The sequence below is a fragment of the Chionomys nivalis genome, chromosome 1, assembly GCF_950005125.1.
Source record: "Chionomys nivalis chromosome 1, mChiNiv1.1, whole genome shotgun sequence".
In the NCBI taxonomy this organism is placed as follows: Eukaryota; Metazoa; Chordata; class Mammalia; order Rodentia; family Cricetidae; genus Chionomys; species Chionomys nivalis.
Window position 1 is genome coordinate 21186468 of NC_080086.1, and position 72089 is coordinate 21258556.

General features: G+C 39.5%; 1 protein-coding gene and 1 pseudogene across 1 annotated transcript; both read right to left on the reverse strand.

Moving 5' to 3' along the window:
- Positions 1–12696: 12696 nt before the first annotated feature.
- LOC130885790 (nuclear factor erythroid 2-related factor 2-like) lies at positions 12697–18157 on the reverse strand (annotated as a pseudogene).
- Positions 18158–18262: 105 nt separating this feature from the next.
- LOC130885812 (killer cell lectin-like receptor subfamily B member 1F) lies at positions 18263–35590 on the reverse strand. Its single transcript, XM_057787601.1, has 6 exons — positions 35506–35590; positions 31799–31897; positions 28736–28810; positions 21644–21798; positions 21190–21305; positions 18263–18407 (listed from the first exon to the last, which is right to left on the reverse strand). Exons 1-6 carry the CDS (start codon positions 35588–35590, stop codon positions 18263–18265), a joined length of 675 nt encoding a protein of 224 aa, XP_057643584.1.
- Positions 35591–72089: the final 36499 nt, after the last annotated feature.

Consider the following 72089-nt stretch of genomic DNA (forward strand, 5'->3'; position numbering starts at 1 on the left):
AAAGCAAAACAACTCATCCTACTACAGGGTTCCCTGTTTTACCTTTATAAAATGTCATTTGCCTATGAGCCATGTCTGTCTCCTCTCTATCCAGAAGCAATGTTTTATCCCTCTGGGACAAATAAATCTTCCTTGTGCTGAGAACTTGGTCTTTGGGTGTCTTGTGCTGATACCAGTCCTTTCTGGCCAATCAGAAGGTGTCTTGGCAGAGACATATCTTCACAAGTGTACAAAAAGATTATTCTACAACAACACTGTATAACTGTGTATAAGATATGGAATATTTCTGATGAGGACTGGGCCTTTTTATGCAATAGATAGAGGCTACAGCCACATACTAATAGAAGAGGGTTCCCACCTTTATTTCTGAGTACTAAAAATCTAAGGATGGGTCAGTTCTTTGACCCTATTAGTAACCCCAATGAAAAACTCATTGGTTCACCAAAGTGGAATTGGTATAATCATCATGTTGCTCTAATAAAGGTTCTCTTTCTGAGGTCAGTAGAAATTGTGTGTGTGTGTGTCTGTCTGTCTGTCTGTTGTGATGGTTAACATCACATTTAATGTTTAGACTTACTATGCTTAAGAAACCAAAAGGTAAAAGTGCTTCTTACTCGTAAGCCCTAGCTTCTACAGGCTGTACCCTACTATAATATATTGTGTATGTAACTTGGATTCAACTCTTATTTTTTTAAAAAAAAATGAATATTTTTATTAACAGCCATATGACTTTACCACCATCATAAGACAAGCACATGCTATAAACAAACTAAAGGGACAAAAAGATGTGTCCAAAATATTTTGGATAAAAATAAATTTTTATATGACAATTCTTGTACTAAAAATAAAAATAACAGATAAATACAAAATCATGAAAATGATGTTTATAAGCGTTAAGATTTTAAAAACACCACATGTCTAATGAGTAAGATATTAAAGCCATACCCACATATATTTGTTATGCAAAAATTAAAAGGCTTTATAGACAGGAAAACATAGGCAATTCTCTTTTACCTTTATGATGTTCTTTGATAGAATGCCTAAGCAAGCAAAACAAATTTGGAAAACAACACTAAAGGGCTAAAATAATTAAAAGCACAAATAAAAGACTTTAATAAATTTTATTCCTCAATTAAGGTAATATAAATGAGGTTTTGCCTATTATAATCAGAAATTTGTTACTCTGTTGAAAAAAGAACAAATTGTATAACAGGTCATCTGGATATCAACTATATTTCAAATGTTATAGATCAAACAAAATTTTATCTTTAAATGTCCCCAAATTTATTGAGTCTGCATTTAAGAAACAAGACATGTTATCATTCTATATATACAAAAATACTTCTAATAATTTTGCTAATTCTAGTTTTCACTTCAAATAGAGTACTAGTCTTGCAATTTTTAATTTAAGTTAAAAAGAAAAATCAACCCCGGCCTGGTGTAGGAGGTCCTTCTGTATTTGTGTTGCTTTCATTGGCTAATAAAGAAACTGCCTTGACTTTTTGATAGGGCAAAACTTAAATAGGTGTGGAAAAGAGAACAGGATGCTAGGTAGAAGGACAATGTGGAGGACACCATGTTTCTCCTGCCTGAGACGGATACAGGTTAGCCACAGTCACATGGTGATACACAGATTTAATAGATATGAGTTAATCAAGATGTGGGAGTTAGCCAATAAGGGGCTAGATATAATGGGCCAGGCAGTAATTTTTTGTGTGGTTATTTCGGGGGTTAAGATAGCCAGACACTGGGACGCTGCTCGCTCCCTCCTTCTACTACACAGGTCACCCCTTGGCTTAAGAATTCTTGCCTCCATTCATATTTTGACGCCAACCTGACAGTCACTAGCAGACACCAGCATCCCTAGTTGGATCTTATGATTTAGAATGAAACGTAAGCCAGGTGATAGTGTCACACACCTTTAATCCCATCACTCAGGAGGCAGAGAAAGGAGGATCTCTGTGAGTCTGAGGCCAGTCTAATCTACAAGGGAGAGTTCCAGGACAGGTTCCAAAGCTACAGAGAACCCTGTCTTTAAAAAAAATGTAACTTAAAAAAAAAAACAATAGATGTTTAAAGAGAGAATCTGACCAGGGTTTTAGACAAACTAAGATAACAAATATCTATATTGTTCTAGATAAAAATAGTATTAATAAAGGCTCAAAAAATAGATGAATGACATAGGACAAAAATTAAACATTTATATTTACACACATACACACACACACACACACACTATATATATATACATATATATATAAAGAGAGAGGGGGAAGGAGGAAGTATATTGGGGCAGTCTTTTTTTTTTTTCTTTTTTGGATTTTTCGAGACAGGGTTTCTCCGTAGCTTTTGGTTCCTGTCCTGGAACTAGCTCTTGTAGACCAGGCTGGCCTCGAACTCACAGAGATCGGCCTGCCTCTGCCTCCCAAGTGCTGGGATTAAAGGCGTGCGCCACCACCGCTCAGCTTGGGGCAGTCTTTAAGGTCTCTCTCTCAAACTTCCCTCAGTGGGACAGTGAGTCCATTTTCTGTTGCCTTCTAATGAGTATAGGTAGCACCATGTCTGCCATGCTCCTTACCATAATGATAATGGATTGAACCTCTGAACTATAAGCTATCCATCATAATTTAATGTTTTCTTTGTCAGAGTTTCCCTGGCATGATGTCTCTTCACAGCAATAGAAACCTAAGACACCTGGTATAGGCTTTTAAAACCTCAAGGTCTACCCCCTAGTGACACATTTCCTTCAACAACACCATACTTCATCAAGGCCACACCTCCTAATCCTTCTATTTCTTTTAATAGTGCCACTCACTGGTAACTAAGCATTCAAATACAAGAACCTATGGGGTCCATTCTTATTCAGACCACCATAATCATTAAAGGCAATCAGGGCAGGAACTCAAACAGGGAAGGAACCCTGAGGTGGGAACAAATGTGGAAGCCATAGAAGAGTGCAGTTTACTGACTTGCTTGCTGTGGCTTCATACCTTCAAAACCAATATCACCTGGGTGGCTATTACACATTACCAGATTCTGCTGCCAGTACAAGTTACAGTGTAGATCCCCTCTGTACTATAGATTCTGTGTGCTGACCCTGAGGAAGAATGTTCCGGAATATTTTATTTAAATTATGCTGGTCCCTTTTTACAGTCCCAACTGACCAATACTGATTATTACCGCAAAACAAAGGTTTTATTTTAATAGATTTGGTCTCTTGTTAATCACAAGTGATTCTTAAGTGACAGAAGATCAGAACCACAGATTATGTATTCAAATATTTAACAGCCCCAACTTGTAATGGTGTGTGTTATGATTTCAGCCACAATATGGCTGATACTTCCAGGCTCTAGGGCCCATACATGTGTGAACAAGCCCTCAGGCAGAAGTGCCTAATGGCCCCAGGGATGTTAAAGAGCCCTGCTTGACCCATGTGTGGCATGGATTGCATCCTCTATGTATGACTCAGATAAGCCCTTGTGCCCATGCCTGAACTCCATCATCCACATATGACACAGCCATGTCATCCACCTGTGCACATGAGCTAGGCAGCTTTTAAAAGCTGAATGAGCCCCCCCCCCTGTCTCTCTCTCTCTGCACACTGATTTCTCAGGCCTCTACATACCCCCTCTAATAAACACCTAAGTGTGTTTGTTGTGTGTTCCATGTTTCCTTCTCACTTGTGCCAGGTAATTTCATTCTCAAGGTGACATTCTAGGTCTGGTCATGGATGAGTGAGGTTGCCCAGGATCCTTTGACCCAAACACAACCACCATCTGTAACAGGGAGCCACAGGTAAACATTACGATATTATGACGGCCCATCTCCTTTCTCTTGAACACCGGATCCACATACTTGGTACTGAGGAAATTCTGGGGGCCTACCTCTCCTTCTAGTTTCCCTATTGACAGGGTAGGGGGACAGTCTTATCTACCTCAGCAGACCCCACCACTTAATTGTGTTTTTAGGGTTATTTATCTCACTTATTCATTTTTAGTCATACCAACCTTCCCAGTACCTCATATGGGAAGAGATATTTTAGCAAAAGTAGGAGCTTCCATTTTATTTGCTCCTTCCATTCGCCTTACCCCAGACTCACCAACAGCTCCCCTTCTCCTTGTCCTATCCTCACAACCTCCCAGCTCCAATGTGTCTTTTCCTCTAGCAGCCTTCCAGGTGGACCCCAAATCTGGGACACTCCAAACACTTCCACTGCTAAACACCATTCTCCCAATTACAAAACACTACTAAGTACATTACCTAAGGTCAGTAGCCCCTTTCTCTCTAGAACCTTAGGGGACTTAAGCTTATTATCTCTGATGTTCTAAGAATAAAGCTACTGTGCCCTACCTCTTCTCCCTTTAACACGCCTATACTTGCTTTAAAAAACATAACAGAACCTGTCACCTAATTCAAGACCTCCAGCTCATTAACTCTGCAGTGGTCCCTCTTCATCCTGTAGTGCATAACCCTTACACACTTCTTTCCACTCTCCCTCCAGGAACCTCCCACTTCTCAGTTCTAGACCTCAAGGATGATTTTTTTCTCTATTTCTCTCAGCTCTCAATCTCAAAATATTTCTGCCTTCACCTGGACTGACCCTGACACTCTCCACACAGCTCGCATAGACTGTCCTTCCCTAGGGATTCTGGGACAGCCCAAACCTACTTGGTCAGGCTTTAGCTTATAATCTATTCTCACTGTCTCTCCCTAAGTCTAAACACATACAGTATGTAGATGACATTTTAGTTTACAGTCCATCACTGGAGATCAGCAAAACTGATACCTCGACTTTTTTAAATTTCCTGTCCAAACAGGGTTGTAGAGTCTCACCTGCTTAGGCCCAACTGTCTACCTCTCAGGTCATTTATTTGGTATTAACTATTACCCCACCCAAAAAGCTATTACCCTAGACAGAAAAATGCTAATTCAGTCCCTTGCAGTTCCTCCTACAAAAGAAGAGGTTTGATTGTTCCTAGGAATAGCTGTTTTCCTTCATTCCTTGATCCCCTGTTTTTCTCTCCTTGCCCACCCCATATATGAGGCAGCTCTTGGCTCTCTGTGTGAGCTCCTTCTCCATTCCATTACTAAACCCTTCCAGAGACTCCAACAAGACCTTATCCAGGCCCCAGCTCCTCATCTCCCAAATGTAACTCATCCTTTCTCCCTCTATGTAGCAGAGAAGGAGGGATATGGCCTTGCGGTCCTAGGACATCAGCTGGGACCTTCCTTTGTGCCTGTAGCATACCTGTCAAAGAAGCTGGACCTCATCACTCAGGGCTGGGCACCCTGCATATGCACATTAGTGGCTGCTGAGCTTCTGATCCATGAGTCAAAAAAACTAACCTTTGTGTCACCCACCACTGTCTTCTCCCACCACAATCTGTTCTATCTCTTAACTTACAAAGGCTTACATACCTTACCCCCTTCCTGAGTTCTTTCCCTCCAGGTAGCACTAGTAGAAGATGCCACACTCACTTTCCAATGCTGCCCACCCCTTAGTATCTCAAATCTCTACCTCAATCTAACATTAATTATTCCCCATCTCAATCTTGCATAGAAACCTTAGAGGATTTACTGCCCCACCCCTCACATATACAGGAGGGCAAACTGTCCCAGGCAACTTATACCTGGCACACAGATGGCAGCTCCTTTTTATGTGAGGGGACTCATAGAGCAGGTTATGGCATAGTGTCAGATACTGGGGTTGTAGAGGCACAGGCAGTCCCTGCCCTTACCACTAATCAGCAGGTTGAGTTAATAGCCCTTATCCATGCCTTCCAGTTAGCAAAGGGAATGTTTTTTAAATGTTTATACAGACGCCAAATAAATGCCTTTCATATCCTTCTGTCCCACGCAGCTATCTAGAAAGAGTGTGGGCTTCTTACAATGAAAGGAGGATCCTTAACTAACTCAGGTTACATTATGGACTTGTTAAAAGCCTCCCATCTCCCCAAGGCTATAGGAATTATTCACTGTCAGGCTCATCAGACTGACAACTCCATTATTTTCAAAGGAAATAACCAGACTGACCAAGCAGCTAGAACAGCAGCATTCCAGAGACCAAACCTACCTCAATCACCTCAAGGGGTTTACACAGTACAGCCTGCATGCTCGCAGACACCCCCTGACACACATCAAATTCTGTCCTACCTACATCAGCTCTTTTATTCTAATAGCAAAGCTCTGTTACATTTTTTGTCAAGGCTCACCTCCAACCCACCCCGGAGGACTTAGAGTTCTTCAAATCTATCACTGCTTCTTGTAAAATCTGTCAAAAATCAGATCCCAAGACCAAATATCATAGCTTCCCTTTTCCCACCCACCAGGCCAGGGGGTCCCTTCCAGGAACTGACTGGCAGCATGATTTTACTCATATGCCCACAGTCAGATGAGTTAAATATTTCCTGGTTTTGGTGGATACCGTGTGTGGGTGGAGTAAAGCATTTACCACAACTAACAAGAGAGCCCAGACAGTTTACGATGTTCTCTGAGAAATTATCCCCCGGTTTGGAATCCCAACCTCTCTTCAGTCAGATAATGGCCCAGAGTTTACTTCCCAGGTCTCTCAAACTTTGTGTAATGCTCTTAACATCCCCTGGCATTTTCATATTCTATACCACCCTCAGTCTTCAGGGAAGATAGAATGAACTAACCATTCCTTTAAAAATGTTCTTTTTTTTATTATTTATTTATTAAAGATTTCTGCCTCCTCCCCTCCACCACCTCCCATTTTCCTCCCCCTCCCCCAATCAAGTCCCTCTCCCTCATCAGCCCAAAGAGCAGTCAGGGTTCCCTGCCCTGTGCGAAGTCCAAGGACCTCCCGCCTCCTTCCAGGTCTAGTAAGGTGAGCATCCAAACAGCCTAGGCTCCCACAAAGCCAGTACGTGCAGTAGGATCAAAACCCAGTGCCATTGTTCTTGACTTCTCAGCAGTCTTCATTGTCCACTATGTTCAGCGAGTCTGGTTTTATCCCATGCTTTTTCAGACCCAGTCCAGCTGACCTTGGTGAGTTCCCAATAGAACATCCCCATTGGCTCAGTGTGTGGGTGCACCCCTCGCGGTCCTGAGTTCCTTGCTCATGCTCTCTCTCCTTCTGCTCCTGATTTGGACCTTGGGATTTCAGTCCGATGCTCCAGTGTGGGTCTCTGTCCAGAACCTGGAAACAACCTAGATACCCTTCAATGGAAGAACAGATGAAGAAGAAAGTATGGAGTATATACATATTAGAGTACTACTCAGCAGTAAAAAACAATGACTTCTTGAATTTTGCATGCAAATGGATGGAAATAGAAAACACTATCCTGAGTGAGGTAAGCCAGACCCAAAAAGAGGAACATGGAATGTACTCACTCATAATTGGTTTCTAGCCATAAATAAATGACATTGAGCCTATAATTTGTGATCCTAGAGAAGCTAAATAAGAAGGTGAACCCAAAGAAGAAAATATAGTTATCCTCCTGGATATTAACCTTCATCAGGCGATGAAAGGAGACAAAAAAATGTTCTTTTTAAAATGTCACAGGAGCTTCCCCTTGACTGGGAAAAACCTTTGTCTCTGGCCCTTCTTAGGCTTAGGGCTATCTCCAAAAGCCCCCTTTCCATCTCACCCTTTGAACTCATGTATGGGTAGCTGGTTTTATCCCCCGGCCTCTCACCTAAAACCTCTCCTTTTCCTGATCACCTGCTTACTCCTCTGTTATCCAATCTTCACCCCCTATTATGGGATTTTACCGACTACTCATTACCTCAACCATGTGCCAATTCATGCCCACCACCAATTAAAATAGATCAGGTACTATTCTCTCCCCAGACCAACACACATCACACCTTTCCCCTAAATGGCAGGGTGCCATTAAAGTAATTCTTGTAACTCCCACAGCTGCCAAGCTCGAGGGACTTTCTCATGGGATCCACCTGTACCATCTTAAACATTTTACTCTTCCAGCTCAAGATACTCCCTCATATAGGGTAACTCAAACAAGGCCCTGCTCCCTTAAGTTCCAGCGGACACTGAGATCAGACACTCTTCCTCCAATTCCAGAAAAATAAAAGTCTCATCACCATATTCAACTCTTCTGTGCCAAAACTCCATTTACTCTCCCTCTTCCTCTTTCTCTTGTCATATCTGCTTTGCCAACTCCTCTGTATCTCCAATGTCATACTTAAATTTCCAGATTAACCACTCAGCCGTTATTACAGGGACCATCATTAAACATAGAGCCAGAAGTACAAGAACTGTCAAAAGCCCAGATGGTAAGAAACAATAACAAGTTTGAAGACATTCACAGCCCCAAACTCCAAAAACTCACAAAACAGACTTTAACATTGTAGGCCCACATTTCTGTATGGCACAAGAGCCATTAACCCGGTCTGAACTGATCATGTAACTCTGCAGACAAGCTGTCTCTGTTTAACAATAGCTAGAATGTGCTGCTCCTAGTTTCTTTTGTTATAAATGTAGATTACCTGAGAAGAGATGTTGGCTGAAGCTGATGACTTAAGAGTTAAGAGGTTCAGTGCTTCCTCCCTTTGTAATTTGGAGGATGTCTTATAGAGATGCTAATTCATGGCCTACCTGACTGCTAGCATACAAGTAGATGTAGTCGCGACTTGAGCCCATGCACCTGGTTGCCTAGGAGACAGCCTAATGTGTTTTCCCGCTCAATTGATGTGATGATATATAAGATGTTTGGAGAATAAACAAGGAGATCTTTGGAGAGAGATCCAAAATGACCATGTAAGCTGTGTTGGTTTTATTCCTTGCGACTCCGTTCCAGTCCAGTTGGGGAATCTGTGTTGAACCCACACGGCACCCAACATAACATAACAGGTTTATCACTGACTGCAGCAATGTCTCCTGGATGTTAAGGTAATACCATGATGCTAAACAGAACAAATGCCTTAAGATTTGCTTTAAGTAAAACATTAAGGGGTCTAATAATTCTCCTTTCTAATAGCATCCCCTTCTTTTCCTCTCTCCTCCCCACTCTCTCCTCCCCACTATCTTCTTTTCCAACACTATACCATTGTAATTATAGGCTTTTAATATGTCTAAAAATTATTTCTTTTCAAACATTTTTTGCATAAGCTTCAGGGAGCCAATTAGACCTATCTAAAGGACCAAACTCACCCAGAATAAATATCATTTAATTCTTCCCTTATCATTCTTAGTCTCGGGAGCCACTGAGAAATTCCCTCCTTCATCCCTTTCCCCCCCCAAAAAAAACCTTTATCTTCCATTTTGGGATTCTCCTCCCTTAATCACTAGGATCTAAAAGTTTTTTCCAGACATAATTTTCTGCTTTTCCAACACTTTTCGATGTCTAAGCTGCCAGCCAGCCAGTTCCACAGAGCCTGGGGAAAAAAACACAAAAGTAATCAGCCACCCCAGGACGTGGTCAAGCATCTCAACTCTCTGATGCCCACAAAATCAGCAGGAAGCAGTCACAAGATACCTTATGATGCCCCATTCCCACCCATTAAAGACCCCCAAACTCCCCAAATTTTATTTTAATAAACAAAAGGGTAGAATGTTATGATTTCAGCTGCAATATGGCTGATACTTCAGGTTCTAGGGGCAATGCATGTGTGAACAAGCCCTCAGGTAGAAGTGCCTAATGACCCCAGGGATGTTAAAGGGCCCTGCTTGACTCATGTGTGGCATGGATTGCATCTTCCACAAATGACTCAGCTAAGCCCTGAGTGCATGCGTGGTTACATCACCCATGTATGACTCAGGTAAGTCCTTATGGGTATGTGTGAGCTTCATCATCCATGTATGACACAGACATGTCATCCCCCTGTGTGCCTGTGCTAGGTAGTTTTTAGAGATGGACACATCCTCTGTCTGTCTATCTATGTATCTATGTATCTATGTATCTATGTATCTATCTATCTATCTATCTATCTATCTATCTATCTATCTATCTATCTCTGCACACTGACTTCCCAGGCCTGTACACACACCCTCTAATAAACTTCTAGCAAGTTTTTTGTATGTTCTGTGTTTCCTTCTCACTCGTACAAGGTAATTTTCAGTCTGTCCTGTCCCTTTAAGAGACAAATCCCACCCACTCCCTCTCCCTGACTGCAGAGGCACCTTCCCTGAAATAATGAATCATGTACATCATTTCATGCATTTAACATTGAAATTTAGTTTTCTCAAAGTCTCTCTCTCTCTCTCTCTCTCTCTCTCTCTCTCTCTCTCTTTCACACACACACACACAGACACCATTCGGAGAAAAGAAAGGATGGATCATTCTCTGACTGCCAAATGTGAAATTTAAATCTACACTCTGACTGGACTCTGGGCTGGAGAGGATGGTTCCAAAAATCTCTAACAAAAAAAATTACTAAATCTCAGAAAATGCAGACATAAAATTTATCTTGAGCTATATGAAGTTATTTTTCTTAATTTCTTAGGCTTGATTTACTTTCAAAATATCCAAATTTGGAAAAATTGCTATAATATAGCATCTGCACTACTGACAGTCACAAGCCAGGAAAGGGACAAGAGATTTAAACACATACACACACAGACAGAGACACAGGTCATCCTTGATACAAGAATGCCAACTTTATTGTGCCCCAGGGATGTTTATATATGGAAGCTTAACTGATAGACATGCCCCAGCTATTGGGATTTTCAGCTGTAAAACCCACCAGGAACCACTCCCCTGAAATCAGGAACTCATGAGGGTCTCATGCTCAGAGCAGCTGCAGGCACCGAAAAACAAGCTGTTTACTCCATCCACCCCAGCAGGCAAATCTGAGGCAGGCAAAGAAAGTCAAGGGTCTGCAATCCCCAACACTATACGTTACTATAGGGTCAAAGCTAGAAAGACTACTGTTGACTCAACTATTCTTGAGATTTTGCATAAATGTGGAATTTCTCTTCAAAGTACTGTAGTTTCAAAAGCATAGCTATTCATTATGATCACATAGGGCAATAAATCTGGTTTTGAATTCAAGTGAAAATGAAGCTGTAGCTTAGCATTCAAAAACTTTTAAAGCATCTGAATCTTTCCTCTTTGGTCATGAACAGTCTGAAAAATGTTTTCAATTTCTTTTCTTAATCGCTTTCTTCTAGGAAAAATAGTTTCAAAATAGGTGACAAATATTTCAATGACTGAAGTTGCCATGTGTGTGTGTGTGTGTGCAGGTGCACACATCTGGAAAAGCAGAGCAGGAGTGCATAAGATGTTCATTTGTATCACCTCTCTGTTTTATTCCCTTGAGACAGGTCCTCACTGATCCCATAATTAGGCTTGCAGTCACCCCAGTTACCCTCCTGCCTATAGACATCCCCCCACGCCCGAGACACACAGTGCCACCATACACATAGCTGGAGTTATAGTCACGTGTACAATAACAGCCAATATTTTGTACGTAGGTGTTAGAACAGTTTATTGAGAAAGGGCCTCATGTAGCTCAGGCTGGCCTCAAACTCATTATGTACGTGAAGATGACATAAAACTTCTGTTCCTCAAGCCTTTACCTCTGAGGTACTGGGATTATAGTTATAGATGAACACTCCTGGCAGGAAAATCCTTCTGAGGCCATCTAGTCCTAATAGACTTTCCCTTACAAACTCTCTGGAGTCTGGTAGAAAAATAAATAATATTAAAAGTATATATGCTGGAAGTTAAATAAAAGCCTTAGTTTCTTATTTTTCCTTATATTCTGGCCATTTGTAAATGTGACTTTGAAACTCTTTCCATAAAGGCAAGATGTCAATTCACCACCCTTGAAATGGAGGTGAATTCGGCTTATCCAACAGAATGTGAGAGAGAGCACACATCACTGCATGGATGTCCTTCTCCCTGTGTTTTCCAGCTATGTCCAGTGACCACATATACAAGCTGATGGAACACTGGAAGCCAGTGGTGTGTCAGTCAGGCCTTAACTGACCTCTCAAGAGTCCATGGATGTGAAAGTGAGCCAGGGCAAAAGTCTTCTGAGACTTGACCTCTGGAAATATCTACTCCAATCACATGACAAAGCTGAAGCGCTCTGTCTTAAGCTACAGAATGTTGAGAAGTTAGTCATATTAAATAGGTCACAAATGACCATCATATTTATATTATTTATCCTATTGGTGTTCTAGTTTATTAATATATAGCTTCATTAGTTAAATCTGAAATGCATATGAATCACTTGCTACTGATTTTGCTTGTTCTGGTTGAAATGATTAGAGTTTTTAGCATTTTTCTAGTTGTTCCTGTTGCACTATTGTTTGTTTGTTTTTTAAGTCATGATATTCCTTTATTAGTGCTAGGTCCTTTAATTTTTGTCAGAGCTAAACAATATACAAATGTCATTCTTTTTGTTCATACAGTATTCAAAAATGTATAGTGGTTTGGTTTAGTTTTTCAATAATTTGTTTTTAGCCAGATGTCATATAAATCTATGACTGTAACAGATAGGAACAGTATAAATAAGTTTTGTAGTTTTTACACTTACACAAAAACTAGCCCAAATGAGCCCCAAAAAATTAACTCCAGAGTTAAAATGAAACTGATTCAACATTGAGACTTTAATACTTCATAAAATTTTCTATTATTTCTACACTAGCCATGGCTAAAATTCTGCATAGTTACTTATAAAGTGTTTCTGCATTTCACATCACAGTAGAAAGTTCTATCAGTGCAAAACAAACACTAGCTCAGAAAAAAAGGCCCCATCTTCCCAAACCTAGTTTTTCTTAGTGTCTGGCTTCTTGCTTTTGGGAACCAGGAACACATTGCCGTCTCTGGTCTGCTGCAGGGAGTATTCACTAGGAGAGTAAGGGTTTCCAGCCTCATCAGGTAACATGATGAAGACTTCAAGATACAAGGTGCTAAGCTGCCTCTTCGGAGATGGAGGTTTCTGTCGTTTTCTCCCTTTTCTCTGAGTAGCTTTTCTCGCTCATCTTTTAGGTGGCCTAAGTCTTGCTCCAGTTGTACTATATTCTCCAGTTTCATTTTTCTACAGTTCTGAGCGGCGACTTTATTCTTACCTCACCGCGTACATCTCGGATTAATGCAAGCTGAGCTTCATTGAATTTCTCCTTGGACATCAACTTGAAAAAGAGAGACAGGAGCAACTCCTGTCATCAGAAGTCATCAACAGGGAGGTTAATGATTTTTTTCAACAGGGAATGGGATATGGAGAGCTTTTGCCCTAAGCTCATCTCTCGTGAGATGAGCCTCCAAGCGGCTTGAATGTTTGTCTTTTGTGAACGGGACTTTTTGAAGACCAGTACTCACAGGCCTTTCTTTTGCTGTTGTATTTTCACAATGCGAATCATGCACAGGAACACTGTGCCCTTGAGCTGGTGACAGAGGCTGTACCGGATCCCCAGAAGAATGACTGAGGGCAGCAGAGGAAGGCATGCTGCTACTGCCACTGGGCTCTGCTACAAAAGCAGAATAAAATTCATCACCAAAATCTGTGTTTAATGTGGGATTTGAATCCAAGGAGTTGAACTGACTGGCATCTTCTGTGGAGAGGATCTTCAAAACCGTGAAGGAAATGTGGACTGCAGCTGCCCACTTCTTTATCCAGCACGGGGATGGAGGAGTAGAAACGGTAATTGCTGTCAATTTCTGTCAGGTTGGCTTCTGGGCTGGGAACAGTGGAAGTCTCAACCAACAGCTTGTTTTCAGTATTAAGACACTGTAACTGGGGAATGGAAAGTAGCTCCTGCCACATTTGCTCCATGTCCTGCTGCATGCTATCTAGATCAGTCATGGTTGTCTCCAGAGAGCTGTTGAGTGACTGAGCCTGATCCAGACTGCTGAAGACTGGGTTTTCCACGTGGCTGTGGATCTCCAGGGCAAGTGACTCATGGTTACCTACAAATGGGAATCTCTGCCAAAAGCTGCATGCAGTCTTCAAAGTACAGGGCATCTGGTTTGGAAATGTGGGAATAGCTGGCGGATCCACTACTGTTTGTTGGTATGTGTTGGGCTGGCTGAATTGGAAGGAATTCTCCTGTCTATTCACGCAGTTGTAGCTGAGTGAAAAAGGTCTTCTATTCCTTTTGGAGTTGCTCCTGTCTCTCTTTTTCAAGTTTTTTCTGTTTTTCCAGCTCACAGTCCTTTTGTCACTGACTGAGTCAAACACTTCTCAGCTTACCCGGAGATCTATGTCTTGCCTCCAAAGGATGTCAATCAAATCCACATCCTGCTGGGACTGTAGTCCTGGTGGTGGCAACTCCAAGTCATCATGCTTAGAGCAGACGCTGCACTGGAGATCCCCAACAGTGAAGCTACGAAGCTAGGCTGGCTGCTGAGGTGCGGCGGTGGCAACGGCAACTCAACAGAGCTGCATTCTTGTTATTAACCTGGGTTATTTTTGTCTGCTAACCACCACGTATTCTAATTAGAAAATTATATAGCTCAACCAAGCAAATTGACTATGTGCTAAGTAAGTGTTAAGTAGTGTGAAATGTTTAAATAATGCAACATTTGACCCTAAAGAACCACATTTCACTTAGCGTAATAAGAAAATAGAAATAAAACAAGATTCAGAATATACTTAATGCTAAGTATGTATCCAAATTTGGACATTCAGTGAGACTACACTGAAAACAGAATTTCCTCCAGTCTGAAATAATCATAGACAGTTCCATAGAGGACAAAATTAGATTTAATTTTTCTTAAAGATTTACATTTGTTTACATGTAGACCACATGCATTAGGATCTCAAGGAAGCCAAAAGAAGGTGTCAAGTCCTGTGGAGTTACAAGTGTTTGGGTTGCCATGGTGGGTTCTGGGAATGTAACATGTGATAGTTATTCTTCATTGTCAACTTGAGTACATCTGAAATAAACTACAAACCAGAAATGGAGGGCACACCTATGAGAGATTTTTGTTTGGTTTGAAATAGGCAAATCCACTTCTAAACAGGACTGTTGAATCAAGAAGACACGTGCCTTTAATTTGGATGTTAATCTGGGCTACACCTTCTGCAGGAAGACCATAGGCAGAAGCTGTGTGATTGTTCCCAGCCACCCAGACCCAAAATAATTACATAAAAACTGTATTATTACAACAGTGCTTGGCCTATTAGCTCATGCTTCTTACTTGCTAGCTCTTATATCTTAATGTAACCCATTTCTATTAATCTGTGTATTGCCACATGGTTGTGGCCTGTGAGTAAAGTTCCATCTGGTGTCTGGCTTCCAGCGTCAGGTATCTGTTTCCGGTGTCCAGCCTTTGTCTCCTGTAGCTACATGGCTTCTCTTTGACTTCACCTACTCCTTCCATCTCTATTTCTTGGAATTTCTGGCTATTCTTTGCTACAATGGGCCCAAAGCAGCTTCTTTATTAACTAATGGTATTCACAACATACAGAGAGGAATCCCACATGAGAAGCCTATACAAGGATATGAAAGAAGGAAGCTTTTGCTCTTAGCCTGCTTGCTCTAGCCTTGTTAGTGGTTCCATTTATTCACTGGCATTAAAGTCTACTTCTTCACTATTCCAGTGTCCACCAAATACCAGCTGAGACATCCAGCCTTGTGAACTGCCAACTTTGGATTTTTGGACTTTTCATTCATAGCCAGACATTGTTGGATTTGTTGAACCATAGCCTGTAAGTCATTCTAATACATCCCCTTTCTTCATATATAGAAGAGAAAATCATACTATAAATTCTGCTGTTCTAGAGAACTCTGACTAATGCAGAGCTGATGTCTTCCTCTACAGTGACAAGTGCTCTGAACCACTGAGCCATGGCTTTATCACCTAAAGTTGGGTTTCCAAATAATTATTAAAATATCCAATGGGTGAAGGAAAAAAGAAGGCTATCAGAAAAAATTCAACATGAACTGTCAAAATTCTGTAAGATGTCTCCAAAAAAAATTACCCACATGAGTCTTATTCTTCTTCACACCCTCATCTATTCATATTTGCTAACACCACATACTAATTCCCGCTACCCCATGGTTAGGAAACATTGGTGAAACTAGACAAGTAATGTGGGAGTGATTTCTTTCTAATCTGTTGCTTTCATTGGTTAATTAATAAAGAAACTGCCTAGGCCCATTTGATAGGCTAACCCTTAGGTGGGTGGAGTAAACAGAACAGAATGCTGGGAGAAAGAAGCTGAGTCAGTGAGTCGCCATGATTCTCTCACTCCAGACAGACGCAGGTTAAGATCTTTCCTGGTAAGCCAGCTCGTGGTGCTACACAGAATATTAGAAATGGGTTAGATCAATATGTAAGAGCTAACCAAGAAGAGGCTAAAACTAATGGGCCAGGCAGTGATTAAAAGAATATAGTTTCCATGTAATTATTTCGGGACATAAGCTAGACATGAGGGCGGACGGGTGCCAGGAACTTAGCCCGCCATTCCTATTACAACAGACAAGGAAAGCTGTTACTGGGGTGTTTACACTATGGATATGAATGTACTTCCTGAACGCTCTTTTTTAACAAAAACAAGCATCCTGTTTAATTAATGTTATTCAAAACATTCCTTAAGCCTCAAATAGCTAAGTATTAATGCATTACTACTGAATATGTTTCTGATGAATATAAGTAAAATGAAAAAAAAATCTTAAGAAATTCTTGACAACCAACAAAGCTCCACAGAAGATATATAACAGAATTCTTTAGCCTGAAGATGAAGATAAACACACCCATGAGGTCACTGATTGAAAATGGTTAAGAAATGAATGGGGAGAAAACAATATTGCTAAATGAAAGTAACTAATACACAACTTTTAATAATAGCATGAAAGTCAATGCTTTTCATTCCTTAATCAAAGAAAACAGACTGGCAGATTAGATTAAAAGATAAGACCTATCTATTGATGCAAGAAACATACCTCAAGATCAAAGACAGACACTACTTTAGAGTGAAAGTTTGGAAAATTGCAAACCTCCCCGATCCTTCAACTTTAAAAATTAATTTTTATAACATTTCAGAATTTTTAAGCAGTATATATGGAGAGTGAGATTATTCAGTGTTGCAATGGATTCATTTTAATTTTTGAGGAGAGGAATTCCATGCTGTTTTCCATAAGAACCATGTTAGTTTTTATTCCCACCAAGGTGGACGTTTTCCTTTAGTTCATATCCTCAACATATTCATCTCTTCTCATGTTTGGTAACTGGCAGAGGGCCAGGCTTGAATACCAGACTATTACATTGGAAAATATGACAATACTTTTTTTTAGAATAGTAGATATCTGAGTCAGAGAGTAGTGGCACATGCCTTTAATCCCAGCACTCGAGAGGCAGAAACAGGTGGATTTCTGTGAGTCTGAGGCCAGCTTGGTCTCTAAAGTGAGTTCCATGACAGCCAGAGCTATTCCACAGAGAAACCCTGTCTCAAAAAACCAAAACCAATGAAAGTAAGAAATAAAAGCAGACATCCAGAATATTTATCAGAATAAATATGTATTTTAATTTCTCTAAAAGAAGATTGAAAAGATGTCATTTATTTTATACTAAAATAACCAAATATTTAGCTGCATATTTTCTACAGTATATGTCATAAGCTATAAAGGGGTACAGAAGAAAGAAGTGATGAGAAAATTAGAATGGAAAGGCCTTTGGAATGGTGGGAAGAGACAAATCCCTGTATTAGTCCATTTTTTGTTGCCATAACAAGAAATTGGAGGGGAAGAGACCTCTTGTCTCACAACTCTGGAGACTGGCAAGCCCAGGGTCAATGCCCAGCATCTACCCAGAGTCTACTGGTACAATAACACCGTAGTGTGGGAGACATCACATGGACAGAGTTCATTTTACCTAGAGTCACTCTCAATATCATACATTAGTTAATTATTGACTTGATTAATTTGGAAGTGTCAATCAAATCAAACTCTTCCCTTCCCTAGATCCTTAACTACGGGCCTCTGGTGTCAAGGTCAAACATTTAATCAAGGTTGTAAGATAGCTTGGAGTACAGTGTAGAGTAGGGATTTTGCAAACAGTTTTCTGCAGCTGTCTGCAAGATGACCTCGTGGACAGAGATCAGCAAAGGCTACACAAGGCCTCCAGCGCCCTCTGCTGTCCTGGACTTCCTTCTACAGAACACCTCTCTCAGAATGGCACATCTGCACCCGTGCACATTTACATTTATAAAATAAAAACATTGGTTACAGAATAAAGTCATGGGAGTGAGCATCTGTAGGAGTCACAGTGGTTTTGGAGTCCATGCTTTGTGTCACTGACTGCATTGGGAGGGCCAAGGAATGACAGCCTTGACAATTCAGTGCAGTGATCTCATGTGGAAGGCAAAGGAATAGAGATGTCATTCACAATCAGGATTCAGGACAAGGACTGCAGTCATGGTTCAGTTTCTTTTGGCAGATCCAGCGGTTGTCTGAAGAACAGAAGTCAGAAAACACTTCTGTCTGTGAGATGACTGCACAGCTGTTTTCTTCTTCAGTGCCCATGATTCTTAATCTAAAGAGCAAAGAATAGCTGCTACTAGTGTTTAGGGTTTTCTTACAATTATCCACATCAGCCATTAATTTTCTCTGGACTTTTAAGGATGCTGTAGATTACATAGTGTTTAAGCATAGTAAACACAGTAACAAACATTAGAAACACATGTAAACATTAAATATACAGCTGATAGAAATAATATAATTTTCAGTTTTGCCCTCACAGAAAAGAACTCTAACAGCAAGAACCTTCGTAATAATGTAGAAAAAGGATGTTTGGGAATTGGGAGGGGGTGAAAACTCCTCATTCTATTACTAACATGCATGTGACCATGTGGGAAGAATCTTCATTTTACTGAGTTACAGATTTCTTAAATGTTTAGTGTATTACCGGTTGCTGTTTGGAGAAGTCACTTAGATATGCATGGATGCATGACAACATTTACACAGAATAGGTGCTCTGTAAATGTATTCAACACACAGAGTGAACACAGTAGGTCTACCAAATTGGATGCAGAGAAGAACCTCAACTCATGTGGAAATGGAGTTCCAACCTGTCTCAACCCAGAGCTGGTGGGTCTTTGCATTATCATAACACTAGTCCCACACTCAGGGTTCCTAGGATCACTGGAGGTGGTAATGACCAGAAGTCATGCACAGACACAGGCATCTTCTGGGGTGATTAAAGGAAGGGGTGAGCTCAAGAGTAGCCTGTCTTGAACAGAGAATGTCACCTATCAGGAAGTAGGCAGGGTTTTCTCACAGCTGACCTTTGCCTCTCATCATTTCTTCTTGGAGTCTCTTGTCCCTAAGCAGCAAATTTGATGTTACCCTTGCGGCCAGCATGCTAATCAAACTATGAGCTTTCGTCAGCTGGGCTTCTGCAAATGTCCCTATTTTTTTTCATCCATTAGCTTCTTTCTTCAGTCCTCAAGATCCTTTTATTAAGGCCAATCTGTTCAAATCAATGACTTATTTTCATTGATGGATTGCCAGGGATTCACCAGCCAGACATCTGGTGAGGGAACTAACATAATCTCACTTAATTCCCAAAATAATCCTGTTTGAAAAATTTTTACTTTTCCTCTGTTTCCCCAAGTTTCCTTATGGGAAGACCAGGGCTCTGGGAGTTAAAATAAATATTTACTTTGTGTATGTGAGAGAAAGAGTGGGTAAAGGGAGGGACTGAGGAAGGGTCAGAGCTTGTGTAAAAGTCAGAGGAAAATTTTGGGAGGAGCCTCCCTTTCTATCTTGTTTCTGCCACTGTGATGTGTGATGTGGGATTCCCCTCTGTATGCTGTGAATACCACTGGTTGATAAAGAACTGCTTTGGACCTATAGCAGAGCAGAACAGAGGTCGGTGGGGTAAACAAAACTGAATGCTGGGAGAAAGAAAACAGAGTTGGGGAGAAGCCATGGAGCTGCCACCAGAGACAGACATACCAAAATTTTGCTGGTAAACTACAGCCACCTGGTAATACACAGATTAATAGAAACTGGTTAAATTAAGATGTAAGAGTTAGCCAATTAGTGATAAGAAGCTATCACTAATGGAGCAAGCTGTGATTTAATTAATACAATTTCTGTGTGGTTGTTTCGAGGGGTCTGGGAAGCCAGGATATGAACAAGCAGCCTTCACACAACAGCTGTGTACTCCAGGCTCACTGGTCCAGGAGCATCTGAATGATTCTTCTGTCTCCACCTCCCATTTCTCTGCAGGAGTGCAGGGATACAGATGTGCATCTCTTAATCTGGCTTTTTATGTGGGTTCTGTGGACTGAACTGGGAAGTTTACAAAGCTAGAGCTTTTACCCAGAGCCATTTTTCAGTACGGTTAAAACAAAAGCCGGTTTGACGGACACTTTCCATTGTAGCATGATGGCTTCCAAATGTACCTGGTCACTGCTGTCTAATCAGAGTATCCTTTTAACCAAAGAGTAAAATCACACAGTAACTGAGCCAAATCCTTTGCTTTACATAGATATCTCCACTTATAATCATATATTTACTATGAATCAAAATTAAGTAAGCATTTTGTATCATATCACAACAAAGAAATACACAGAGGGAGACACACAAAAATGAACCCCTACTATGTATGAAAATGTTTTTAAACAGCAGTTTTTTTCTGATTCTGCCTAGAGAAAGAAAGTTCACGATATGCTATGCTGCAACTTTGTTCTAAAGTCTTGCTTTAGAATTACTGTGTAAGGGCCTAGAGAGATGACTTAGGAGTCAACAGTATTTAATGCTCTTACAGAGGATCCAGGTTCAAATTCTAGCACCCATATGGCTGCTCACAGCCATCTGTAACTCCAGTTCCAGGGAATCTGACTTCTGTAGGCTTCTGCATGCACATAGTACACATACATACACTCAGACACACACATATAAAATAAAACAAATAAAAGAAAAAATTTAAATTATATGTAAATGTAGGAAGTAGAAAAGTGGGAAAAGAAAGAAAAACCTATGTAATCCAGATAGAAGTTTTTAAATATTTTATCTCTTTTATCTCCAACCCTAGAAAGTTAATCTATTCCTTGTCCTTTAAAATTCCATTGAAAATAAATACACACTCTCTCTCTCTCTCTCTCTCTCTCTCTCTCTCTCACACACACACACACTTATAAATGGTTGATGTCTACTTGAACATGAAAAATTTCAACCAATATTGAAACTGTCTTTTCAGCCTATTCTTACCCTCTCAAATACTTATATACTTAATTAAAATTACAAAATTAAATTTTCAGTGACATGGATGTAAATTGAATATTCAGATTAGCTCTTTTAATACTTACAAATCAGGATTTAATATGGAGCCATTTATCCACTTCCAGGTTTTCTCTGGTGGTACATAATTTAGTCCAATAAAAAACTGCTGTCTTTTTCTCTTTGAGAAATCATGAATGAATCTCTATAATCAAAACAGAAAGAAAGACTTAATTCACAAAGTTTAGTTGTGACTTACTTTTTTCTGCCAACCTTCTAAAACTGTTACTTCTATTTCAAGTCTATCCTAACTCCCCAGCAGTAAAATTTTCTCTTCTTTGTGAAATTCATCTCTATATATTTATACTTTTAATAGACTCATCACACTATATTCAGTTATTAAATAATAAATCCAATTAGTCTTTCAGATTACAAGATATTTAAAATCTAAGTCTCCACTTCCTTAGCATAGACAGTTGGTTAAAGTCCAGAGGTATCAACATAGCTTAATGAAAGTGTTTTATGTTCTACTGAGCAATTTACCAATTCTTCTTCATTTTCAATGAGCAGCAAAGTGGCTTCTTTCACAGAGCAATAAGTTAGACCTTCAGGCCAAGGTCCAGAAGTTTGAGAAAGATGTAAGCATTTATCCCGGTATGGATGCCAGTCTCTCGGACACTTTAGTATGACTGATCTTCCTAGAGTGAAAAACAAGATATGTTCTATTTCAGTCCTGTTTCTGATACATGACAGCTCCACATAGTAGTTGCTTCATTAGCTCATGCTGGAACAAGATCAATGCTCTCATATGGCAAGGAATCATTATTAATGGCAAAGGATTCATTTTATATTTTGTTTTTATTAATTAACTTCAAAGTAAACTGTACAGCGTGTTCCTTAAAATAATCAAATATTTCACTTTTAACTTGATGTCTGCCTATTAAGGATCATATGTGTCAGCAGCATGGTCAAGGGACTAAGATGAGAGATATCAAGGTCACACAGCTTCAATGCAGTTCCCAGCATCAATAATTATAAACTGGAGCCATCACTGGGGTGAGTGAGTTTCTGACCCGTGGCAGCAGCCCGGGACAGGGAACTCAGACATTCCTCATCCCCCCTATACTTTCTGGTCTTCCTGCAGGGGCTATAATCCCTGGATACTGCCTCTCTCTTCCTATCCCACTCAGCTTGCATCCAGAACCCCCCCTTCGGCCTCCCTCCCCTCTTTGGGCACATAACATCACCCAGCTCAGCCTGTTCAGGCGCTGAGACCGAATTGTGAGGGCAACTGGTTGGGCAGTAGTTCCTTTGTCTCAATAGCCTGCCTGCACCAAGCAAGGTAGGCCCTTTGTTTACGAGCTACCCAAGCAGTACGGAGATCTGATCTAGACACCAGGAGAGCTATCACTGGGGAGTGCCATCACTGGGAAGGTACATCAGTGGGCAAGGAGACCTGATCCTGTAAAAGAAGATCCATAGGGAAGCATTCGGAGGAAGAGATGGGAAAGCGCCAATGCAAGAATTCACCCAACAATCTGAAACACAACATGAAACCACCAGAACCCAGTAACCTTACAAGGGGACATGAACACCTTAATCAAGAAGAAGTAGAAAAAACTGACTTTATGAAAGTGATAGAGGCCCTTAAATAGCATGTAAAAAACGCCCTTATAGAAATGGATGAGAAGAATAACAGAAAGTTTGAAGAATTGAGTAAATCAGTGAATGATACCCTAGGAAACCAAGGAAAAACAATCAAACAGATAATGGAAACAGTTCAAGACTTGAAAACTGAAATGGAGGGAAGGAAGAAAACACAAACAGAGGACCAGCTGGACATGGAAAATCCAGGTAAAGAAATAGAGACTACAGAAACAAGCATAACCAACAGAATACAAGAGATAGAAGAGTCTCAGATTCTGAAGATACCATAGAGAAAATAAACACGCTGATCAAAGAAAACAGCAAATCCAACAAACTCTCATCACAAAATATTCAAGAAATCTGGGACACAATAAAAAGACCAAACCTAAGAATAATAGGAGTAGAAGAAGTAGAAGAAGTGCAGCTCAATGGTCCAGAAAATATATTTAATAAAATTATAGAAGAAAACTTTCCCAACCTAAAGAAAGACATACCTATGAAGGTTCAAGAAGCATACAGAACACTGAATAGACTGGATCAAAAAAAAATCCCCTCGCCATATAATAATCAAAACACAAAGCATACAGAATAAAGAAATAATATTAAGAGCTGCAAAGGAAAAAGGCCAAGTTACTTATAAAGGTAAACCTATCAGACTTACACCTGACTTCTCTATGGAAACCATGAAAGCCAGAAGGTCCTGGATAGAGGTACTGCAGAAACTAAGAGACCATGGATGCAAGGAATCCCAGACTACTATATCCAGCCAAGCTTTCGTTCACTATAAATGGAGAAAACAAAATTTTCCAGGATAAAAACTAATTTAAACAATACATAGCCACAAATCCAGCCTTACAGAAAGTAATAGAAGGGATCACAAACCAAGGAGTCCAACAATGCCCACAATAACTCAGACATCTAGAGACCCTTCACCAGCACAACCCGAAGAAGGGAAACACACAAACTCTACTACCAAAAAAGTGACCAGAGTTAACAACCAGTGGTCATTAATATCGCTTAATGTCAATGGACTCAACTCACCTATAAAAAGGCACAGACTAAGAGATTGGATACGAAAACAGGATCCAACATTCTTCTGTTTACAAGAAACACACCTCAACCACAAAGACAGGCATCTACTCAGAGTAAAGGGCTGGGAAAGGCTTATCAAGCAAATGGACCTAAGAAACAAGCAGGTGTGGCCATACTAATTTCTAACAAAGTTGACTTCAAACTAAAATCAATCAGAAGAGATGGAGAGGGACATTTTATACTCATAACAGGAACAATTCAACAGGATGAAGTCTCAATCCTGAATATTTATGCCCCTAATATAAAATCACCCACTTATATAAAAGAAACATTACTGAAACTCAAGGCAGTCATAAAACCGCACACACTAATAGTAGGAGACTTTAACACTCCTCTCTCATCAATGGACAGGTCAATCAGACAGAAACCTAACAGAGAAATAAGAGAATTAATGCAAGTAATGAATCAAATAGACTTAACAGACATCTATAGAACATTCCACCCAAATAGGAAAGAATATACCTTCTTCTCTGCAGCTCATGGAACCTTCTCGAAAATTGACCACATACTCGGTAACAAAGCAAACTTCCACAGTTACAAAAAGATATTAGTAACCACCTCTGTCGTATCGGATCACCATGGATTAAAGTTAGAATTCAACAACAATGCTACCCCCAGAAAGCCTACAAACTCATGGAAACTGACCAGTAAACTACTGAATCACAACTGGATCAAGGAAGAAATAAAGAAAATAATTAGAGTCTTCCTTGAATTCAATGAAAATAAAGAAACAACATACTCAAACTTATGGGACACTATGAAAGCAGTCCTAAAAGGAAAGTTCATAGCACTAAGTGTCCACTTAAAGAAAATAGAGAAAGCACGCGTTGGAGACTTAACAGCCCACCTGAAAGCTCTAAAAAAAAAAAAGAAGCAGACTCACCTAGGAGGAGTAGAAGACTGGAAATAATCAAACTGAGGGCTGAAATCAACAAAATAGAAACACAGAAAACAATCCAAAGAATCAATGAAACAAAAAGCTGGTTCCTGGAGAAAATCAACAAGATTGATAAACCCCTATCCAAACTAATCAAACGTCAGAGAGAGAACACGCAAATTAATAAGATTAGAAATGAAAAGGGGGACATAACCACAGACACAGAGGAAATTCAGAGAATCATTAGAGCTTACTACAAAAGCCTGTATGCCACAAAACTGGAAAATGTAAAAGAAATGGACACTTTTTTAGACAAATGCCATATACCAAAGTTAAACTAGGACCAGATGAACAATCTAAATAGACCTGTTACCCACGAACAATTAGAAGCTGTTATCAAAAACCTCCCTACGAAAAAAAGTTCAGGACCAGATGGTTTCAATGCAGAATTCTATCAGAACTTCCAAGAAGATCTAATACCTATACTCCTTAATGTATTTCACAATATAGAAACAGAAGAGTCATTGCCAAATTCCTTCTATGAAGCTACAGTTACTCTGATACCAAAACCACACAAAGACTTAACCAAGAAAGAGAATTACAGGCCAATCTCACTCATGAACATCGACGCAAAAATCCTCAATAAAATACTAGCAAACTGAATCCAAGAACACATTAGAAAAATTATCCATTATGATCAAGTAGGCTTCATCCCAGAGATGCAGGGCTGGTTCAACACATGAAAATCTATCAATGTAATCCATCATATAAATAAACTGAAAGAAAAAAACCATATGATCGTTTCATTAGATGCTGAAAAAGCATTTGGGAACTTCAACATCAATTTATGATAAAAGTCTTGGAGAGATTAGGGATACAAGGGTCACACCTAAATATAATAAGAGCTATTTACAGCAAGCCGACAACTAACATCAAATTAATCAAAGAGAAACTCAAAGCCATCCCACTAAAATCAGGAACACGACAAGGCTGTCCACTTTCTCCATACCTCTTCAATATAGTGCTTGAAGTTCTAGAAATAGCAATAAGACAACATAAGAGGATCAAGTGGATTCGAATTGGAAAGGAAGAAATTAAACTTTCATTATTTGCAGATGATATGATAGTGTACATAAGTGACCCCAAAAACTCGACCAAAGAAAGCCTACAGCTGATAAACACCTTTAGTAATGTAGCAGGATACAAGATCAACTCCAAAAAATCAGTTGCCCTCCTATACACAAAAGATATGGATGCAGAGAGGGAAATCAGAGAAGCATCACCTTTCACGATAGCCACAAACAGCATAAAATATCTTGGGGTAACTCTAACCAAGGAAGTGAAAGATCTATTTGACAAGAACTTTAAGGCATTGAAGAAAGAAAATGAAGAGGATACCAGAAAATGGAAGTATCTCCCTGGCTTTTGGATTGGGAGGATCAACATAGTAAAAATGGCAATTCTACCAAAGGCAATTTATAGATTCAATGCAATCCCCATTAAAATCCCATCAAAATTCTTCACAGATCTTGAGAGGATAATAATCAACTTTATATGGAAAAACAAAAAACCCAGAATAGCCAAAACAATCTTATACAATAAAGGAACTTCTGGAGGCATTACCATCCCTGACTTCAAATTCTATTACAGAGCTACAGTAATGAAAACAGCTTGGTATTGGCATAAAAACAGAGAAGTCAACAAATGGAATCGTATAGAAGACCAGGATTTTAACCCACAAACATATGAACACCTCATTTTCGATAAAGGAGCTAAAAGTATACAATGGAAGAAAGAAAGCATCTTCAACAAATGGTGCTGGCACAAGTGGATGTCAACCTGTAGAAGAATGAAAATAGACCCATATCTATCACCATGCACAAAACTCAAGTCAATTGGATCAAAGACCTCAATATCAATCTGAACACACTGAACCTGATAGAAGAGAAAGTGGGAAGCACCCTACAACATATGGGCACAGGAGATCGCTTCCTATGTATAACCCCAGCCGCACAGACATTAAGGGCATCATTGAATAAATGGGACCTCCTGAAACTGAGAAGCTTCTGTAAAGCAAAGGACACTGTCACTAAGCCAAAAAGGCAACCCACTGACTGAGAGAAGATCTTCACCAACCCTGAAACAGACAAAGGTCTGATCTCCAAAATATATAAAGAACTCAAGAAACTAGACTTTAAAATGCTAATTAACCCAATTAAAAAATGGGGCACTGAACTGAACAGAGAATTCTCAACAGAAGAAGTTCAAATGGCCAAAAGACACTTAAGGTCATGGTCAACCTCCTTAGCGATAAGGGAAATGCAAATCAAAACAACATTGAGATATCATCTTACACCTGTCAGAATGGCTAAAATCAAAAACACCGATGATAGCCTTTGCTGGAGAGGTTGTGGAGGAAGGGGTACCCTCATCCATTGCTGGTGGGAATGCAAACTTGTTCAACCACTTTGGAAATCAGTGTGGTGGTTTCTCAGGAAATTCGGGATCAACCTACCCCAGGACCCAGCAATACCACTCTTGGGAATATACACAAGAGATGCCCTATCATATGACAAAAGCATTTGTTCAACTATGTTCATAGCAGCATTGTTTGTAATAGCCGGAACCTGGAAACAACCTAGATGTCCTTCAATGGAAGAATGGATGAAGAAAGTATGGAATATATACACATTAGAGTACTACTCAGCAGTCAAAAACAATGACTTCTTGAATTTTGCATGCAAATGGATGGAAATAGAAAACACTATCCTCAGTGAGGTGTCCCAGACCCAAAAAGATGAACATGGGATGTACTCACTCATAATTGGTTTCTAGCCATAAATAAAGGGCATTGAGTCTATAATTTGTGATCCTAAAGAAGCTAAATAAGAAGGTGAACCCAAAGAAAAACACATAGCTATCCTCCTGGATATGGGAAGTATACAAGACTGCCGAGCAAAAAATTGGGATCTTGAGGGTGGGTGGGATAGGGATAAGGGGAGATGGGGAGAGAAAAGTGAGAAGGGGAGGATGTGGGGATCTTGGGGAATTGGGATGGTTGGGATAAAGGAAGGATGGATATGGGAGCAGGGAAGCATATATCTTAATTAAAAGAGCCATCTTAGGGTAGACAAGAGACTTGAACCCAGAGGGGCTCCCAGGTGCCCAGGGGGATGTCCCCAGTTAATTTCTTGGGCAGCTAAGGATAGGGAACCTGAAATGGCCCTATCCTATAGCCATACTGATGAATATCTTGCATATCACCATAGAACCTTCATCTGGCGATGGATGGAGATAGAGACAGAGACCCACATTGGAGCACCGGAATGAGCTCCCAAGGTCCCAATGAGGAGCAGAAGGAGGGAGAACATGAGCAAGGAAGTCAGGACCGTGAGGGGTGCACCCACCCACTGAGACAGAGGGACTGATCTATTGGGAGCTCACCAAGGCCAGCTGGACTGTGACTGAAAAAGTATGGGATAAAACCGGACTCTCTGGACACGGCAGACAATGAGGGCTGATGAGAAGCCAAAGACAATGGCACTGGGTTTTGATCCTACTTCATGTTCTGGCTTTGTGGGAGCCTATCCAGTTTGGATGCTCACCTTCCTAGACCTAGATGGAGGGGGGAGGACCTTGGACTTTCCACAGTGCAGGGAACCCTGACTGCTCTTTGGACTGGAGAAGGAGGGGGAAAGGTGTGGAGGAAAGGAAAGAGGAATGGGAGGAGGGGGAGGGAAATGGGAGGCTGGGAGGAGGCCGAAATTTCTTTTTCAATTAAAAAAATTACAATTAAAAAATAAATAAAAGAAAAATATTTTCTCTAAAAAAAATAATAATTATAAACTGTGTGACTCTTCATGAGTTCCTAACATTTTATGGCTGTTTTCTCAGAAAAAAAAAAAAAACATAGTGATATAATGATTCATGGAGGGCTATTGTGAACTTTGACTGAAGCAACTCACAGTATATATCAAAAATCACCTCTTATTCTCAGGAAATTCAAGCCACACAATTACCTGTTGATTCAGTCCTGTTCTCTTGAGCAGTCACACTGTATTTTTCTGTTGGTGATTTTTGCACTAAGAATCGCACTATTAAATAAGAAAACACATAGAAAGAATTAAATACTGAAACACATGGTGGGATATGTATTCTATTTCTCTGTCGCAGGATATTTGATCATACTGTGAACACAAAGATTAAATTGTTTAAATAAAATTAACTGTAGGTCAAGAGGTGGACCAAATAACCAGTTGACTAGAAATAACCACAGAAAGTTAGGGAAAGTCAGGAGGAGAGAGACAGACAGACAGACAGACAGACAGACAGACAGAGGCATAGGAAGTAGAAGGGAGGAACCACATCTTAGTGGAGAAGATTTTGTTTCAGTTGGTGTAGGAGAAACTATTGCTGGGACAATAGCTGTAGCAGGCTTTTTCTTTGGGCCACTGGCACACAAATAATGACATGCAGACTTATTATTAATTATGAGAACTCTGTCTTAGCTTAGGCTTGTTCCTAACTAGTTCTTATAACTTAAATTAGCTCACATTTTTAAATCTGATATTGTTTTTTAACATGGCCTTTACTCTGTGATGTTCATCTTGTTTTCTCTGTGTCTGTCTTGTGACTCTATCTTTCTTCATCCCCAAGACCTCGTGTCCCCAGAATTCCCACCTAACCTCTTCCTGCCTAGCTATTGGCAATTCAGCTCTTTATTAAACCAATCAATATGTCACAGTGACACATTCACACAATGTAAAGGAATATTCCACAACATTTAACCCTTTTGTCTAAATAAAAGGGAAAAATCTTAATTCTAACATACTAAAACTATAAATAATAAGAACAATTATCAGGTAAGAACTGCATACACAATGTTCAGTCCATTTGTATTTGGCATATTTGAAGAAAATGCCCTATCTTATCTTGATAAATGCATCTTATCTTGATGAATTTAAAGTTTTATATCTAAACCATTTTCTATCATAACTTGTATTACCATCTGAAAACTATCTTTTTGGACCTCAAAACATTTTTTGATAAACAATTTAAGCTTTTATGTCTCTCAACCTTATACATTTTATACCTCTTTTGTGAGTGTCTTCATTGAATTTGGTAAGAAAGAAAACTGTAACTATAACTATCTACTCTTCAACTCTGTCAGAGGCCCAAGAAGGATATAATATTACCTGAAGAAACAAGAGGTACAGACCAAGCAATTTTCAAACCTATTGAAATGACAGAAACAGCTGGCGGCCTAGACAGTCATCCAAGGTTCCTGTATAACATTGGGTATTCATCTTTGGCCTACAAGCCTAGAATATTTGACAGACTTTTCCTGTGAAGCAAGAATTTTTGAAGGACTGTCCTATCCTATCTTGGCAACATTTGTCAGTTGCTTTCTTTTGTGTCCTGCTTGTCCAGTTTGGGCAGCATAATGTCAGAAGTCAGGGCAACGACAGTTTCTTGCCCAAATGGCTAGCTTTGACCACAAAAAAACAAACTCCATATGAAGGTTCTTCTATGCCCATCATCCTCTTTTGAAGTAAATTATTGTTGCCAGGAGTAGGTGTGTCTCACTGTCATGAAAAGCCTTATGCTATTAAAACATTTTAAATGCATATTCTAATAGATCTTTGAAGTGTTTGAAGATCACTTATCTATCTAAAATATCTCTGTATGATCTTGAAACTATACTTAACTTGATTATAAGTTTGATTGTTATATATGACTATTAACCTGTCTTTTTTTATTATCATAAATAGCTTTCAAGAACTAATACTTTACATTATGTTTTTAAATGAAATGTATAGAGATAATACCTTAAACAATAGTAGAAAAATATATACAGTATAACTAAAATAAACTTGACTTTGTATCAACATACAAAAATCCATACTAATGTAAAATATTTGAGACTAGTGGTTATTCAAATGTAGACACAACAATCTACCCTTTTATTCCATCATCTCATATAAAATACACCCTTTTTCCCTTCATAAAGAGATTCCTGAATATTTTTTAATCTGCAATTTTTAGTGAGACTCGGTAACCTTTACTCTGTACTGTCCATCCTGTTTCCTCCTCATCTGTCTGGTGACTTTGACTTTTTTCTTCCCTGAGACCTCTCTGCCCCCAAGAAGTTCCACCTAACCTCTTCCTGCCTAGCTTTGGCCATTCAGCTCTTTATTAAACCAGTCATGGTGACAAATGTTCACATAGTATACAGAAATTTTCCACAGCAAACAGCAGAGAAGGAAGATGAGGCATCTACTTTCTCTGCCTCTCTGAGCTAACAGGTTTCATGCCAGCATCTGACTCCAAAATCTTCATTGGAAAATAAAAAGATAAAGTCTTAGTCAAAAGCAACATTTGCCTCCCTTCATGGAGGTGGCTAAGGTAGTGGCAAAGGTGGACAGTGGGACATGAAAGTTCCCCTGGGTCACACCCTCAAAAGTGAGGTGATAATTGCCAAGGTGTAGTTAGCAGCTGAGGCATTGGTAGGTTAAGGAACAGCCACTGTGCTGCGGAAAAGCAGTATTTCTCACTTCAGAAAATTAAATTATTTCAAAAAATATGAGCATATAGATTGAGAAAAAATATCACCAAACTGGAATAAGAGACAAGCGGGGAGACGGGATATATGAGCCAGAAAAGCACAGAATACATGGCAGCTCTGAGGTTGCATATGGTCTGATTGACTGGTCAAACTGTGGGTGCTCACAGTCACACCTGAGTTTGCACTTCTTCAATCACTCCCATCGCAAGAGAAGGTGGAGGTATGTAATAAGCTAAATATGGGGACATTTTGGTTTCCTTGATTTTTTTCACATTTTTGTCACACTTGTGACATATTCTTCTGCAGTTCTAGATACACATATGGCATACCCCATGTTTCTCAGGAAAATTGAGAAGTATGGAAACAATGTGAAGTTTCTATAGTGGACAAGGAATGTTGTCCTGTAGCTTTCAATGTCATTGACCTTCCCCCTAGTCTCAAGGAGGTGAAATGCTGTGAAGAAGACTTATAAGTTTATGAGGGAAAATTCTGAAGCTAAGGCTCTTACTTCACTTACCTAAGACACTGAGTCCAATCAGGCTCAAGAAAAGAAGGATCAGCCCAGCACAGCCGAGTTTCAAAACCAACGGATGCCAGTGCTGGCATTGATAGGTATCTAAGAAGTGCAACATAAACACTTGTTAAATCCACTCGAGAACAGATACATGAGATAAAAATCAAAGGTGGTCTTGCAACTACATAAGACACCTTAACTTCAAAGGCTCTTTTCTGCATTCCTAGTAGATTGACTAAAACTGGAGTTAGTGCTACACTCTATGTGTACTGTTTTACAAACACACACACGTGTGTGTGCATGCATGTGCAGAGACAGAGAGAGAGAGAGAGAGAGTCCTTTTCCTTGTAGGGTTTCTGACTGTAGGTGCAGAGTCAGTGAGATATTAACACCTGCCTCAGAGACCATAACATGCTGGATGCCAACAAGGAAACACTTAAATGGAAATTAAGATTTTGCCTTTGGAGATAGCATCATGTCAAGCAGAGTGATCATGGCAGGTTTTCCTGTGAGATGATGCTAGATCCAAGCCTTAAAAGAAAATTATGGAATATTTGTGTACACTGTAAAGATATGTCTCTAGCTAAGGTGCCTTATGATTGGTTTAGTAATAAGCTGAATGGCCACTAGCTAGTCAAGAAGGGGTTAGGTGGGACTTCTGGGTACAGAGTGGACTTGGGGAAGAAGAAGAGCAGGGACACCAGTCAGACAGAGAGGAAACAGAAGATGTAAGATGAGAGAGAGGTAAAAAGCCATGAGGCAAAAACATAGGTTAATATAAATGGGTTAATTTAAGTTATAAGAGCCAGTTAGGAACAAGCATAAGCTATAGGACAATATTTCAAAATAATAAGAAGTCTCCAAGTCATTTTTTTGTGAGTTGGTGTCCCAAAAAATTATGTTTACATCCAATATTATGTTGTACTGCATTATTTAATGTTATATAATGAAAATTTAAAATATGAGTGTTCTTAATACTAGACTTTGTAAAAATCATCAAAATAATGACTGCATGAAGTTTTCTGTATTTTACAAGAATTGGATTTCAAGAGTAGAAAGAGTGAGAAAAGGCAGAAATATGAAATAATACACAAATACAAAACAAGAAACATGACTCGTTAGGCTTATTTAATGGACTGTCACTCTATGCTATACTAGTGTTCAGGAGAAATTCTAGGCTGTTTTAAATACACTAGTCTCCTCATATTTCTAGTATCTCTAGGAACCTTGTCCTGTAACACAACAAGGCAGAAATGACAGCACAGTATCTCATTCCTCAGGCTCAAGGCCTGTGTGTTTCCTTCCGTGACAATCTTGTGTCACCTTTGACCACAGAGCATTGCTCACTGTCCACAGAAGATTGCTTAGAAAACCTCTGCATATGAGATCAAATCTCTTCTATAAAATGTGTTATTTGCACAGGACCTGCGTGCTTATCCCTGTGTGCTTTAGATAATCTCCAGATTACCTACAGCTTCTAAGATGATCATCATCATCCAGAACAGTGCTTGACACATTTAGGGGCTCATTTCTGAGTGAATGCATGATCTCTGTGCACCTTTTTAGCCATCCTACTATCAAAGCAAACTTTTGATCATTTGGCTACAAAGCAGGTCACTGCCCATGTACCTCTTTCTGTATTTGTTTGTTGGTTCACTGGGAGATCTAATCACCATGCTATGAATTACCTGCAGTTTTGAGCTGTTTAGCTAATTGGTCAAGGCTGTTTCATTTCCTTCACTACAGAGTCAGTGTTTTCCCTTCACGGGCTTTGCTCTGGCTTTATTCTACTGCTTTTGTCCTTTGGGTTCATGTCCAAACTAATGCTTTGTAGGATAATAATCATAATTAGGGTGAACAAATTTTCTAGTCTCTTGATTTGGAATCATGGATGGTAGTGTTGAGGAAATCTCATTGTCTTTCTCAACCTTCATTTTCTCATATCCATTTAAACAAGGCCTTCCCCATCATTTTGCTAGGCTTGAACACAGGAAAATAAAAGCATGTTTCTTCCTATCATGCCAGCAAAAAGAATCCTCCCAGAAGTGTCAAAGCCTCCACTTTCCCCTGCCCCTGATGTGACAATGACAAAGAAGCAGATTTGAAGACTCTGTTTTCCTGATTTCTTAAAAAATTATTAGCTTGCTTTAAAATCACCAAGTGATTTGGCTTTTGAAGTTTGGGTGCATAAATAAAGACAATTTTTCCTAAATACATACGTACTTCCTTTAAGAAAGAAGAGAAGGAAATAGGGGAGCAAAAAGCAAAGGAAGGAATGAGGGAGAAAGGTAAGGAGGGAAAGAAGAAGGAGGGAAGGGAGAATGGGAAGGAGGGACAGAAGGAGAGATAAAGGGAGGGAAAAGCAAGTCTGTATACTCTGAGCTAACCTCAGGACACAACACCTCATATCAGGAGAGCTATATATCCAATGATATAATTAGAGTAATGGGCAGTTGTATCTCACACAGATTATGCCATACTATACATCACATTTTAAACATTGTCATTAATTTTTACATAACACTGAAATAACTGACAGACTTTAATTACTACACAGAAAAGTGACTAAAATTTCAGGAAGAACAGTAACATGATAGCTCTATTGATTCCTTGTGGCAGAGTTCAAAGCCTGTCAATGCAATGTTTTCCTTCATGGCATCATCCTATTATATAATAACTATGAGAGGTTTGTCCAAAGCAATAGATTATATTTTTGAATGACCAGTACCATCGATGATTGTTCACAGTACATAACTCTATAAACACACTTTTCTTTTTTATTGCTGTTTTTTGTTTTTGTTTTTACTTTAAGTTTTATAATTTAATAGTTCCTAATCCAAAATCCTAAAATGTTGATAATCACATAGCTTCCAACATGTAGAAATAATGTCAAATTGAAACTGTTGCAATGTTATTGATATTAGTAAGGTCAATTAGATCATAGAATGCAATAGTTTCTCATGAAAATTTGATACATTTTCTACCTCAGTTTCTACCTCCCTCTGCCATGTTATTCTCTGAGCATTACCTCAGTCTTCCACATGCTTTCACTCCAATTACTGAATTCTCTAGAAGAGAGGGCTGGTTTATCCAATGCTGACTGCCAGGGGTGCAACTGCAGTACGGCTGAGTTCAAGTGTTTGTTCTGTACTAGAATGGACAAGTCTGCAGTGTCTCTAAACACATTTTTCTGTTTGTATGTGAAAAATATTATTTCTTCGGCGTCTTGACTAACACTGAATAGGAGAAGCCCTATTCACGTTTCATGAAGGCTAGTCATACAAAATGGCAGTGCGTATGCTTTTTCTTCCCGATGTTGTAGTTGTCTACAGGCAAGCTGTCCTACACTAATCAACAATACTAAGAATAGCACAGCTTCAGAGAAATAACTTTTTAATTCATTAGTGTGGGTGTGTGACAGAGAGAGTATTGTGTGTGTGAGAGAGTATGAGTGTGCATGTAACTGCAGGTGTGTGTGTGTGTGTGTGCCTGTGTGACTGCAGGCATATGGATGCCACACTAGGTGTAGAGGTCAGAGAACAACTTTCAGGAGATGATTCTCTTCCACCAAAGGTATTGGGAATTGAACTCTGGATGTCAGGTATTTGGAGCAAGTGATTTGCCTGAAGACTCATCTCACCATCCCAAGCAAAACTGTTAAAACTGAAACATATGGGAATCTTAATTCTAGAATATATCCAAGTACTTACCTGGGGGAAGAGATGGGGTTGATGCACGCTTGTGCCTTGGGGTCCTCAAGGTCTTTGCATCGCCACAGACTCTCCATGGGTCCATTGTCGGTTTGAGATGTAAATTGTGAACAGACAAGTTCTGTGAGGTCAAATGACAAAAGGAAATCCTCTGTGAGCACTCTGCTCTGCGCCCACACTCACCCACACTTGAAGCTAAGGGTTTTTTCCACAGTTACTGAACATGGGGTCCACTGTGATCACATGGTTTCCAAGTTCTTACCTTTCAAACAGAACTTCTGGTTCTTCTTCCTTCAATCATCTGTCTTCAGTTACTTTTCCCCGGCACAAGCAAACAAAGCAATCAATATCGAATTAAAATTTGAGGACTCCTCCCCACGGCACTCCCAGGAAATGTTCTGCGCCATGTCGTGAAAATAAAAACATGTGAAAGTCGTCTTTTCTATTTGACAAGAATTGAAGCTATAAAACCCTCCTGAAACATTCCTGCTGTGAAGGAATCTGTGAAATGTGGAAATGAAAATGTGAATGTGGATTTGTAAAAATTAATAATTAAAAGAAACGCATGACTGACACAATAGGAAAATCAGTGAGGAGGGAAGCACACGTCTTTCAGCCTTGTCCTGAGGTCGACGCAGATGTAACAATGTTCACCTGAGTGAAGGACTTCACCTGTCAGAGCTACAGAGAGAAAAGGACATGGGTCTATGGGATGTGCTAACTCCTCCAAGGACTTTCAGGCCTAGAGCCTTTGATGGAGGTGGTTCTTGTATTTTATCTGTTGCTTTCATTGGTTAACTAATAAAGAAAACTGCCTTAGCCCATTTGATAGGCCAAACCTTAGGTGGGTGGAGTAGACAGAAGAGAATGCTGGGAGAAAGAAGCCGAGTGAGGAGTCGCCATGATTCTCCCACTCCAGACAGACGCAGGTTAAGATCTCCCTGGTAAGCCACCTCGTGGGGCTACACAGAATATCAGAAATGGGTTAGATCAATATGTAAGAGCTAGCCAATAGGAGGCTAGAACTAATGGGCGAAGCAGTGTTTAAAAGAATACAGTTTCCGTGTAATTATTTCGGGGCATAAGCCATGCGGGCGGCCGGGTGCCGGGGACGCAGCCCTGCCGCTCCTATTACAACAGAGTGGCACCCAACGTGCTAATGAACTCCACGTAAAACCTGAGAGGGCTTAAAAAGGAGAGAGAGAGAATTCAAGACAGTTTTTTGCTGTTTGTGGGTTGCATGCCACAAAGAAATTGTCCTGACTCAGCAGCAGGAAAAAACTGGCTGTTTTAAAATGCCGGCTTTCTGGGCTGCGCTGCCATCGCGATCTCTGTCTGGCTCCTGCGGGAGACAGAGTCTTTGAATGGATCATTTGGAATAAAGTGCTACGGCTTGCTTGATGGCAATGTGGACTGCTGTGTGCCTGGAACTGTGTGTGGCTCAGGGGCACCAAATGGCTCTGAGGCAGGAGGGCTCAGCTCCGCCATGCTAAACTGTGCTGGTCTCAGGCAGGAACTACCATAATTACCGTAATAACAGCGCAGTTAAGGTTTGGACTGAGCAGGACACAGGCGGTACCGTATTACCTGTACATGGTGCAACTTAAGTTTTTAAGAACTGCTTAACATTTTAAGAAATGCTCCTGGATAGTAAAAAAAATGACAGATTCACAATAAAACAGATTCAGACATAAAAGACCACTAAATGAGTCACAGTGTTGGATGAATGTACGTAGGCTTGGGAGAGAGAAGAAAAAGAATATAAAGAATAAAGTTAATGTTTTAAAAAAAGGGTAAAGTCTTTAAAGAGACAGAGTACAGATAGTTATAGATTAAAAGAAATAAAGAAAAATAAGCCACGTAAAAATGGAAAATTCACAGAGAGTCTGGATTCTTAGTATTATTGTGTTTTCTTTAAAATTTTTGACTGTAAAGGAGCTAACTGCAGAGAGACATTTCATTATATGGGCTGCCAAGCTAAACCAAAATGGATACAAGGGTATTATGATTTCAGAATATGGGTCTAAGGATATGATGCTTTGGAGAGGGTCTTCTTTTGTTTTCACAGAGGATGCGACCCTGTGGATTTCTTCTATCCCAATATGGTATGATAGACCACGCCCTCCTGAAAAGTTACTGTGAACACCCTCAAAAATTTACTTCACTCAACTGCCAACTGAGATGACCCTGGCACACAGGTTATCCCATAAAAGACCTGAATAACAGCGCCCCCATACAGCAGGAAGCAGTTTGGAGAGAAAAAACTGCGCCCATGTTCCCAAATATTGTTTATAAATGTTCTTTTACATTTAAAGGGGGATATGATATAGATATGAATAATTTGCTTTGGTGTGGATTTGAAGGTCAATTTTGTTATATGTATATGCATATTTCTAATCTTGATTAAGGTATTGTGACTGTATAGTTCATTTAAAAATGTAATGTATAATTAGGAAATATAGGTTGCTAATGGATAATCATAAATAATAGTCAAGCTTGTAGTCAGGTTAGTTAGATTTTCTAGATATGCATAGATATATTTCAGATAGGCATTCTTCATATCTTTCAAAGGCTACAGAATATGGCATTTAAGTGTTTTAATAATTTAGGGCTTTTCATGACAATGAGACACGTCTGCTCCTGGCAGCACCAATCTACTTCAAGAAGAAGATGGGCATCGAAGAGGCTCCTTATGGAGTTTGATAGCTATTTGGGCAAGAAACTGCTCTTGCCTGGACTGTTGCATAAACTGGACACAGAGAACCCTCAGAGAGAGGACTGCTGAACTTGCCTAAAGGTGAGATGGTCTTTCGGGGTTCCTGACTCATGAAAGAGTCTGTGAGACATTCTGCAGGACACAGCAGATAGTGACTGAACTGTCTTTGGAATTTCCTGCTTCATGAAAATGTGTCTGCTGGATACTATGGGCCTGTAGGCCGAAGATGGATGCCCGAACGGTACAAAAGAACTTTGGGTGACTGTCCAGGCAGTGAGATGTCTCTGTCATTTCTAGAGTTTTGGATCTCTTGTTTGCTTAGGTAATATTATATCCTTCTGGAGTCTTTGATGGAGTTGAAGAATGGATAGATAGTTACAGTTTTCCATTGTTATGATAAAAGATAAAATAGATATAAGTATTGTAACTGTAATTCTTGCTTTATAACTGTTTTGTTATATGTAATTTTACTATGTTAAAGTGAAAGCCTTTTTTGTTTAAACAGAAAAAGGGGAAATGATGGAGGTGGTTCTTGTATTTTATCTGTTGCTTTCATTGGTTAACTAATAAAGAAACTGCCTTAGCCCATTTGATAGGCCAAACCTTAGGTGGGTGGAGTAAACAGAAGAGAATGCTGGGAGAAAGAAGCCGAGTGAGGAGTCGCCATGATTCTCCCACTCCAGACAGACGCAGGTTAAGATCTCCCTGGTAAGCCACCTCGTGGGGCTACACAGAATATCAGAAATGGGTTAGATCAATATGTAAGAGCTAGCCAATAGGAGGCTAGAACTAATGGGCGAAGCAGTGTTTAAAAGAATACAGTTTCCGTGTAATTATTTCGGGGCATAAGCCATGCGGGCGGCCGGGTGCCGGGGACGCAGCCCTGCCGCTCCTATTACAACAAGCCTTAGAGCAAGGACCACACCTAAATCAGAAGTTCTCAGATCACAAGTGAAAAAGAAGAAAAGCGAGGATTTCCTTAAAATCACTTTCTGTGGTTGGAGTGGAATTGTACCAGGTGCTCACAATTACATGACCATGGCCACAGTCTGCAGGCTGCGAGTTCCAGGAGTCAGGTGCACACTCACGACATGGAGAGCACACTCATTTCCCAGGACCACTGATGATTACAAAGCGAGGGGAAGCATGTGTTAGGGTCTCACAATGAACATAAGACTCGGTGAAAACCCCTCAGTTGCCACTCTTTGATGACAACCATTTCACTCAATGCCAAGCGTAGGGCCCTGTAGTGGCATTTCATTTGTATTTTAATAAATAAGCTTGTTGGGGCTGGAGAGATGGCTCAGCGGTTAAGAGCATTGCCTGTTCTTCCAAAGGTCCTGAGTTCAATTCCCAGCAACCACATGGTGGCTCACAACCATCTGCAATGAGGTCTGGTGCCCTCTTCTGGCCTTCAGGCATACACACAGAAAGAATATTATATACACAATAAATAAATAAATATTTCTTAAAAATAAATAAATAAATAAGCTTGTCTGAAGATCAGAGAGTAAATCAGCTCCTCTGGACAGCCTTACAGACCAGGCAGTGGTAACACACACCTTTAATCCCAGTAGCCAAACTAGTTTGACATAGAAAGCAGGCGGTGCATGCCTTTAATCCCAGTGGTCCACAGTTTTAATCTCAGCCCTAGAGAGGATTATAAAATCGGAGGAGACAGTTCTCAAAGTCTCATTCTGAGATTCCTGGAGGATCACCATTTTGGACTGAGGTTGAGGAAAGAGCCAGTATCTGGCTGCTTTGCTTTTTGGATCTTCAGGTTAAACATCAATATTGGTCTCTGAATTTTATTGATCATGCTTCAGGGTTCTGTCTTATTCTTCAACTGAACCTAAGATTTCAACAACTGTACAAGACTCTCCAGAGTTGTCCATCTTGAGTGATTCTATAAAAAATTCTAGAAAAATTATCAACTCTAGCAGACAGAAATTTCAATGTATATTATATAAGGATCTCAGGGTTTATTATATTATAATTACCTGGAAGTGTGATAATGATGCATGCTTTTGCCACATAAACTCCTTCTTTTGTCAAGATAGCATGCCCTTACACAGGAAATGTGTGAATAGACATTCCAGCTTTAAGTTCATTCATGGAACACATTTAAGTAAACATTCCTGTGGGATGAACAGGAAATATCAATAGAGCAAAGTCTGATGCTCTGAGGAGAAGAGTCACATGATGCTGTGAGGACACTGAACTTCAGCTGTAAGAGCTCACCTGTCTGTAGCTACTAGAAATCCACAATAGCTCTGCCAAGAATGGCAGATTTCAGGTAAAAAAAAAAAAAAAAAAAAAAAAAAAAAAAAAGAAAAGAAAAAAGATTTCTAGCAAAGATGTTTACAGATGCCTCTATGCCACAAAGTGTGAACTAAGTGGAAAAACAACCCGAGATTAGTATCATTTGTCCACAGGAGTGTGAAGTAAACTGACCACTTGTGAGTTACAGAATATCAGAAACAGCACCAATTACTGAACAGGTATACAGTCATCATCATAGAGATAAAAATAAAACCCTCCTGAGATTGCACTTCTAGAGAATTTAGCTGTGCTAATGATGTCTTTTGACCACCTGATTGCCAGAATATTTTAGTATGAGATAGATGATAGATAGGTAGATAAATAGATAGATCAGAATTCAGAATTACCTTGGTCTTATCACAATGAAATAGATGGAGAGAAACAGACAGAAAGACAGAGAAGGTGTGAGAAAGACTACAACATGGTGTTACATACAAATATGAGATACTAAATCAAAGTAAGTCAAATAGTGAATGATTCTAAGTAATACAGGAGTTCAGAGTGTGGCAACATTAAAACCAATATTGAGTGTCTCAAGAAGAAATAAAGACAAGTTTTAACTAGAAGCCTCTTTTCATACCAAACCTGTCCAGATTAATAATGGAAGTTTGGATGTATAGAAAAATGAGTAAACTATAAACAATCGTACTCTCTAATGTGGAAATGAATGTAATGAAGTAATAATGTTAAGCAAGAAAGTAAAAGTAAAAGCCAGAAAGTAATAATTGTCAGGAAAGATCATATGCTTTTGGACTGAAACTACAAAAAGAAAGAAAGAAAGAAAGAAAGAAAGAAAGAAAGAAAGAAAGAAAGAAAGAAAGAAAGAAAGAAAGAAGAAAGAAAGAAAGAAAGAAAGAAAGAAAGAAAGAAAGAAAGAAAGAAAGAAAGAAAGAAAGAAAGAAAAAGGAGTGGGTGACATGTGAAGAATGGCTCACCAGGAAACTACAAAACCTCCTCCTTCTCCACAGAGGCATTGCTTTAGGCACTGCCACACAGAACAGAGCACCACAGTGAGAAGTCTGGAGACTAGCTGGGAGGGTGCAGTCAGAGCCCACTTTAAAACCAAGGAGATGCATTACAGAGAAGGGGGTAGGTAACTCGTGCAGCTCTCTCCTACTTCATCCTGCAGGAGACCTAGAAGGAAACCTCCCACACTGTTGAGAGACAGATCAATCTACTTCTAATTTAGTTTGGGTTCTTGTTGCTGTGAAGAGACACCATGCCCATAGCAACTCTTATAAAGAAAGCATTTAATTGTGGTGGCTCACTTACAGTTTCAGAGGTTCAGTCCACTTATCATCATGATGGGATCATGGCAACGTACAGGCGGATGTAGTGGAGAGGTACCTGCAGGGAATAGGAAGCCAACTGTAAGTCACACTGAGGAAGGTGTGAGCAAAAGAGACCTCAAAGCCTGCCCCTACAGTGACACACTTCCTCCAATAAGGTCACACCTCCTAATAGTGCCACTCCCTTTGGGGGCCTTTTCTTTCAAATCACCACAGTGTCCAAGGCTTTCTCAGAGGCCCTGATGAAGGAACAAAAGGAACTAATCCTGTGTTGTTGCCAAGGATGAACTTGGAAAGGCTAGTCTGGGGCTGGTGTTAGGGATGGAAAAGTCTTAAGGTTTCAGTTACTGGGAACTTGGATATTCCTGTATAAAGACTGGAGCTGTCAGTCCCGAGCCCACTGTGTTCTTGGTCTGCCATGCCCTTTCAATACTCATGTTCCCTTTGCACATCACTGCTTGGTTATCTTCCTGCTGACTTCATCCCACTGTATGTTAGCTTTCCTCTGGCGCTGCCCCATTTATCCCCCGCAAATAGTGTATAAGATGCTGTATTTCTTAATAACTTTGCTTGAAATAAAGCACAGCTTCTGTAACTCATCCCAAGATTACCTTCATCTTCTTTATCTCTGATCCCCTGTTGCTGAAAAACAACCTGTTGGTCAGGGTCATCAAAGACAGCCTCCTTTTCAATGAAACAAATTAGGTAAGAATAAAATTTTCTGGTTTGTTTGGGATACCTGACAAGTGTTTCTGGATTGTCATACTTGGACTACCAATGGACATGTCACCAGTTTAGAGCCCCCGAGTAATAGAGGAAAGCATGCCTGAGGCACAGTTCATGGGCAGGCAGTAGAAAGAGAAGGAGGCAAGTTTGAGAAATACAATAACCTCAAAGTGATGAAGTTTACCTCAGATAAAGACCTTGCAAAGGTTGAGAAAGATGATACTGGTTTTTTAGATGCCCAAATTATAGGAAAAATATTAAATAGCAAAAGATGGCCCAACAAAAGAAAAAATACTTATTAAACCAAAGCATCACAGATTGTAAGCTGCTTATGACATAATTTTTTGTTTTTGCATATGTAAATGTATATGGTATGTGTGTATGTCTGTTTACATGTGTGTAGGTTATTATCTGTGGTACATGTGTGTGCTAGTGGAGGCAAAAGTGTGGGGACCCACAGAAGTTGACCCTGCTCCACCTTGACTGGAGGTCAGAGAGTTTGAGCTTATTTTTGCTCCTTCAAAGTTGTTGACAACAGGTGTGGCTACACACCCTGACCTAGGCTGTGGTTACTTAGTGTTTTGGACATTAAAATGGACCACCAAAGTGGATCTGCTCCATTCTGACCAAAGGTCAGAAAGTTCAAGCCTATTCCTGCTTTTTCATTTTAAAATAGGAGGATTTGACATAGGGAGTGGCTGCCTGCAGGATATTTGGTCTAGGGTATATTCACTGCATATCCTGCCCAAAACATCAGAATGCTTAACTCAGAAAATAGTGGCCTGATGTTTCAAGTATTGAAGCAAGTAACTGTTCTGGCTGTCCTTTGTGTCATGTTAAAGCAGTTTTTTGCCTTCTCCCCCTCCCTTTTTTTTTGTATTGGCGCATAAACGTATATGAAAAATAAATGTGGGCAGATTCAGTACTCAGTATACACTTGAGTTGCCCTCCCAGTACTATCCTGTGTCTCTGTGTTTCTTTCATATTTCCATTCCTCCTACCTAATGTTTCTAATCCACACACCCCTACCCTGGAATATGCAAACCCATCATGGCTAGTCCACAACAAAAGTCAGCCCAAAATGTGGCTTATGACGCAAGAGTTTGCTATCAAGTGACTTTGATCATGATCTACTTTAATTACTGTGTTGAGGTCTCTTAACAAGTACAGAGTCCTTTGATTCCATTATTCTAGTTATGCAGCTTGTTTCAGTGATCCCATCTCCATCGCACAAGCACTGGGATTGTTGATGGGCTACTATACCTCCCAGTTATTTACACAGGTGTTGGGGTCTGAACTCTTACTGCCTATATGGAAGTGGTTGACCTACTGAGCCTTCTCTCCAGCTCCTGGACACAAAATCCTTAAAACTTGTCATAAAGATGTTCATGGACACCACAGAGAAACAACTCTAGGAAAGCAGTGCATGGATGAATTATACCAATGAAGATGAAGAAACCATAAAGAGAACCAAACAGAAATTCTGGGTAGAAAAATAGAATAACTGAACTAGTTTAGTTTTAAGCAAGGATGAGGCTACGGGGCTGGAAGAGAGAAGAGGTAGAGAATGGATTAAATAAAACTAAGAATGTATGAGAAAACCTTACCGAAACCCAATAATTTGTAAGTGTGGTAGTTTGAATATAATTGGCCCCATTATCTCACAATCCCATAATATCATAGGGAGTGACACTATTAGGAGGTGTGGCTTTGTTGGAGTGGGTATGGCCTTGTTGCAAGAAGTGTATCATTGTAGGGGTGGGCTTTGAGCTTTCATATACTCAAAATACCACCCAGTCTGTCAGTCAACTTCCTTTTGTTGATGGGGGAGAGTCTTCTGTTTTGTGTTAATTTCATTGGTTAAATAAAGAAACTGCCTTGGCCCTTTAATAGGACAGAAAATTAGGTAGGCGGAGTAAACAGAACAGAATGCTGGGAGAAAGAAGCCAAGTCAGGCAGTCGCCATGATTCTCCCACTCCAGACAGACGCAGGTTAAGATCTTTCCTGGTAAGCCAGCTCGTGGTGTTACACACAGAATATTAGAAATGGGTTAGATCAGTATGTAAGAACTAGCCAATAAGAGGTTATAACTAATGAGCCAGGCAATGTTTAAAAGAATACAGTTTCTGTGTAATTATTTCGGGTAAAGCTAGTCGTGTGGGTGGCCATGTGCCAGGAACGTAGCCCGCCGCTCTTATTACAACATTTTGTCTAAAAGATGGAGCACTCTCAGCTCCAGCACCATGTCTACCTGCACGCTGCCATGATCCTCTTCATTATCATAATGAACTAAACCTCTCAAACTGTAAGCGAGCTGTCCTCAATTGAATGTTCTCTTTATAAGAGTTGCTATGGTCATGGTGTCTCTTCACAGCAATAGTAAACCCTAACTAAAACAGTAAGTCCGTTTAAGTTTGATATATTTGTAAAGGAGTTTGAGGTGAGTTATACTGCCTAGGTAGGCAACATTGCTCCCAGAAGACTTGGGTTATTAAACAAACATCTCAGTGCCCGGCATGGGATAGCCTACAAGTTTTTGGACAGGGAGACATCAAAGGTCCCCAAAACAACACAGAATATTACCATTTTCCTTGACTGTCGACAATTACTATTAGCTAAGACCTTATTGCTGAAGATAACAGATGGTTATCACATAAATAAAGCAACCTAAAGCAGAAAACCTCCAAGCTGCTGATCAGCTCTCATAACACTGAAAGGCACTGTGCAGCTACTGAGGGAGAAGCCATCAATGGTACCGCCCCACAACACCAACCACGCATACAAAATGATCACTGGAGCCGTACTGGTATGAAGGTTATGGGGTAAACAACTGGTTTCAGAATGAGTCTGAGGTTCCCTACTCCACAGGAGAGAATGTATGCCTGGTGCTGTATATGTATTGAAACCAATGGTGTGGTGATTTGAATATAATTGGCTGCCATAAAATCATGCGCAGTGACTGTATTAGGAGGTGTGGCTTTGTTGAAGTAGATATGGCCTTGTTGGAGGACATGTGTCACTGTGGGGGTGGGTTTGAGGTTTCCTATGCTCAAGATACTGCACAGTGTCTGAGTCCATTTATTGTTGCCTTCTGATCAAGCTGTAGCCAACCCCATGTCTGCCTGCATGCCACCATGATGATGATAGACGGAACCTCTGAAACTGTAAGCACCCCAATTAAATGTTTTCCTTACAAGAGTTGCAATGGTTATGTTGTCTCTTCACAGCAGTATAAACCCTGACTAAGACAATAACTATGGAGATCATAGGCCCAAGGTAAGAACCTATTGTTCTTTTGGTAAATGGCCATGCTATCATACTACCTTCTAAATATCTATGCTTGTCCCCATAGATTAATGATGCTCTTCACCTTGATCGGTGAAGCATTTTTTTTGTAGTCAGCAATAATAAATGCAGTATAAGTGTAACTGCTCGAAGTGCTGAGAATAAGTAACTGTGAGTGCCCAGCCTTAAATGTGATGTCTATATTAATTCCCACACAAGGAACATTGTGGAAGAAGCAGGTGATAAAAATACAAAAATACCCTGAAATTCTCTCTCCAGATATGATATGGTCATTGTTCTTACAAACTCACAACTGTGGTTATATGCACAAAACCATGCCTGTCAAAATTCCAGCATGGGCCAGGTGTGGTGGCTCATGACTTTAAAACTAGCACTTGGGAGGCAAGGACAGTGTATCCTCTGTGAGTTCAAGGCCAGCCTGGTCTATGTAGAGAGTTCCAAGGCGTGAGATTACTGAGAGATTACAAGAATTATTACCTTTCTGTAATCCGTACATCATTTAAAAGCTATTTAAAGGAAATTTTTTTCAATTCCATTTCCAATGTTACGAAACAGACTGAAATATTTAGGAATGAAGCCAATTGCAGGTGTGAGGGTTTACACAATGAAAACGGTAAAACATTGTTGAACTATACTAATACAAATACTAATAAAATCTTGAGTTAATGGACTGAATGGCAATATTTTTGGAACTATCATGTTACACAAAGTATCTATGGTTTCAAAACATTCCTTATTAAAATCTTAATAAAATGTTTGCAGAAATAGAAAAACTTATCCAGAAATCTAAATGGAATTTCAGAGGATTTTAAGCATTAAAAACAAACTTGGAAGACACATGCGCCTAATTTGAAAACATATTAATAATTTATTGTAATCAAAATAGTGTGGTATTGGCATAGGTACAAACAGACTGAAGGAAAGTAATACAGAACAGAGAACATGAACAAAATGCTGTGTGTGTGTTCAAATTATCTAACAATTAACGCAACATGTCACATAACATTCACCCTTTCCAGCCCTCACAAAGATGACTGCCAGCCATGTGGCTGACTAAAGATGGTGGCAATTCACATGTTGCTTATATCCCAATAGGAAATCATGCCACATGGCTCCTTTAAGATTATCTATACATATATTTTTTTAACTATCAACTCCATTGTTATAAATTTTTAAGTTAACTTTTTCATAGATTTTACAGATTTTAACCATATCCAATAAAGTAAACTTTTAAATCTTGAGGTACAAAATGTTCACATAAACCGAGGCTAAATTTTTGGCTGTTCTGCTTTGTTTTCTTTCCCCTGTTTCTGTGTCAGATGCTTTAAACTGATAAAGGACATAAATAAAATTTTAAGGATGCTTAAGCCAGCTTTCCAATAAAATTGAACAGCATAAAACAATTTTAATGTTATCCACAACCAAAAGACCTCTGAACTCCTGCTAAATGGAATCCAGTGACCAGAGAGCTCAGAGATAAATTCTGAGCCCCGGCCATAAAAGCAGCCATAACAGTGGGGATGACAGGCAGCTGGCTGCAGCAAAGTTAGCAAAAATATATGACCCATTCCTATCACAGCTTTGCAACAAAATTTATGAACATGGAAAGGTGAAACATTCCAACAAAACAAGCAGACACAACTTTCTTGAAAAATAGCAAAACTTTCCAACAAAACAAACATAACTTTTCAAGCAGAACCAGAACCAGGTGGGAGGGTAACATTTCGCTATATTGCCCTGGATGGGAGAATATTGGGGTCCCATCAAGCTCCTCCATGTCCTAGATAGGGAATCCCACAAAACAAAACCAGACTATGACTTACCAGGAGGCCTCTGTAGATGCCTCTTGCATTTCTAGGCATGGCAGTTCACTCAAGACCCTCTGAGGCTAGGGACGTGCAGGCAGCAGTTGGAGCAGTCTTTAGTCCTTGATTGTAAATCTGCTGGGATCGATTTATATTAAGGGCAAGAAATAAAGCTAAAGAATTTTAGAGGGGATTTTTTTTTAGGTATACATTTGAAACTTTTGGATCCATAGTCCTGGAAGCTGGGAGAGGGATGTCCCAAAATCAGGAAAAGGGGAAGCGATTCCATCCCCCAAGGAACAGGCAGGCGGGGAAACAGGTTGCTGGTTGACAATTCTTATCTCGAGTCTATTTTGACCTGTGAGAGGTGGATCCAAGTCGATCTCCCGAAGCCTATAAGAACCTTTAATTAATTTATTTTTAAAAGGCAAAAGTTCCAGATATGCTAGCATGTTAACAGTTTCACTGTTCATAGTCTGTACTGAAACTCACATTGTCTAAAGGTAGTAGACTCATGCCTTTGAGTCATAGTGAAACTTGGTGAACCTAAAAATAATTTGCATTAAAAGTATTAACATTTTTCTAGAAGACTGAGTGTATATAGACAAAAGATTTAGTACAATGAGAAACATCTTTAGCTCTGCATTTAGAAAATAACCAAAGAGAAATTTAAAGTCTTGTGCTTTTGACTAGGATAATAGTCAGTGTTTACAAGAGTTAGAGTAATAGCTTATCAGAACTTTATTGGTTATCAGAACTCTGAAAGTTTGAAGTTTTAATATAACAATAGCACAGTGAGGGGGGAATCTGGAACATTTTTATATACCATAAACCATCTTTTAATACCCTCCCAAATGAGATCCACATTCCTCAAAACACCTTTTCAGGCCCTCGCCACCCAAGCCTTCATGTCCACAGACCTCTACAACTTGTGTTTATATACCTTAAGTTATAATTTTTAGACCTTAAAACTTTTTAGACCCTTACAGCTTTTGGTTTTATGTCTTTAGACTTTTTGTAAGCTCTATACTCTTTTTGCCCAGTTGTTTACCATGAGATGTGGGCGGTTGATTACTGAAGCATTTATTGTAAAGCAAGTTACTTGAAATGCGGTAATAATACAAAGTTACTTTGAAACCTGTTTGATGAATTTCTCTCTTTTTGGAATCTGGTAGCAAAGCAAACTGTTTTCAGACCCAGTAGCAGCTTTGGGGAAGTGAGACCTGTGGCCTGCTTTTCACAGAAAAAGAGAAGTGAGAAGACAGCTGAGATCTTGTGAAAGGAACTGGGTGCTTCTTGTTGTTCTTAAAGCTACAGTCAGTCCATAGCCTCAGAGATCTGAAAAGGACAGATAATAACAGGAAATATCATCTAAATGGTCTAAGCATCAAATGAAATGACAAAGACCCATTACCCAGACAGGTTACCCCAGGCTCTGGAGTTCTCCAGTTTTGTTAAAGGCAGTAGTTCTAGACCTTCGGCTGTCACACAGGACAGCATTTAATCTTTAGCTGCCATGCAGAGCAGCATAGACCTTTGCTTGCCAGAACCAGGTCTGAAATTTGTTTTTCTGTAGAAGAACAATTTAAGGTATTGGCTTCACTTTCACAAGAAAAAAAGGTAGGATGATCATCCCAAAAGTGTCCACACTTTGAGCAAAGCTGTGGCAACAAGTCAGTTATGGGGCAGTTTTGTCTATTACGGAAACTTAAATGTTTTAAGTGCTATATTTTGCAGCTCTCTGAAGCATATTAGAAACTGTGTTTCTAATTACTTGTTTTAGGCTTAACTTTAAAAACTTATACATAGAGTTGAGTAGAGCTTATTTTTCAAATTAATTACGTTAGTATTTAACATGACTATTAGCATAATTTTGAACCTTTTAAAGAATTTGATCATTTGCAAGCTGACTAACCATTAACTTGTATATTTTTTTAATTATCCTTTACAGTTTACAATAAGTTAATAGCTTTTATAAGAATACAACTTTCTGTTCCATCACTCTCAGGATCAGTCTTTAAAAATAATTATTTTGAATAAAGCTCTTCTAGTATCAAAATAAAACTTTCAATCATAGATACAGTCCGTAGAGAGACTGGTAACTTTATAGCACAACATGAATGAAAAGAGGCTCAGCAAAGAAACAAAAATAGCCACCCCATGGGTGAAAAAGGACAAGGTTTATTCCAAGCTACTAAGGCTCCCTCCTGGAAAAAAAAAAGGGGGGGGGAGATGACAAGGGAAAGAATTTTGGGTAAAATGAGAATTGGAGAGTGAAGGAATTCCAGGAAAGAACCGAGAACAGTTATGAAGAAGCAGAAGATATAAGTGAGAATTTCAATCTGGGAATGTCTCCAAACATACTGAAAGACCTGTCAGAGAGAAATGTCCCAAATCACAGAGGAAAGGTGTCCCTTTCCCTGTGATGGAAGTCCAGTAGGGTGAGAAGTTTCCTGGCATATCGGTATGGCTTTCATAGTAAAACTAAGCAAAGCTGGGAGCTCCATAGTGACACCCACCCAGTAGGAGCAGGGAGACAAGTGCATAGAGCAGGAAGGGGAGGAAACTCCTGGGGAGACAAACAAGTAAAGGTGTCCAAAGTGCTGGGATTAAAGTGGGGTAGGGGATCGCCTTTTGGTATTTCCAGTTTAGTGTCAGGGGTGTGGCACAGCACCTTGGACACTGTCAGCAAGGCTTCCTTGGTTAATTTTAGCCAAGTGGCCATCCCAAGGTATTTTCTCACACCCATAAGCATTCTGTGAGTTAACTTTTCCTTTTCTCCCACACCCTGCTAGTGGGCCTGATGCACAGCAGCAGGAAGTCCCACCAACCCCTTTTTATGTTTCTCAGGGGGTTGTGTGGAGTGACTTACAAGGTGTGCCAATCACACTTTGCTGCCCCTTTCTCGGATCCTGAATGAGATAACAAAGGTGTTTCCTCTGTAGGAACCAAGGACAAACTTTCCGAATAAACTGTAGTATCTCCATGACTTCACTAGTAGAAACTTTTAAACCTTTTGCTCTAACCATTTGCTTAAGAATATCTGTATAAAGAGCAGGTTCCTTTGAACCACACTGTCCCATTTCTACTGGAAGAGGCCATACACTTCTCAAAAGTTCTTTGGTTACCTGTCCCTCCCTAAAACCAGGGGTTCTCCTAGAAGGTCTGCAGCACCCTTATACAGGATCCTATTCCCTTCAGTCCCAATATAAACCACCTTCTTCTAACACCACCCTGCCAGGGTCCAGTCTGCTCAGGTTCAGGTCCTGAGATGTGGAAGGGGCAGCCACACAAGGAAAAGTTCTGACCACAGACTGAATTTCACTCAAGTGAACTCGGATAGCTTGAGCCATCTTTATTTATACTTAAACTGAGTTTTTCTTGCCCAGGTTACATGAAAAGCTTTATTATTGGCTTCTATATTTTTTACTTTTGAGAATTACATCATATTTTTTATTGATTTTTATTGAGCTCTACATTTTTCTCTGCTCCCCTCCCTGCCTCTCCCCTCCTCCCTTCAACCCTCCCATAAGGTTCCCATGCTCCCAATTTACTCAGGAGATTTTGTCTTTTTCTACATCTCATGTACATGTGCTCAACTATGTTCATAGAAGCTTTGTTTGTCATAGAGAAGTACATCATATTTTAAGAAATATATTGTAATTGCTATGAAAGCCCCTTTGTTCCCCCTTTATGCTTCCCCAAATATACTTTCCCACCCCCCACATAACCTCACTCTAGACATAGCATTTTTTTCAGGCTTAACTAAACATCAAGCCAGACACATCCTGCTCTCGCAGCACTTATGTCAGTTGGCAGCTACTTGAGGCTACAAAGTTTAAAAGTAATAGACATGGGTATAATGCATTAAGGACAATATTTAAGCCCAAACAATTATTTCATGTCTGCAAGATATGCTTTTATATAATTCACTTTTCTACAAGAGGGTACCAAGTCTCAATCTCTTGTAAAAGGCAGACTTTGGTAAGTCATTCTTTTCTCATCCCATTATATCATTCTTCTTTTACCAATATAAGCTCCTGTGTATGATAAAGATGGATCTCTCCATCTCATATTTTACACTGTATTTTTCCCAATGGATCATACTAGATTATACGATTGATTCTATATGATTGGTGGCCATGGAACTTACTTTCAACAGTTGGCACCATGTGTATTCCTGAGACCTTTCCCTCTTCTGGGTATGTGTGCCTTACTCTCCTTTCCAGAACTGTGAGACATGGTTAGTGCTTCAAGTGCTGTTTTCTCATATGTACCTGACTATCTCCACTGAGTCAGAAAAGTTCCCAGAATTAAGAATTTTAGCTAGTAATTGAAGATAAGAGATTTGAGAAGAATGAACCCCCTTCTGAGTCTTGGGGTAAAAATATTTGAGAGAGAACAGAATTTCCTGGGAAAATCACAGCTATCGTATGTTGTGACTGACAAAATTAAAAACCTCCCAAAAAATCACCAATATAATGAGAGAGAAAAGAGTTGGTAAACTGCATAAATTTTGCAAATTTCTACACAGTACCATGGAATACTGGTCCTTGCCAAGTGAAAGCCATTTCCACAGGTGTCTTGCCCCTAGAAAACCCACTGGACAGGTAGTCACGAGCTGATCCAAGAATAGGCTGCCCAGCTCCTGACAGTTGCCTAGCATGAATGGGTCTGTTCAGTGATGTGTGGTAGGCATACTACATTTTTTCTATTCTGCTTTTAACGAGCATCTACATTTCTGAATTGGCTGTTAGAAATAATGCTTGCATGATCATTTTGTACATGCCTTCTATATACATGTAAACAAATAAAATTACTACAGCATAGTCTGATTATGCATAACCTTAATAGCTATGTCAAAGTTTTACTACATAGTTACAAACACTTATTCCATCAACTGTAACATATCACTCCTGAACATTTATGCACTGGTCTTTTATAGCCAGAATAATAGGTGGTTAGTGCTCTCTATAGGGATTTATTCTTGTGCTCTCTCTTTTTATTTTATTTAAGTGGAACAAGCACTTGCATCATCATTACACTGCCATGGGTAACAAAACTTTGCTCTGTGTTATCACTGCCCATTCCTATTGGTGGAGACTGCTTGTTCATTTCCCGGCTGCCCAGACTCAAAATAATCACACAGAAACTATATTTATTAAAACACTGTTTGGCCTATGAGCTCAGGCTTCCTATTAACTAACTCTTACATCTTAAATAAATCCATTTCTATTGTTTTTTTTTTTATTCTTTTTTAATTAAAATTTCCACCTGCTCCCCATTTCCCATTTCCCTCCCCTCCTCCCAAATATTGCCCTCCCCCCATTTCCCTCCCCCTATCCCCACTCCTCTTTCTATTGTTTTATGTTTTACCACAAGACTTGTGGTTTCTGGTAAGGTTTCCAGGCGTCTGTCTCCTTCAGAGGCTATATGACATCTCCCTGAGTTTGCCTTCTTCCCCCCTCCCATTTGTTTAGAATTCTCATCTTACTCTATTCTGCCCTGTCATAAGTCAAAGCAATTTTATTCATTAACCAATAAAAGCAACACATATACAGAAGGACTTCCCACACCACATTCCCTTGGGGTATTATAACACAATATGCTTCTCTAGTACACTGTATATATCACACTCCACAATACCCACTGTATGCTCATTCCTGGTTTGTCTGTTGTACTTAGTTCTTTGTTGCATTCTATCACACCATTGTTGTCATGAATGTGTACTCCTCCAATTAACTGATCATAAATCACAACACAATGAGATCTCTCAGACAGGCCTGGTTCTGTACTATTTGTGGAACACGCCCTGAGGAATGGAGCTGTGGGTCCCTGTATAGGTCATGGCTCTGTAGATGTATGTTCCCTTTACCTGAATTTCAGTAGTTCCCTCATTCTTCTACCAAACATTGTAATAATTGAATACTATCAGAATAGCCAAGGCTAAAGAGTCTATGAGTAACAACATTAAAAACATGGGCTAAGTATGGTTTCCATTTTTGATGCTAGCACTTATGAGGCAGAGACAAGCATATCTCTATAAGTTTGAGTCTAACCTGGTCTACATAGTGAGATTGAGACTAGCCAGAGCTACACAGTGAGATCCTTTTTCAAAATAAATACTTCACTATAGTGTATAGCATTTGTGTCTTAATAAACAAAGCTTTCCTGAAGATCAGAATGCAAAACAGCCACATTAGCCATACAGGCCAGGCAGTGGTGGCAAACACCTTTAATCCAAGCAGCCACACTAATTAGCCATAGAAGCCAGGCAGTGGTGGTGCATGTCTTTAATCCCAACACTAAAGAAGAATATAAGCTGGTAGGAGACAGGTCTCAGCTCAGTCTCAGTCTGAGAATTTGTGAAGGCAGGATCACTCATTTCAGTCTGAGGTAGAAGTAAGAGCCCATGGCTGGTTGCTTTGTTTTTCTGATCTTCAGCTTGAACACCAATATCTATCTCGGGATTTTTATTATTTTCACTACGTATGGTGCCCAACATTTGGGGTACAAATTCATGATAAAGCTTTTTGCCTGTAACTTTACAGCCACTGACAGAGGCCGAAGCTATACGCGACTGGGATCACTACCCTATTGACTAGATTTCTCTTTCTTCTCTGTTGGCAGGCTCTCCCTGAATCCCCTTCTCAAAGTACTTGCCAAACTAGGTAGCTGCCTTGAAATCCATTCAGGCTTTCACTGTTCTCCCCAGCAGCAATAAGTCTCTCATATCTTCATCACCCTGGACAACAAATTTAGTGAGAAAATTGGGAGTTCTTCAAGGGAGGAATTAGTTAAAAAAGAGTTTCTTTTCACATTAAAAAATGGGAAATGCCATTACATTGGAGGGATTTGGGTCTCTGTATGGTGATACACAAGAAATAGAAATAGGTATGTATTCGAATGCAACTTGATTCAAACTATAAGAGAGGAGATCGCCGGGCGGTGGTGGCACACGCCTTTAATCCCAGCACTTGGGAGGCAGAGGCAGGTGAATCTCTGTGAGTTCGAGACCAGCCTGGTCTACAAGAGCTAGTTCCAGGACAGGCTCCAAAGCCACAGAGAAACCCTGTCTCGAAAAAACAAAAAAAAAAAAAAAAAAAAAAGAGAGGAGATCCACCAGGGATCCTCAGAGGAGCTGAACCTCCTGCTGGTTAGCCTGTCATGGTAGATCTCCGTAGTTGTGAAGGTGCTTTGAGGCCTCTGGTATATCAGTTACTCTATCAGAGCAGATAGTACTCAAGTATTTCTGGGCAAGAGAAATGAACGATTAATTAATTACAAGAGCCTAAGTCATAGTTTTTGTTTGTTTAGTTAAGAGGGTTGGGTTTTTCATTTAATCCAGTCTGTTTGGGGTGTGTATGGGTTTTTATGTGTGCATGTGGTGTGTGTGTGTGTGTGTGTGTGTGTGTGTGTGTGTGTGTGTGTGTGTTAGTTTTCTAGTCCACTCTATCTGGTAATTCCCAATCTGGAATTACAGGAACTTGCTGTAGACCACGCTCCTTATGTCTCAGAGGGAAGGAAACTAACAGCACAGGTTTCAATGTGCACAGCTAAGGATATGGGAAGCTAAAATCTCCTCCCAGCAAATCCTCTGGCCTTTTGGTTTGTGGTAAATTATGAAAATGAAGAATACTATGAGATTTCTGCTTCACACTTGGAAAGGAAACTGTCTTCTATATTTAGAAACTCTTTCTTTTTTTTAATTTTTTCTATTCTCTTCCACTGCTTGAATTTTTGTTTGTTTGTTTACTGGGGGTTTCCTAGAAAACAGTGTTCATGCTTACCAGAGAAACAAAGTTGAGAAGACTGTAAATTTTTTCAGATGAGCCAAATATTCCCATAATTGTTTGTTGCACAGATCTCATACCCATCCCACAGTTCTGTGAGACAAATTAGCCAAAGTTGAGAATTTATCACACTAGGGATTTTTTTCCCTGTTTTTGTATATGCTTGAGATTTTCCATAAAGAACATTTAAGGTTTAAATAGAAGAAGGAGGAGGAAGAGAATGAGGAGGAGAATGGAAACAATAAAAGCCACATATGCAAATAAATAAATAGTTAAATTTCAGGAGTGAAACACCCAAATGGGGCTTGGTGGGTATTTAAAGGAACATTGCATATTACTTTATTGAAAAATAAAGCCATTGTGGAAATTTTGGTGCACTGAATTCAAAGGACATCTTTGTTTAAAGTACAACTAGAAAGAAAAAAAGATTAGAATTTTCTATGGAGCAAAAATCCAAAAGACAAGCTATATGCTTTGCCACAAATTTTGGAGAACTCCACATTTAACAAGCAGCAACATGAAAAATCTGAGATGTTCAGAGAAAGAGTTAAAAATCCCAACTTTGTCCAATATCCAGAAATAGCAAAGGATCAGAACACGGAGAAGCTCAGATCTTCTGATTTAGAACTCCGAAAACCCAGCGAGCTTCACAGACTGCTCGGTTGCAGCTCTATGGGTGAGCACACAGAGTGGAGTTTCAGGGAAAGAAAATCACATTATCTCAGTAAAAAAAAAATAAATAAATAAATAAAAAATAAAATACTTTCTCCTGCCACCTCTTTAGGTGGATCAGCCTTGCTAAGGGGTGGTCTCTTGTCCATGTGATTGACAGGCCCAGCAGGACAAACTCTTATGACAGGACACAATGGTGTGTCATGTCTACCCAGGACAAGAAGCAGATTCTGTTCATCTGAGAAGAGGAAACAGTCTTAAGGGAGCACTGGTATCTCCAATGGCCCCAAAGGCTGCTGTAACGTTCCCTGCTCAAAATACCCCAAAATTATTTGTTATGGGCTAAACCTGAGGAATTGATACAGTGTGTTTCTGCTAGGAAGATCTAGAGATCTAAAGCTGCTCAGCAGACAGGCTTAGTGTCAGTTACACCCCCATGCACAACATACAGGCAGGGAGCTCTCTTAGAAGAAAGAAAACGGGAACTCAATCACTTCTGACCTCTGGACTGGAGAGAAACAAAAACATTTCTGTTTCAAGGAGAATTGAAACTGCTCTCATTGGGACCTCTGCTTCTAACTCTGATTCCCCATTTCTGTCTCCTGTCCTCCTTAATTTAAGCATTCAGTCCTATATCTTGGTTTTTTCCTTTATTTAAGCTGAGACCCCTGTGATCTTGGAGTCCTTTGAAAATGAACAAAATGTGGTGATCAAAGTCAACTGGTACATTTTAAATATAATTTATATTTAGTAAAATGTATTCATTTGTTGTACATTTCCATGAATTTTGAGAACATATATAATCATATTGCCACCATCACAATTAAGACCCATGATATTACTCCTCTGTCCTTATTTTCTCTGTACAATGTTAATACCACAGATGCAAGAAAAAAAGAACACTGACCCAAATCATGGCAAAATTAATTAAAACAAGCTTTTTTTTTTTAACATGGGCTGACTCTCATTAAGAAGGGGTTCAATAAATCATAATTGGATATGCGGAAGATTGTTGAAGAATAATCTTTTTGTACAGTGTAAAGATTTATCTTTGTCAAGGTACCTTCTGATCGATTTAATAAAGAGCTGAGTGGTCAATAGCTAGGCAAGAGAGAATAAATGGGACTTATGGGGAGAGAGAGGAGCTGGGGATAAATCTAAGTGTGGGGGAGATGCCAGAGAGACACAGAGGAAGTTGGGCGTACAAAATGTAGGAAAGGTAAATATCCATGTTGTAGAACGTAGATTAATAGAAACGGGTTAACTTAAATTATAAGAGCTAGTTGGGAACAAGTCTAAGCTAAAAGTCAAGGTTTGATAATTAATAAGTCTCTGTATTATTATTTGGGAGCTGGTGGTCCAAAGAAAGTCTGACAAGAAAGACTAGCTACAGAAGAAAAGGGTTTTTTTATGGTTCAAGAGTAGGGAGTTTCCCAATAGAGGATTTGTCAAACAAATAGGCCAGGTTACAGAAGCTGAACATAAGTGTAAATGAGGCAGTCATAACAAATTTTGAAAGAAAGGCATGATTGCCATTTCCTGAAACAGGCCATATAGAATCATTTGAAGGTTTCAGGTGAGGCATAGTCCAATCCTTGAGAAAGATATTTAATTATAAATAGGAATAAAACTGGTTTGTCTTTATTATAAGATGACTTTTAAACCCAAGATGGAAGCAGACTGATTCAATCAACCTATGACATCCTCTTACACATTTGATTTTCAATAATACCATATAGCTGGATCCCTGCAGAGGTAATGTATTGGAGATTCATTCACAGGACCTTCAATGGTTATCTGTCAAATACGAACACAGCTGGCTACAGTAGAAGATTCCAGAGCATGAGTGATGAGAGGCATGAGCTGTGATTTCAGAAGTATGCATTTCAAAACCGAGTAGAAAAACAGTTTTACAAACAGGAAACTGGTGGTTAAGAGTGAGATCAAAAACACCAAGTAGGTGGTAGTTGAAATTTCCCAGCAGAACACCAATGCTCTATGGTCAGATTCTCCAATAAACTGCTAGGGAACCCGGTGGGCTTTTTTGTTGTTCTAGATTTGGGTGGCGACTGTGTTGGTGAGAACTATTTTGACCATGCCATATTTTGCAGGCTGGCATTTTTCTATAGTAAAATCCAGACAAGTGAGGAGTTTTCTTTCTTTTGCCAAGAGAAAAGCAGAATGTGAAGAATTATGGGAAAAGAAGTTCTAGGATTTTAGGAATCAGGATCTACCTGTTACAACAGGAGGAAGACATGGGTAGACAACAGGGTCAGAATGCACTCAACAACATAAAGAGTAATCCGGCACCAGCAGAAAGGAATGGTTCCACAACAGTGACACTTGAACATCCTGATGCAGATGAAGCAGAAGAAAACGACCTTAAAAATAACTTTATGAAGATAATTGAGGCCCTTAAAGAGGAAATGAAAAATTATCTAAAGTAATGAAGGAAAAGACAACCAAAAAAAATTGGAAGAAGTCCAAAAAATCTTTTAAAGAAAACCAAGGAAAAGCAATCAAACAGGTGAAGGAAGTGGTTTAACACTTGAAAAATGAATAAAGGCAATAAAAAACACAAACCGAGGGAAATTTGGAAATGGAAAATATGGGTAAATGATCAAGAACTACAGATACAAGCATAAACAACAGAATACAGGAGATGGAAAAGAGAATCTCAGGCATTGAAGATAAGATAGAGGAAATAGATTTATCGGTCAAAAAAATGTTAGATGCAACAAATTCTTAACACAAAATGTCCAGGAAATCTGGAACACTATGAAAAAATAAAACCTAAGAATAACAGGCATTGAAGAAGGAGAAAAAGCCAAGTTCAAAGGCACAGAAAAATATACTCAACAAAATCATTGAAGAAAGCTTGATCAACCTAAAGAAGGACGTGTCTATGAAAATACAAGAAGCTTAAATAATACCAAACAGACTGAACCAAAAAAGAAAGTCCCCTTGCCAGGTAATAGTCAAAACACTAAACATAAAGAATAAAGAAAGAATATTAAGATCTGCAAATGAAAAATGTCGAGTAATATATAAAGGCAGACCTATCAGAATTACAACCAACTTCTCAATGGAAACCCTGAGAGCAAGAAGGTCCTTGTCAGGTGTTATACAGACACTAAGAGACCATGGATGTCAGCCCAGACTACCATATCCAGCAAAGTTTTCAATCAACATAGATGGAGGGGGAAAAAGATATTCCATGACAAAACCACATTGATCGATACCTATCCACAAATCCAGCCCTACAGAAAGTACTTGAAGGAAAACTCCAACTCAAGGAAGTTTGTTACACCCACAAAAACTCAGGTACTAGATAATCCCACACCAGCAAATCCCAAAGAGAAACACACACCACACCACCAACAACAACAAAAACAAAAATAACAGGAACTAGCAATCATTAGTCATTAATATCCCATAATATCAATAGACTCAATTGGCCTATAAAAAGACACAGGGTACCAGAATGGTATCCTTGCACTGCATACTTGAAACATACCACAACTACAAAGACAGATATTACCTCAGAGTAAAGGGTTGGGAAAAGATTTTCCAATAAACTGGACCTAAGAAACAAGCTGGTGTAGCTATCCTAATATCTAACAAAGTAGACTTCAAACGAAAATTAGTCAAAAGAGATGAAAAAAGTCATTTCATATTTATCACAGGAAAAAATCTATCTAAATGAAGTATCATTTTAGAACATTTATCCTCCAAATACATGGGCACCCTCATTTGTAAAAGAAATACTACTAAAGTTTGAATAACACATCAAACCCAACATACTAATAGTGGAGACTTCAACACACCACTTTCCCCAATGGACAGGTCTGGCAGACAGAAACTTAACAGCAAAATAAAAGATCTAACAGGTGTTATGACTCAAATGATTTTAACAGACATCTATAGAACTTTTCACCCAAACACAAAAGAATATACCTTCTTCTCAGCATCTAATAGATCCTTCTCCAAAATCAATCACATACTTGGTAACAAATCAAATCTCAACAGATATAAAGAAAATGGAATAACTCCCTATGTCTTATCAGACCATCATGGCTTATATATAGAATTCAACAAAAACAATGACTGCAGAAAGCCCTCAAACTCATGGAAACTGAACAATGTTCAACTGAATCACCATTGGGTCAAGGAAGAAATAAGAAAGAAATTAAAGACTTGGTAAAATTCAATGAAAATAACCACAGAACATACCCAAACTTATGGGAAACCATGAAAGAGGTGCTAAGAGGAAAATTCGTAGCACTAAATGCCTATATAATAAAGCAGGAAAAATCTTACAGTAGTGAACTAACAGAACACCTGAAAGCTCTAAAAAAAAAAAAAAAAAAAAAAGAATAAACTTACCAGAAGGACTGGACAACAGGAAATAATCAAACTGAGAGCTGAAATCAACAAAATAGAAACAATGAAAACAATACAAAGAATCAATGAGAGTTGGTTCTTCAAGAAAATCAACAAAATAGACAAACCTTTATCCAAACTAACAAAAGTATAGAGAAAGAAAATCCAAATTAACAAAAATGAATAGGGGGACTTAACAACAGACATGGAGGAAATGCAGAGAATCATCAAGTCATACTTCAAAAGCCTGTACTTCACAAACTTGGAAAGCTTAAAGGAAATGGACAATTTTCTGGATAAGTATCACAAACAAAAATTAAATCAAGACCAGATAAGCAAATGAAATAGACCTATAACCACTAAGGAAATAGAAACAGTCATCAAAGGAAAAATAAAAAAGCCCAGGACCAGATGGTTTCAGCAGAGAATTCGGCCAGATTTTCAAATAACTAATACCTGTACTCCTTAAATGGTTCCAAAGAATAAATAACAGAAGGAATATTGCCAAAATCTTTTTATGTGGTTACAATTACCCTGATACCCAAACCACACAAAGACACAACTAAGAAAAAGAATTATAGCTCAGTCTCACTCACGAACACTGATGTAAAAATATTCAATAAAATACTGACAAACTGAATACAAGAACATATCAGTAAAATCATCTACCATAACCTTATCCCAGAAATGCAGGGATGATTCAACATATGATAATCGATCAATGTAATCCACCATATAAACAAACTAAAAGAAAAAAAAACACAATCATCTCATTAGATGCTGAAAAAGCCTTCTACAAAATTCAAAATCCCTTCATGATAAAGGTCTTGGAAAGAACAAGGATAAAAGAAATATACCTAAACATAATAAAGGCAATACACAGCAAACCAACAGCTAACATCAAACTAAATGAAGAGAAACTCACAGCAATCCCACTGAAATCAAGAACAAGACAAGGCTGTCCACTCTCTCCATATCAATTCAATATAGTACTTGAGGTCCTAGCTAGAGTAATAAGACAAAAAAAAAAAAAAAAAAGGAGATCAAGGGGATACAAAACAGAAAAGAAGAAGTCAAACTTTCACTGTTTGCTGGTGATATGACAGTATACATAAGTGACCCCAAAAATTCCACCAGGGAACATATACAACTCATAAACACCTTTAATAATATAGCAGGATACAAGATTAACTCAAAAATATCAGTATTCCTCCTATATGCTGGTGATAAATAGGCTGAGAAAAAAATCGGAGAAACATCACCCTTTACAATAGCCACAAATAAAATGAAATATCTTGGGGTAACTCTAACCAAACAAGTGAAAGACCTGTACAACAAATCTTTGAGGAAAGAAGTTGAAGAAAATATCAGAAAATGGAAAGATCTCCCATGTTCTTCCATAGGTAGGATCAACATAGTAAAAATGGCAATCTTACCAAAATCAATCTATATATTCAAAGCAATCCCCATTAAAATCTCAGCACAATTCTTCACAAACCTCAAAAGAACAATATTCGACTTCATATAAAACAAAAACAAAAAGTCCAGGATAGTCAAAACAATACTGTACAATAAAGGAAGTTCAAAAGGCATCACCATCCCTGATTTCAAAGTCTACTATAGAGCTACAGTAATAAAAGCAGCTTGGTATTGGCGTAAGGACAGACATGTGGCCGGGCAGTGTTGGTGCACGCCTTTAATCCCAGGACTCAGGAGGCAGAGGCTCCTGTGAGTTTCAGGCCAGCCTGGTCTACAAGAGTCAGTTCCAGAACAGACTGTAACACTACAGAGAATCTTTGTTCCTTGTTTTTTTTTTTTTTTTGGGGGGGGGGGGCAGCCATGTGGATCAATGGAATCAAACTGAAGAACCTGTTACTAATTCACACACCTATAAACACCTGATTTTTAACAAAGAAACTAAAATTATAAAATAGAAAAAAAGCATCTTTAACAAATGGTGCTGCTGGCATAACTGGAAATCGACATGTAGAAGAATGCAAATAGATCCGCATCTACTGCAATGCACAAAATTCAAGTCAAAGTGGATCAAAGACTTCAACTTAAAACCAACCACACTGAACCTTATAAAAGAGAAAGAGGGAAGTAGCCTTGAGTGCATTGGCACAAGAGACCACTTCCTAAATATAACTACAATAGCATAGACACTAAGAGCAACAATTAATAAATGGGATCTCCTGAAACTGAAAAACTTCTGTAAAGCAAATAACATGGTCAACAAGACAGAACAGTAGCTTTCAGAATGGGAAAAGATCTTCACCAACCCCATATCAGACAGAGGAATGACCTACAAAATATACAAAGAACTCAAGAAACTTGACATCAAAAGAACAAATAAGCCCATTTTAAAAAACTATGGTAAAGACCTAAATAGAGAACTCTCCATAGAGGAATCTCAAGTGGTCAAAAAACACTTAAGGAAATGCTCAACATCCTTAGCTATCAGAGAAAAGTAAATCAAGACAACTCTGAGATACCGTGTTAAGCCTGTCAGAATGACCAAGATCAAACACACTTATGACAACTTATGCTGGAAAGGATGTGGAGTAAGGGAAGACTCCCCCATTATTGGTGGAAATGCAAACTTGTATAGCCACTTTGGAACTCAGTATGGCTATTTCTCAGAAAATTAGGAATCAATCTTCCTCAAAACCCAGCAATACCACACTCTAAGGCATATACTCAAAGGATGCTCAATCATACCACAAGGACATTTGCTCAACTATGTTCATAGCAGCATTATTTGTAGTAGCCAGAACCTGGAACCAACTCCTCAACTGAAGAATGGATAAGAAAAATATGGTACATTTACACAATGAAGCACTACTCAGTAATAAAAAAAAAATGACATCTTGAAATTTGCAGACAAATGGACAGAATTAGAAAAAAAAAACATGCTGAGTGAGATAACCCAGACTCATAAAAACAAATATAATATGTATTCACTCGTATTTGGTTTTTAGACATAAAGCAAAGAATAACCAGCCTACATTCCAAAAACCCGGAGAACCTAGACAACAAAGAAGACCCTAAGAGAAAAATACATAGATCCACCAAGGAAGAAGAAAAATACAAGACCTCCTGAGTAAACTGGGAGTATGGAGGTAGGGGGAGGGTGTAAGGGGAGAGGGAAGAAAGGGAGGAGAATGGAGGAAAATGTATAGCTTAATTAAAAACAGTAAGTTATTTTTAAAAAGAAATAAAAAAAATTTAGTTCCAGAAGCCCAGCTATCTTAAATTCTTTTAATCTTAGTGTTGGGAGATGTGTTCATAGGTTTTGGTGTACATTGTAGCTAAAACAAAGCTTTGAAAATAACTTAAGGATACATTAAAATGTTTTTGTTAATAGTTTTGAGGTGAAAAAACAAAAAACTCTAAAGTTTAGAAAAGCACATAGATGAGTGAGGGACTCGTTGAGACCAGGGAACAAGAACAAAGCAGCCCAATTATTACTAATGGATGTACCTTTCTTGCTAGGATTGTTTGAGGAGCAAAGATGATGGCTAATTCCTTTCATCCATTTCTGCCACTTCCTGATATTAAAAAACTGTTAATGAGTAGGTATGCACCCTAAAGATTTAAAGTAGAGCTGACTGACTCTTTTTCATATATAAAAGTTTAGGTTTGTGATTCTTTTAACACTCCCAATGAAGTTACTTTTTGAGATAAGCAATAAAGTGATTGGACATTTCTTTGTAACTGCAAAATGCAGCCTGCCGGCAAAAGAACTGGCTGAGAAAAATACCTTGCTTGCTTATATGCTGTTAATCTATATATAATGAGTTGCGTGGGCATAAATGTATACAGATTCTTGAAACAACTTGTTTTTCACCTGGAGTATGTAAAATGTTTAATCATGTAAGGGATATGGGAAACATGCTGCTTTTTAATTCTATCCATTGTAATCATTCACTTGAAAAATAGAATGTAACCACAAGGTAATTTTTATACTGCTTGAAAGATTTTGCTGGGGTATATAAGCTGTAAGGGAAAGAATAGTTAGAAGGAAGGTTCTGTCTGGCATCCAGCGTCTGTCTCCTGTAGTGGCTACATGGTTTCTTCTTGACTCTGCCTGCTCTTTCTTTTCCAGTCTGGCTATATTCTGTTAAGCCATTGGCCAAAAGCAGTTTCTTTATTTAACCAATGGCAATGAAATATATTTACAGCCTATGTAGAGGAATCCCACATCAGAAAGTCAACCAGAGAGAGAGAGAGAGAGAGAGAGAGAGAGAGAGAGAGAGAGAGAGAAAGAAAGAAAGAAAACAGAAAGAACATCTTTGGATAGAGGTAAGAAAAGAAATCAAGACAAAAGTAAACCTCCTATGTGAGCCCTGTTGTATACCAAGACTCTCTTGTAGCCAATTTTTAAATTATAACAGCACACACAAACACACAGAAGCACACAGAGAGAAAGATAAAGAGAGATAAAACAAACCACCAAAACACAGAAAATATCAAAACAAAAACAGAAAAAAAAATAAACCAAACCCAAATAAACAGACTATCAGGTCCAGAAGAAACTCGGGACAAATGACAGACTTTCATGCTTCAACCATCCCACAATGCATGCTGGCCTCCAGGCTCACTCAGGACCTGTGACTCCTCTCAGCTCCTCTCTCCCTGGCCCCTACTCTAAATGCGCTCATTGGCTTCCCTCTCCCAGCCTCTCATTCCTACATAACCCTGCTATTTGCTTTGCTGTCTCTTTTATCTTCTTCTCTTGGTCCTCCTCTCTCACGTTCTCTTTCTTCTCTCACGGTCAAGTTGAATCTGCTGGCCTTGTTTAGTCTACTACTTTCTCTCCCCACTGTGGACGCTTACAATAAAACCTTCCCCTCAGATCTACCTGGAAATGGTCAAGTCCTCACTTTATTCACGGATCCAACACAGGTCTTGTAATTAATTCATTGTTCATTTCTCTTGCCTGGTTATATTTAAGTATGATATACTCCAATAGAAACTCCTCTCTGCCCTTTAAGTTTGATTCAGATTGCATTAAATACATACCTATTTATCCCTCCTCCAAGAAGTCTGGTGTAATGGTTCTCTCTTCAGAGACTTGGCGGTCTCTGAATCACTTTTATTTTTTATTTATTTTATTTTATTTTTTTTGGTTTTTCGAGACAGGGTTTCTCTGTGGTTTTGGAGCCTGTCCTGGAACTAGCTCTTGTAGACCAGGCTGGTCTCGAACTCACAGAGATCCACCTGCCTCTGCCTCCCGAGTCCTGGGATTAAAGGCGTGTGCCACCACAGCCCGGCTTGAATCACTCTTTTCTGAGCTGAGTCTCAGCTACAGAAAGACAGAAATTGAAACTAAAGAGGAAGAATTTCTGTTCTCGATCCTCGGCTGTTCTTAATAAACCCACTTATAACTGGATCCCACTTGTCAGGTGGCTTGTTAACTTCATCCATTGGAGTAGAACAGCCACTCAGGAAGCAGATGAAGCTCTTTGTGCCTCAGAGAAATGGAATCACATATAAGAGGAGGAATTGAGACATGGGATGAAGTGTAGGGAGAACCAGCCTGCCTCCATTTTAGGCTTAAAAGCCCTCTTATAGTAAAGACAAAATAAATCCATTTCTGTTTATGATTAACCCTGTTTTCATGGTTTGGGCTATGCCCACCTGTACCCATAACTACAAACGGTTCTGTACTGTCTGTTCCAGAAATGGCAATCATGTCTTTGTTTCCAAAGGTTGTTTATAACCATCTTGTAAGCCTATGTTTGTTATAAAAGTTTACATGAACACTCATTACCACCTTTTGACTCCCTGTTACCAGTGACTACCTCCTTTTGCCCCCTTTACAGTCATGTCTTTTGTTCAGGAGCCTGGGTTGGGCTATTGTGTAATTTATGTTCTGCTCCTGTAACCCCACCTCTTTCACCTGTCATGTCCACCATTTAGATACTCCCTACCCTGAGCTTTATAAAAATCTTTACTCCCTCACCTCCAATGCTGACCTCTCAAACTCCACCTTAGGGGGAGGCAGTTCATGCACATGAATAAAAAAAGCATGTTTTAATTAATTTGGTCGTGAAGATTCAGGTCAGTGATTTTTCTCCTCCAGTCTTTGGGATTAACATGTGTTGTAAATAAGATAATTTAACTGATAAATGCAAATTAACTTCAATATGAGAAAAAAAATATTTATTTTAGAAATGGTGTCATTCTGTTTATCTAAAATAAAGTGGATTGGGAAAAACGGGGCACTAAATAAACTAAGAATAGAACACTGGAAATGTTATTTTCCTGAATGAGATAAGCTTGCATCTAATTTTATCTAATATTAAAAACATAGACTCAAGACAAACACGGTCTATTAGAACTTTACATTTCTATTTCACTTTATTATTTATTTATTTTGCCTGCATGCATTTCACAAGTTTGAAAATTAAAGGACAGCTTTTGGAGACCAGTTTTCTTCTTCTACCATGTGAATCCAGGGGTCAAATTCAGCTTATAGAGCTTAGGGGCAGGTACCTTTACCTTCTGAGCCATGTCACTGGCACTAAAGAGTAGCCATGTCCTGTGTGGTGATACACAGCTCTAACTCCAGCTATCTGGGGATTGCATGGAGACCTTGTTGCGAAACAAAATGTACAAAAGGGAATGGGATCCAGATTAGCATGTGTGAGGTCGAGATGCTTCCAGGCATGTGTGAGGTTTAATCTATATATCAATGTAGTAAGACGACAGAGTCAAGAAAAGAGATGCATGTGACCTGTTATTTTCTCCTTTGGGAGATTTGTCAGTACATTGTAGTAAATAGCCTAACAAAAACAAAATTATTTTGTTCTTATAATTCAAAAATGTGTAAACTATTACAAGATTAAGCATCAAATGCTTAAGAAGGCTCAGTAATTAGTTTTCTCCTGATCTTAAATAAATTGAATAAATAATAAAATTAAAATGGCATGCTTACTCATGAAATTCTCAAAAAAAAGTCGAGAAAGTAAAATGGCATTGTTTGTAACATGTTCTTAGTGCTTGTAACATGTTCTTAGTCCAGCCATGAAAAAATGGAAACTGAGATGTAAATGGAGGCTTTTCTCTGCCCCACCCCATCCCACAGCCATTTCCAAATAAGCACTCAGAGGCTTATATTAATTATAAAAGTTTGACCAATGGCTCAGGCTTCTTACTAGCTAGGTCTTACATTTAAATTAACCCATTTCTATTAATCTATGTGTTTCCACATGGCCATGGAATTACCGATCTGCTGGCATCTTGCTTCTTGGGTGACTGGTTGATATCTTCCCTTGACTCCACCCTTCTTCACCTGTATCTCTGCTTGGATTTCCTGCCTGGCAGTATCCAGCCTTGACATAGGCGAAATCAGCTTTATTTATCAACCAATTAGAGCAACACTTATTTACAGCACACAGAAAGATCATCCCACAGCACTGAGAGGTAAATTAAGAATCATTTGGACAAACATTCCTTATGAAATGCAAAGTGTGTAATATTGAACTTAATCCTGTCTATATCTCTTTTCAGGTTGGCTACTGAACTTTGTAAAATAATGTTGACTGTTTCTAAAAATATGTGGAAGCCACAGACACAGCAACCATCTTTTTTGTGGTTATTGAATTATTTCAAGGTTTCATTTGTCCTTTGTTTCTTTTCCAACACATTTTTATGGAATTATTTGAAAATTTCATACAATGCATCCCAATTACACTTGCTTCCCATTCCTCCAAAGTCTACCCTCCCACCCTTCTACCTCCCCCCCCCACACACACACAAACACTCTAAGTACTATTTGTGTTGCCCATATACTACTCATTGGAGCATGGTCAAAGCCTTAAAGATAGGTGAGTCCTTTCCCATTCCTCACCATGGCCAAAAGCTAACAGCTGTGAAAAGCTACACTTCAGAATTTTTATCACAATTTTTAAGGACTCTCCTCCACGACTTTCTGTCTAGACTTTTTTTTTTCCTTTTGTAGGGGAGGTTGTTACAGAAGACTTCAATGTCTCTCATTCTGAATTATGAGTCTGGAGTCATTGATACCACTTCAACAGATGCTTCCTTGTCTATAACAGCCAGCAGCCACATGGACATTAATAGGGTCCCAGCATGGATCATTGACATCAACACGGTTTACAGTGGCAGCATGGACCACAGATATCCACATGGCCTCTGGATGCACCATGGAAGATGGACATCAACATGATCTCTGGGGGCAGCATAGACAATAGACTTCATCATACCTTCCTGAAGCAGTACAGACAATGGACATCAACATACATCTCAGTGTCAGGGAAGACCACAGACATTGGCATGGCCTTAACATTGCCTCAGACTACAATACAGGCCACACATAACATGGCCTCTGGCAGCAGCAAGAACCACAGACACATATATACATGATGTCCAGTGGCAAGTTAGACCACAGACAACACCATGGCCTCAGGCTGCATCACAGACCACAGACATCCACATATCCTCTTACTGTTACATGGACCACAGGCATCAACATGGCCTTCAACAGTAGCACGGACAACAAATATCAACATGACCTCAGGCAGCAGCCCAGGCTATGGAAAGCCATTTGTCTTCTGGAGGTAGTATGGACCAACACCATCAACATGATCTAAGGCTGCAGCAATGATCTGGGAAGGGACACCAGCATGGTCTCTGATGGCAACATGGGTCATGAACAACAAGGTTTTCACTGATAGTTCAGAGCAGGGCACCAACATGGGCTCCAATGGCAACATGGACATCAACAAAGGCCTCTAGCAGTAGCACAAACCATTGATATCAGCATGGCCCCATGGCACAGTGGACTAAGGATGTCAAGATTGCTTGAAGTGGTAGCACAGACCATGGCCCAAGCCATGAACATCAATTAACATGGACCCTAGTGATAGCATAGACCACAAAGGCTAACAGGGCCCCTGGTGGTAGCAGGAACCATGGTATCAATTTGGCCCCGCAGCAGCATCTCAGACTATAGATATTAACATGGCCTCAGTGGACAGGAGAGATCACTAACTTCAATTTAGTTCCCTACAAGGGAACACGGACCAGAGACATCCATTTGGTCTCTAGTAACAACTTGGTCCATAGGTAACAACATAGCTTGCAGCAGTCACAAGAGGAGAAAGATGCGAGCTGCCAGCTGGAAACTTGCTGATACTGGACAAATATCTAAGCATGTTTTCCCATTCTTTAAAGTTCCTGTTTGCTTTCTTCAATACAGCTGCTTGCTGATTGCCACTGCTACACAGACTGGACCACTAGCCACTACTGTTTTCCAACTAATGAGTTCATGATGAGTAGCTGGTCAGAACAGGGATCCCCCTTTGAGGGAATTTGGGATAACCTAAGTCTGTGTTCCTAGGCTGTGATCACCCATACTTGGCTAGTGTAGGAGGTCCTTCTATTTATGTGTTGCTTTCATTGGTTAATCAATAAAGAAACTGCTTGGCCTGATAGGGAAGAACTTAGGTAGGCAGAGAAGACAGAACTGAATTCTGGGAAGAAGAAAGCAGAGTCAGCGAGCCACCATAGAGATACCAGGTCAGACATGCTAAATCTTTCCTGGTAAGCCACGACCTCATGGTGAACACAAGATTGGATTAAATCAAGATGTGAAAGTTAGCCAATAGGTGGCTAGAGCTAATGGCCAAGCAGTGTTTTAATTAATACAGTTTCTGTGTGATTGGGCCGGGACAAACAAAGGGACCCTCTCTCCATCAACACTTGGCTACAAAACAAACCATTTGTTATCACTCTTGAGATTTAATTGCCCAGTTGGTACAGTCCACAATCACCTAGAAGAGCATGCCTGAGGCAGTGACCTCCATAGGAGCGGGTACAATGGAGCGATCGCTGAGGAAGTAGGCCTGAGCCAGAGACCTCTACAGGACCAGGTGTGAATCAGCAACCTCTGAGGGAGCAGACTGCAGCCAGTGGCCTCTGCCAGAGCAGGCTATAGCCAAAGATCTCTGACCCAACATGCCTAAGGCAGCAACCTCAGCAAGAGTAGCCCCAAGTCAGCAACCTCTGTGGGAGGCTGAATGACCCCCAGATTTGCAGAGCAGCACCCAAGAGCACTGAGCAGCACCCAGGAGCAACGAGCGATCTCTAGAACACCAAGTGACTTTCAGGGTGACTAGAATTGTGGTTCTGACTGCACCACAAGGAGCAACCAACTGAGCCTTGGATCCACTGGCACCTGGAAGATTGATCACGAGAGTCACAGCCCCAACTACATCAGTAAGAGGAAAAGATGGATAGACAAAAAAAGAGGAACTCTGGACATTGAAATACACAGGAAAAATTCAAAGGATGACTGAAGTTGATATTGGAAGAATAGATTTATAAAACAAGGCAAAGAAAGGATAACTAGGAAGACTGGAACACCCTCTCCATCTGATGATCTTGTACTCTGTAAAGATTTGTCACTTGTACTTGTCTAATAAAATGCTGATTTGCCAGTAGCCAGGCAGGAAGTATAGGAGGGGTGACCAGACAGGAAATATAGGTGGAGCAATCAGAACAGGAGAACTCTGGGAAGAGGAAAGGCTGAGTCTGCAGTCATCACCCAGAAACAGAGGGCACAAGCTGAGAATGCCTCACTGGTAAAAGGTACCAAGCCACATGGTTAACACAGATAGGAATTATGGATTACTGTAAAATGTAAGAATTAGTTAATAAGAAAACCTGAGCTAATAGGCCAACCAGTTTATAGTTAATGTAGACCTCTGTGTGTTTATTTGGGACTGAATGGTTGAGATAGAAACCTCTGTCAACACTGGGCTAATGTGTTGCACTAAATCCACATAAAACTTGAGAAAGCTTGAAAAGGAATTCTAGACACAAAATTACAGACTTTAACACACTTCTTGCTATTTGCTGGTGGTGTGCCACAGTTCCCTTAAGAGAAGTTTTCCTGATTCACCCATGGCTGTTTTGAAATGCCAGCTTTCTGAGCCATGCTGCCATTATGATCTCTGGATCTTTCAGGAGACCGAGCATTTGAATGGGGTTTGTGAGCAGACTGATGCAGCTTGGTTAATGGTGACAAGGACTGGCTGTGTGCCTGAGAATGGGGCTGTGTGTATGGCTCTCAAGTGCCAGTGGCTCCACCATGCTGGACTGGGCAGGCAAGCAGGAAGTACCATGTATACCACAGTAATGGTTCAACTTAAATTTTAAGAAGCACATAGCATTTTAAAAAGTGCCCCTGGAGAGTAAAGAATTACAGATATGCAATAAAGACAAATCCAGATGAGTCACAGTGTTAGATAAATAAATGTACATAGGCTTGGAAGAGAGAAGAAAAAGAGTAAAAATAAGCCACATAAAAATGGAAAATTCACAGAGAGTCTTGATTATGCATATTATTGTGTTCTCTTTGAATTTTTTGACTATGAATGAGCTAAGTAAAGAGAGATATTTCATTGTATGGGCTGCTAAGCTAAACCAGCATTTTTATTATAAAGGTATCATGACTTCCAAGTTTGGGTGTAAGGATATGTTGCTTTGGAAAAGAGGTTCTCTTGGTTCCACAGTGGATGAGAACCTATGGATTGCTTC

Bases quoted from the DNA above. Each gene is read 5' to 3' on its own strand.
- LOC130885812 (XM_057787601.1), bottom strand. From the start codon at position 35,590: ATGGACCCATGGAGAGTCTGTGGCGATGCAAAGACCTTGAGGACCCCA. The intron at 21,799-28,735 runs GTAATTGTGTGG...TTTTCACTCTAG, and splicing joins GAACAGGACTGAATCAACAG to GAAGATCAGTCATACTAAAG. The intron at 18,408-21,189 runs GTAAGTATTAAA...TTTGCTCTTTAG, and splicing joins TCCATATTAAATCCTGATTT to ATTAAGAATCATGGGCACTG.